Below are 72,089 nucleotides of genomic sequence, written 5' to 3'. Positions count from 1 at the left end.
CCGTGTTGCCAAGCGAAAAGCCAAAAACATCACTGCTCTAGAGGAGATCTGCATGGAGGAATGGGCCAACATACCAACAACAGTGTGTGGCAACCTTGTGAAGACTTACAGAAAACGTTTGACCTCTGTCATTGCCAACAAAGGATATATTACAAAGTATTGAGATTAAATTTTGTTTCTGACCAAATACTTATTTTCCACCATAATATGCAAATAAAATGATAAAAAAACAGACAATGTGATTTTCTGGATTTTTTTTTCTCAGTTTGTCTCGCATAGTTGAGGTCTACCTATGATGTAAATTACAGACGCCTCTCATCTTTTTAAGTGGTGGAACTTGCACTATTGCTGACTGACTAAATACTTTTTTGCCCCACTGTATATACACAAAAATCCATACGTCTAACTTAATGAGATTCCATAATAATAATCAGACACATATCCATATATGGTCATACCTATAAATGATATACTGCCAAAAAGGAAACAGAGAAGCACATTGCTAAGGAGAGTAAAACTAATCCCAAACTGTTCTTCAACTATATCAATAGTAAAAGAATAAAAACTGAAAATGTAGGCCCCTTAAAAAATAGTGAGGAAAGAATGGTTGTAGATGACGAGGAAAAAGCTAAGATATTAAACACCTTCTTCTCCACAGTATTCACGGTGGAAAATGAAATGCTAGGTGAAATCCCAAGAAACAATGAAAACCCTATATTAAGGGTCACCAATCTAACCCAAGAAGAGGTGCGAAATCGGCTAAATAAGATTAAAATAGATAAATCTCCGGGTCCGGATGGCATACACCCACGAGTACTAAGGGAACTAAGTAATGTAATAGATAAACCATTATTTCTTATTTTTAGGGACTCTATAGCGACAGGATCTGTTCCGCAGGACTGGCGCATAGCAAATGTGGTGCCAATATTCAAAAAGGGCTCTAAAAGTGAACCTGGAAATTATAGGCCAGTAAGTCTAACCTCTATTGTTGGTAAAATATTTGAAGGGTTTCTGAGGGATGTTATTCTGGATTATCTCAATGAGAATAACTGTTTAACTCCATATCAGCATGGGTTTATGAGAAATCGCTCCTGTCAAACCAATCTAATCAGTTTTTATGAAGAGGTAAGCTATAGGCTGGACCACGGTGAGTCATTGGACGTGGTATATCTCGATTTTTCCAAAGCGTTTGATACCGTGCCGCACAAGAGGTTGGTACACAAAATGAGAATGCTTGGTCTGGGGGAAAATGTGTGTAAATGGGTTAGTAACTGGCTTAGTGATAGAAAACAGAGGGTGGTTATAAATGGTATAGTCTCTAACTGGGTCGCTGTGACCAGTGGGGTACCGCAGGGGTCAGTATTGGGACCTGTTCTCTTCAACATATTCATTAATGAGCTGGTAGAAGGTTTACACAGTAAAATATCGATATTTGCAGATGATACAAAACTATGTAAAGCAGTTAATACAAGAGAAGATAGTATTCTGCTACAGATGGATCTGGATAAGTTGGAAACTTGGGCTGAAAGGTGGCAGATGAGGTTTAACAATGATAAATGTAAGGTTATACACATGGGAAGAAGGAATCAATGTCACCATTACACACTGAATGGGAAACCACTGGGTAAATCTGACAGGGAGAAGGACTTGGGGATCCTAGTTAATGATAAACTTACCTGGAGCAGCCAGTGCCAGGCAGCAGCTGCCAAGGCAAACAGGATCATGGGGTGCATTAAAAGAGGTCTGGATACACATGATGAGAGCATTATACTGCCTCTGTACAAATCCCTAGTTAGACCGCACATGGAGTACTGTGTCCAGTTTTGGGCACCGGTGCTCATGAAGGATATAATGGAACTAGAGAGAGTACAAAGGAGGGCAACAAAATTAATAAAGGGGATGGGAGAACTACAATACCCAGATAGATTAGCGAAATTAGGATTATTTAGTCTAGAAAAAAGACGACTGAGGGGCGATCTAATAACCATGTATAAGTATATAAGGGGACAATACAAATATCTCGCTGAGGATCTGTTTATACCAAGGAAGGTGATGGGCACAAGGGGGCATTCTTTGCGTCTGGAGGAGAGAAGGTTTTTCCACCAACATAGAAGAGGATTCTTTACTGTTAGGGCAGTGAGAATCTGGAATTGCTTGCCTGAGGAGGTGGTGATGGCGAACTCAGTCGAGGGGTTCATGAGAGGCCTGGATGTCTTCCTGGAGCAGAACAATATTGTATCATACAATTATTAGGTTCTGTAGAAGGACGTAGATCTGGGGATTTATTATGATGGAATATAGGCTGAACTGGATGGACAAATGTCTTTTTTCGGCCTTACTAACTATGTTACTATGTTACTATGATTGGTGGTGTAATGTGGTGGTGTAATGTGAATGAAAGAATATAAATGGAAAATAAAAATGACAGAAAAAAATAAAAAATAAAAAAATAAAAATAAAAGCTAAAGAATATGAAAAAATAAATAACTGTGTATATCAGTGAAAAATTTAATACAAAGCAACTATGTGCAGGAATACTAAAGGCCAACTAAAGTGTAAAAGGGTATAATGAAAATATAGTGAGTGCCAAAAAATAAAATATGATGTGTATGCAAACACAATAAGTGTGATAAAAATATGTGAAAAGGTAATAAAAAATATAATAAAAAATGTAATAATTAATAATGTACACAGTGTGTATAAAATGATGAAATTAAATGTGTATACAAGTACAATGAATGTGATAATATGTGGGAAAAATTAATAATTAATAATGAAAAAATAGTGATGATTGTAAAATATGTTGAAATGGTGAACTAAAGTGTAGATATGATGTACCACCTATGCGGTCATGTGATCAGAATAAATTATAATGAATGAATAAAAATATATACAAATAAAGTGTATGATTATACAAATAAAAAATAAATGAATAAGTGACCAATCATATATCATAAATTGATAGTATATGGTATGACCTGATCTCATATAAATCCTCCAAATGGCAAGGGTAGATTCCTAAATAACATAAAATAACCAATTCATAAATCTAATAGTGTGCACATAAATATATATAAATAAAGAAGAGATAAGACATCAGCCGTGTATACCAACCAGATATGCGCACCGCAGCCCCCCCACACACCACTCCAACGGACGTTTCGCAACCGCTTCGTCAGGGAGTGGCGTGTGTAGGGTCCGACCGCATTATATAGCATACTCACAGCTGCAAACTATTCAGAAATGAGGAACGCCATAGTTACATGGCGCCGCAGCAGGGCACACGTCCGCCTCCATCACCGGAGCCGGAGACCGGAAGTGTGTCACCAAGTGCGGCCGAAGGTCACAGTCAGCGGCGTACTGAGTCACCAGCACCAGGACGGAGCGCACGCATGCTCCGCTTGGTGCACAGCGTTCCCGCAGCCATATTAGTTAAGGGAATATCTAAGGGCATGAACAATGAATAAATCAATTATAAAGTGTAATATGCGATACCACAGCTGCAGATATAGTAGTATCCTGCTTATATATAAGATAATTACTTCATAATAAATCTATAATTATATAAAATTAAATATATACCTCGTAAAAGAATATATATAGTTAAATAAAACATGAATAATTAATATATAGTTCAAAATCTTTATATATATACACAACCAATCATTCACTAAATACCTCACACGAAGATAATCTATATATCATCTATATGTTGGTAAATAAATATACCAGAAAAAACTAAGCAGAATAAAAATAGAAAGTAATAAAAAATAAAATAAAAAATATAAAAATATATATATATATATGATAATTAATATGCAAAAATAATAAATAAAAATAATGAAAAATATAAGAAATAGAAAATAATAAATAAAAAGAAAAATGTGTGGTATAATGGATCAGTGCAAGATTATTATTACTAATAAATGCATATCAATAGTATATGCAAAAAATATATACAAAAATTATAAAAGAAAATAATGAAAAATGATAACAGAAATATGTATTGAATGATGGCTCAGTGCAAGATTTTTATTACTAATGAAAGGATGAGCATATGCACAAAAAAATTAATGAATAGAAATTACATATATACGGAAGCTTTGTCCAGCCCAAAAGAGAAGGAGTATTTGTATGAAAATATAAAAATGAATAAAAATATAGATAAAAATAAAAATATATATTCCTGATGATGGTAATATTGTTAATACAGTCAAAAACCGCATAATAAGAAGACGCCCTACAAAAAACACATTTATTGGAGATGGACTAAATGGGAAAATATAAACATATATATAATAATTAAATGGAAATGAAATTGAAAATTAAAAAATAAAAAAATAAATAATGAAAAAATAAAAAAAATAAAAAATAAATAATAATAATATAAATAATAATAATATAAATAATAAATAATAAAAGTAAAAATAATAAAAATGATAAATGGAAATAATAATGAATATAGAAATAACAAATAAGGAAGAGATCATATATTATAATGAATAAAAATATATATAAAAATAATAAAAAGTAATAAAAAATAATATAAATCAATATAAAGTATATAAATAATTAGGTATATAAGGATAAAGAGGAAGGCGGAACCAATCCTATCAGAAGAAAAATCTATAAAATATAAAAGAATCCCCACTGTCAATAGGAACCCACGAGAGTAATATAATACAGTGATCAACTACCGCAATGTATATATACCACTTATTGGCACAACCCTTTCATTGCCCAAATATAACCAAATTGTCCCATTTATCAAAAGTAATTGGGATATGTTGGGATGATGATGATGAAAATATCTAACTATAGGTTCCAATTTTGATATGGTATTAATATCATAAATAATAATCTTTTCTGCGATTTTGATGTCCCCAATGTACTCAAATGTCAAAAACATTGACTCACTCATAGAAGATGGGAAATAAATCCTATCAAAAGAAGGGTCTGCAAAAGACTATAAAAAGCTGTAAAAAAAACTATAAAAAACTAGAAAAACCCCATTGTTCATTGAGACCTACGGGATTCATGCTCTGTAACAAAGTGATCCACAGCTGTATGACCCCCATTTCGGACCCTTGGAATTAAAGATGAAATTAGATGCCGGAGGGACGTAATGACTATGCACTAATGATTCACCCAGAGTCTTACAACGTCTTGCAACAATAAGAGGTTTTTTAGGTATTATTTTTTATATATTTGGGTCCTGTAAAAGAATAGGCCAAAATTTTGAAAAAATGTCAGTCATTTCTTTCCATCTCGAGTGATAATCAGTAATAAAGCGTATTTGTCCATCTGTTTCTTTGTTCTTCTTCTGGGAAGTCATTATGGACTGTCGATCAGTATTTTTTGCTCTCGTGTAAGCTCTATGTACAACATCACTTTTGTATCCCCGTTTCAAAAATCTGTTGGTGAGATCTTCAGCTTGTTGTTCAAAAGTCGTATCTTGATCACAAATACGCCTTGTCCTAAGAAATTGTCCGGTTGGAATTGCACGAATGACATGGGCAGGGTGGGCAGATTGAGCGTGTAGAAGTACATTAACACTAGTTTCTTTCCGATATATAGATGTATGAAGATGACCAAATTCATCAATTCTAATTCCAAGGTCCAAGAAGTTAATGGAGTCCTGTTTCACCATCCAGGTAAGTTTAATATTGTTGTCATTTCTATTTAGATACTGAAGGTAATTGTCCAATTCATCTCGTGGGCCCTGCCAAATAAACAGAATATCATCTATAAACCTCATCCACAATATTACTGCACCAGTCATAGTACAATCCTCATTTTGAACATAATCATGTTCCCATGATCCCATAAAAAGATTTGCGTAGGAGGGCGCAAAAGCTGCACCCATAGCCACGCCTCTTTTCTGTAAGTAAAATCGGTCTTTAAAGACAAAGTAATTGTGGAATAACGCGTATTCTAAAAGTTCCATTAAGAACTCAATGAGCAAGCCATCAAGATTACGACTAGATAAGTAACGTCTAGCTGCTGTTAGACCAAATTCATGAGGTATCGACGTGTACAATGATTCAACGTCACATGTTATAATGTGGATATCAGAATTCATGTGTATTCCGTCTAATCTCTGAAGAGCTTCAGTTGTGTCCCTAATGTATGATGGTAATTCCACTACGATAGGCTTCAAATAAAAGTCCAAAAATTTAGAGACTGGTTCCAATAGACTCCCATTCCCGGATATAATAGGGCGTCCAGGAGGGTCTACCATGCTCTTATGGACCTTTGGCAACAAATACAGTGTTGGAACCGTTGGTGACTCGGTCCGTAATCCCTCCCAAATGGACTTGGGAATTATACCATTCCAATGCTGAGTCTAAAATATCAAACAGCTTCTTTTGATATATAAAAGTATGATCTTGAGGCAAACGTTCATAACAAGATGGATCACTTAACTGTCTGAACGCTTTTTTCATATTGTGTGCATGGCCATACAACAATATTGCCACCCTTATCGGATGGCTTAAGCACGACTTCTTTCATTTTAGTCAGCTCATCAAGTGCCCTTCTCTGTTCATACCGGAGATTATCATATGGTCTCCTTGCAGATATTTTAGTAACCTCATCACATACCATCTTCACAAAAACTTCAACTGAAGAATTCTGTGATAATGGAGGAAAGGTTCTTGATCTTTTCTTTATAAAGTCAGGGAATTTACCTGGTATATCCTCCTGTTCCGCAATTAACCCTTAATCCCATATGATGTACTATCCCGTCCAGGTGACCTGGGACTTAATTCCCAGTGACGGGATAGTACGTCATATGCGATCGGCCGCGCTCACGGGGGGAGCGCGGCCGATCGCGGCCGGGTGTCAGCTGCTTATCGCAGCTGACATCCGGCACTATGTGCCAGGAGCGGTCACGGACCGCTCCCGGCACATTAACCCCCGGCACACCGCGATCAAAGATGATCGCGGTGTGCCGGCGGTGCAGGGAAGCATCGCGCAGGGAGGGGGCTCCCTGCGGGCTTCCCTGAGACGATCGGTACACGGTGATGTACTCACCGTGTACCGAGCGTCTTCTCCCTGCAGTCCCCGGATCCAAAATGGCCGCGGGGCTGCATCCGGGTCCTGCAGGGAGCACTTCCGGGTCAGGATCAGGCTGCAGCTGCAGCTCTAATCCTGCCCGGCTGTATGTCAGATCACCGATCTGACAGAGTGCTGTGCACACTGTCAGATCGGTGATCTGTGATGTCCCCCCCTGGGACAAAGTGAAAAAGTAAAAAGAAAAAATTCCACACGTGTAAAAAAAAAATAAAAAAAAATCCTAAATAAAGAAGAAAAAAAAAAAATATTATTCCCATAAATACATTTCTTTATCTAAAAAAAAAAAACAATAAAAGTACACATATTTAGTATCGCCGCGTCCATAACGACCCGACCTATAAAACTGGCCCACTAGTTAACCCCTTCAGTGAACACCGTAAGAAAAAAAAAAAACGAGCCAAAAAACAACGCTTTATTATCATAACGCTGAACAAAAAGTGGAATAACACGCGAACAGAAAGACGGATATAAATAACCATGGTACCTCTGCAAACGTCATCTTGTACCGCAAAAAACGAGCTGCCATTTAGCATCATAACCAAAAAAATAAAAAAGTTATAGTCCTCAGAATAAAGCGATGCCAAAATAATTATTTTTTCTATAAAATAGCATTTATTGTATAAAAGCGCCAAAACATAAAAAAAATGATATAAATGAGGTATCGCTGTAATCGTACTGACCCGAAGAATAAAACTGCTTCATAAATTTTACCAAACGCGGAACGGTATAAACGCCTCCCCCAAAAGAAATTCATGAATAGCTGGTTTTTGGTCATTCTGCTTCACAAAAAATCGGAATAAAAAGCGATCAAAAACTGTCACGTGTCCGAAAATGTTACTGATAAAAATGTCAACTCGTCCCGCAAAAAACAAGACCTCACATGACTCTGTGGACCAAAATATGGAAAAATTATAGCTCTCAAAATGTGGTAGCGCAAAAACTTTTTTGCTATAAAAAGCGTCTTTTAGTGTGTGACGGCTACCAATCATAAAAATCTGATATAAAAAACGCTATAAAAGTAAATCAAACCCCCCTTCATCACTCCTTTAGTTAGGCTAGGTTCACATTGCGTTAATGGGTTAACGCTAACGGACAGCGTTGCGAAAATGTCACAATTAACGCCGTGCAACGGGTCCGTTAGCACACCCATTGACAGCAATGTGATTTTCGGGTGTAGTGCATCGCTAGAGCGTGCCATTTTCGGCTCGCGCTAGCAAGGTGCCGTTCTTTTGTGGAGCGCCTCGGACGCTGCTTGCAGCATCCGCGGCGCGCCCGAGGTCCGAACCCCGATCTTCCAGAGCGGGGACGTTAACGCGACCACTAAACACGACACCTAAAAAGACATTGCGTTAGCGCAATCCGCTAGCGCTAAACGGATCTCTCTAACGCAATGTGAACCTAGCCTTAGGGAAAAATAATAAAATAAAAAAAAATGTATTTATTTCCATTTTCCCATTAGGGTTAGGGCTAGGGTTAGGGCTAGGGTTAGGGCTAGGGTTAGGGTTTGGATTACATGTACGGTTGGGATTAGGGTTGGGATTAGAATTAGGGGTGTGTCAGGGTTAGGTGTGTGGTTAGGGTTATAGTTGGGATTAGGGTTAGGGGTGCGTTTGGATTAGGGTTTCATTTATAATTGGGGGGTTTCCACTGTTTAGGCACATCAGGGGCTCTCCAAACGCGACATGGCATCCGATCTCAATTCCAGCCAATTCTGCATTGAAAAAGTAAAACAGTGCTCCTTCACTTCTGAGCTCTCCCGTGCGCCCAAACAGGGGTTTACCCCAACATATGGGGTATCATCGTACTCGAGACAAATTGGACAACAACTTTTTTGATCCAAGTTCTCTTGTTATTCTTGAGAAAATAAAAATTTGGGGGGCTAAAAATCATTTTTGTGGGAAAAAAAAGGATTTTTTATTTTCACGGCTCTGCGTTGTAAACTGTAGTGAAACACTTGGGGGTTCAAAGTTTTCACAACACATCTAGATAAGTTCCTTGGGAGGTCTAGTTTCCAACATGAGGTCACTTGTGGGGGGTTTGTACTGTTTGGGTACATCAGGGGCTCTGCAAATGCAACGTGACCCCTGCAGACCAATCCATCTAAGTCTGCATTTCAAATGGCACTCCTTCCCTTCCGAGCTCTGCCATGCGCCCAAACAGTGGTTCCCCCCCACATATGGGGTATCAGCGTACTCAGGACAAATTGGACAACAACTTTTGGGGTCCAATTTATTCTGTTACCCTTGTAAAAATACAAAGCTGGGGGCTAAAAATCATTTTTGTGGGAAAAAAAAGGATTTTTTATTTTCACGGCTCTGCGTTATAAACTGTAGTGAAACACTTAGGGGTTCAAAGTTCTCACAACACATCTAGATAAGTTCATTGGGAGGTCTAGTTTCTAATATGGGGTCACTTGTGGGGGGTTTGTACTGTTTGGGTTCATCAGGGGCTCTGCAAATGCAACGTGACTCCTGCAGACCAATCCATCTAAGTCTGCATTCCAAATGGCGCTCCTTCCCTTCCGAGCTCTGCCATGCGCCCAAACAGTGGTTCCCCCCCACATATTGGGTATCAGCGTACTCAGGACAAATTGGACAACAACCTTTGGGGTCCAATTTATTCTGTTACCCTTGTGAAAATACAAAACTGGGGGCTAAAATATAATTTTTGCGAAAAAAAAAAAAATTATTTTAACGGCTCTGCGTTATAAACTGTAGTGAAACACTTGGGGGTTCAAAGCTCTCAAAACACATCTAGATAAGTTCCTTAGGGGGTATAGTTTCCAAAATGTTGTCACTTGTGGGGGATTTTAATGTTTAGGCACATCAGGGGCTCTCCAAACCAACATGGCGTCCCATCTTAATTCCAGTCAATTTTGCATTGAAAAGTCAAATGGCGCTCCTTCCCTTCCGAGCTCTGCTATGCGCCCAAAAAGTGGTTTACCCCCACATATGGGGTATCGTTGCACTCAGGACAAATTGCACAACAACTTTTGTGGTCTAATTTCTTCTCTTACCCTTGGGAAAATAAAAAATTGGGGGCGAAAAGATCATTTTTGTGAAAAAATAAGATTTTTTATTTTTACGGCTCTGCATTATAAACTTCTGTGAAGCACTTGTTGGGTCAAAGTGCTCACCACACATCTAGATAAGTTCCTTAAGGGGTCTACTTTTCAAAATGGTGTCACTTGTGAGGGGTTCCAATGTTTAGGCACATCAGGAGCTCTCCAAACGCAACATGGCATCCCATCTCAATTCCAGTCAATTTTGCATTGAAAAGTCAAATCACGCTCCTTTCCTTCCAAGCTCTGCCATGCGCCCAAACAGTGGTTTACCCCCACATATGGGGTATCGTCGCACTCAGGACAAATTGCACAACAACTTTTGTGGTCTAATTTCTTCTCTTACCCTTGGGAAAATAAAAAATTGGTGGCGAAAAGATCATTTTTGTGAAAAAATATGATTTTTTATTTTTACGGCTCTGCATTATAAACTTCTGTGAAGCACTTGTTGGGTCAAAGTGCTCACCACACATCTAGATAAGTTCCTTAAGGGGTCTACTTTCCAAAATGGTGTCACTTGTGGGGATTTCAATGTTTAGGCACATCAGGGGCTCTCCAAACGCAACATGGCATCCCATCTCAATTCCAGTCAATTTTGCATTGGAAAGTAAAATGGCGCTCCTTCCCTTCCGAGCTCTGCCATACGCCCAAACAATGGTTTACACCCATATATGGGGTATCAGCGTACTCAGGACAAATTGGACAACAATTTTTGAGGTCCAATTTCTTCTCTTACTCTTGGGAAAATAAAAAATTGGGGGCGAAAAAATCATTTTTGTGAAAAAATATGATTTTTTATTTTTACGGCTCTGCATTATAAACTTCTGTGAAGCAATTGGTGGGTCAAAGTGGTCACCACACATCTAGATAAGTTCCTTAGGGTGTCTACTTTCCAAAATGGTGTCACTTGTGGGGGGTTTCAATGTTTAGGCACATGAGGGGCTCTCGAAACGCAACATGGCGTCCCATCTCAATTCCTGTCAATTTTGCATTGAAAAGTCAAATGGCGCTCCTTTCCTTCCGAGCTCTGCCATGCGCCCAAACAGTGGTTTACCCCCACATATGGGGTATCAGCGTACTCAGGACAGATTGTACAACCACGTTTGGCATCCATTTTATCCTGTTACCCTTGGTAAAATAAAACAAATTGGAGCTGAAATAAATTTTGTGTGAAAAAAAGTTAAATATTCATTTTTATTTAAACATTCCAAAAATTCCTGTGAAACCCCTGAAGGGTTAATAAACTTCTTGAATGTGGTTTTGAGCACCTTGAGGGGTGCAGTTTTTAGAATGGTGTCACACTTGGGTATTTTCTATCATATAGACCCCTCAAAATGACTTCAAATGAGATGTGGTCCCTAAAAAAAATGGTGTTGTAAAAATGAGAAATTGCTGGTCAACTTTTAACCCTTATAACTCCCTAACAAAAAAAATTTTGGTTCCAAAATTGTGCTGATGTAAAGTAGACATGTGGGAAATGTTACTTACTAAGTATTTTGCGTGACATATCTCTGTGATTTAAGGGCATAAAAATTTAAAGTTGGAAAATTGCGAAATTTTCTAAATTTTAGCCAAATTTCCATTTTTTTCACAAATAAACGCAAGTTATATCGAATAAATGTTACCACTAACATGAAGTACAATATGTCACGAGAAAACAATGTCAGAATCGCCAAGATCCGTTGAAGCGTTCCAGAGTTATAACCTCATAAAGGGACAGTGGTCAGAATTGTAAAAATTGGCCCGGTCATTAACGTGCAAACCACCCTCGGGGCTTAAGGGGTTAAGGCTTCAAGCGCCTGTAGGGCTTCGAATTCCTCTTCTATGGAAAAAACGTTAGACATCAGTTTATCAGTGTGGAATTTTTTCAATAGAATCTTACGGGCAAATAAAAAGGTATCCTTGATGATTGAAAATTGTTCCAATTTTGCTGTAGGGCAAAAACCTAATCCAAGGGACAATACAGAAATCTGAGCAGATGTTAGTTTTGTGTCTGAAAGGTTAATTACCTTCAAGGTGCCCTCATTGGTAAAATCTTGTTCCCGATGATTCTTCCTTTTCACACCCATGTATCTAGTGTTATATCCACTGAACACTTCTGATGAGTCTCCAATCGAAGTATTTGTTGCACTTGATGAGCTGAATCTTGCTAATGATGTAGTTGATGCAGACCTCTTAATAGCCGGTTTGCCACGCCATTTGCATATTCTCCCATATTTCTCAAAGAAAGCTGTGTCTGCGCTACACCAGCATGTCGCACAGAACATCACCGCTTCCTTGAGAAACTCTGTGTGTGTGACAGGGTACATTTCACCACAGACACTTGGACGAGTAGACATGGACAGGGGCATTACATGTCGGTGACTGGGCACTGGGTAACTACGGCGACATCAGGAGAAGGGGCTGCTGACCACGTCTTGCTGTCCCCACGAGTTGCTCGTCGATCCTCTGTATCTAGAAGTTCCTCCACTGCTTCTGCCTCCTCAACCTCCTCTCAGTCCTCCACCTGCACCCAAAGCCTGTCTGGTAATGCCACCCACATTGTAACTGCGCAGAAGGAATCCTGCACACCTCCTCACTATGCTGTCACCAGGGCTCAACGGCATCAGGCAGGTGTTTACATTGAAATGTCTGGGAAATGTGAGTCACACGGCAGAGGAGTTGTGGTCAGCTCTGGAGACCGAGTTCCATCAATGGTTGTCTCCACTCAACCTGCAGCCAGGGAAGGCTGTGTGCGACAATGCTGCAAACCTTGGTGCGGCCCTTCGCCGGGGCAATGTCACACACGTGCCTTGTATGGCTCACGTTTTGAACCTGGTTGTCCAGCAATTTTTATCTCACTATCCCGGACTAGATAGGCTTCTGCAGAGGGCACGGTCGCTGTGTGCTCACTTCTGCCGTTCGCATCCTGCAGCTCGACAACTTTCATCTCTACAGAAGTCGTTGGGCCTGCGAGTTCACCGGCTGAAATGCGATAAGCCCACACAGTGGAATTCAACTCTGCACATGTTGCAGCGACTGTGGCAGCACCGACGAGCCCTGGTGCAATACGTTATGACGTATACCCTGGGCCAACGAGATCAAGAGGTGGGGAAAATCACGCTGCAGGAGTGGTCTCAGATCAGGGACCTATGCACCCTTCTGCACAGTTTTGAAATAGCAACGAAGATGTTTAGTGCTGACGTTGCCATTATCAGCATGACCATTCCAGTGATTTACATGCTGGAGCACATCTTACACAGTGTTCGGAGTCAGGTGGTGGAACAAGAGGAGGAGGAGGAGGAGGAACAGGAGAAGTCGTATGCGGAAGGGATCATATCTCCAAGGTCAAGAAGGTTGGCAGCACCAAGGCGGCTGGCATTGGAGGCTGGGGGAGAGGGGTTACTGAGGGCGCATGGTAGCAGCCAAACTGTTGAGGGAGGTGCAGGAGGTGAAGAAGAAGTGGAGGACGAACTGGCGTGGGGCATGGAAGACTCATCAGATGAGGGAGACCTTGATCAAATTTCTGTTGTGCGAGGTTGGGGGGAGAGGGCAGACGAAGGAAGCATGATTCTCACCTCGCCACCACCAAGACAACAAGGACTTGGTCCTCCTGGATGCGCAAGACACATGAGTGCCTTCTTGCTGCACTACCTGCAACATGACCCTCGGATTGTCAGAATCCGAAGTAATGCCGACTACTGGGTTGCCACACTCTTAGATCCCCGGTACAAAAGCAAATTTGGCGAAATAATTCCTGCCATAGAAAGGGATTCACACATGCAGGAGTATCAGCAGAGACTGTTACAGAATCTAACATCTGCTTTTCCACAAAACACCAGTGGTGCACGTAGTGAATCTCTGAGTTCTAACTTGCCAACCGCGGGACTATCGAGTCATCACTCAAACCGTAACAGTAACATCGTATCTGGTGGTAACAGCAATTTTTTCCAATCGTTTCAAGATTTTTTTTACACCAACCTTTGCAAGGCCACAGGAGACAAGAAGTCTGACGCACAGCCAACGCCTAGAGAGGATGGAACAAGAGTATCTCCAAGTTAACATCGATGCTATTGCCTTGCTCATTTTGGGCTTCCAATCTTGAAAAATGGCCTGAGCGCTTCCAATCTTGAAAAATGGCCTGAGCTCGCCACTCACACCTTGGAGATCTTGTCGTGCCCCGCACCAGCGTTCTCTCTGAACGTGTGCTCAGCGCAGCTGGTGATGTGCTGACAGATAAGCGCACGCGGCTGTCCAGTGACAATGTAGACAGACTAACGTTCATCAAGATGAACAAATCCTGGATCCGCAAGGACTTTTCTATCCCTGTGTCATCTTGGGGAGAATAAAAGCTTGATGATTTTTGAAAATCACCTCACCAACCGTTTTAAAAAAACTCTGGCGAAATTGATGCCACTTAAGTGGTGTCTGTGGCCAAATTTTTGGAAAAAATGGAGATTCTTTTATTTAGTTCCCTTGCTGAGTTTTACATGACGTTGCCATCGTCAATTCTAGGTGGGTGGGGTCGTCTGCAGAGTTGTTTCCTCATACTATGGCCTGGGATTCAGAGGTCTGCTCCAAAGCTTCAGTGTCTGCTAGTCAGCAGAGTAGCCCAGCCACCCACCGCCTGCTTACCTAAGTACTATTTTTAACGGCATGTAGCCTAGGAAATCGTTTTGTACCTAATAGCATTTTGTGCTACTCAGCAGAGTACCCCACCCATGAAGCAAACTACACCGCCTGTTTACCTAAGTACTATTTTTTAACGGCATCTAGCCCAGGAAATAATTTTGGGCCTAGTAGAATTTGGTGCAACTCAGCAGCGTACCCCACCCATGAAGCAAGCTACACCGCCTGTTTACCTAACTACTATTTTTTAACGGCATCTAGCCCAGGAAATCCGTTTGGGCCTAGTAGAATTTAGTGATACTTAGCAGCGTACCCCACCCATGAAGCAAGCTACTCCGGCTGTTGATCTAATTACTAATTTTTAACTGCATCTAGCCCAGGAAATCGTTTTGTACCTAATAGCATTTTGCGCAACTCAGCAGAGTACCCCACCCATGAAGCAAGCTACACAGCCTGTTTACCTAACTACTATTTTGTTACGGCATCTAGCCCAGGAAATCCTTTTGGGCCTTGAAGAATTTAGTGATACTCAGCAGCGTACCCCACCCATGAAGCAAGCTACATCTCCTGTTTACCTAACTACTATTTTGTAACAGCATCTAGCCCAGGAAATCCGTTTAGGCCTGATATAATTTAGTGCTACTCAGCAGCGCACCCCACCCTTGAAGCAAGCTACACCGCCTATTTACCTAAGTAATATTTTTTAACGGCATCTGGTCCAGGAAATCCTTTTGGGCATAGTAGCAATTTCTGTTACTCAGCAGAGTACCCCACCCATGAAGCAAGCTACACCGCCTTCTTTCTTTCTCAATCGAACCCCTCGGCTCTGGGCTGTCCACTCTCCCTCCAGCTCTCTCCTTATCACAGGTGGACTACCGCGTGTTTTCACACTGTGGCGAATCTTTTGGGCCCAGGCATAAGAAGTCGTTGAGGTAATGGATTATATGTGCCGCTTTACAAACGTCCATGATGACACATTCGAGTGAGCAGGATATGGAGCACCCCATGGGCAAACAGCGATCTATGTAGTATGCTCCTTCACAGAAGCAGCCCAATGGGAGGACACTATTCGGAGGCACAGGTAGTAACCGGAACGCCCCCTCAATGTCTGTTTTGGCCATTAGGGTGCCCCTTACCAACTTCTTGACCCGCCTGATTGTCTCATCAAAGGAGGTACAGTACATAGTACTGTACTTGGTTCCGCGTCGATGTTGTCGTTTACTGACCTGCCCCTTGGATATGACAAATGGTGGATTAGTCTGAATGTATTGGGTTCATTTTTTGGCACAACTCCCAATGGGGGTACCACTACGTCTTCTAAGGAAAGTTTTCTGAATGGACCCGCCGCCATTCTACCTAAAGATATTTCTTTTTTTATTTTTTTTGTCAAGACGTCTGGGTGTTGGTAGGGTGAGTATAGATTTTTACTCCAGCCTTTCTTGATTTTAGAAGGGCATGACATGCCTATATCTGTGTCTCCTCCTCCCTTTACTCCTCCACCACTTTTCTTTTCGCATGACTATATGTAGTTGTGACTTTTCCATGTTTGTTGTGTCTTCTGAGCAGTTTGTCAGCTTTTGGACACCTTTTAAAGTGTTTTCTATGTGTTTGTATGTGTTTGTGTTTGCCTGCCATTGGTTTCAATGGGGTTCGACGGTTTTCGTCGAATGTTCGACGAACAGTTCGGCGAACACCTCCCTGTTCGATGAACCGAACTGAACACCGAACACTAGGGAGGTGGCTCAACACTACTCAAGTTGCCTACCATGCAGGAACTGTCCCAGGACAGAGTAAAAGAGGACCTTGTCAGGAAGCCACAGGCAGCAAGGGACTATTATTCAGAGCATAGTGAAAGGCTCCCAATTTGACCTGGTAAAGGGAATCCCACTCGTTTTCAGGCTGCCTGGACTCCATCGACACCTGTTGCCGGTACCCTGGACTGAGGCTCTCTACCATCAGTAAACCAGGTAAAGAGACTGCAACCCTGCATCCTCTGTTTATTTCCGGCACCACACCATCCTTGCCAAACACATCGGTAGCCCTGGTGATCCAGCTTCATCTTTGAGAAGTGATACCATCTTTGCTGCAGTACTGTCAGCCCCCAGAGGACCCCTTTAAGCGGTCACTCCTTTCCTATTTTACAAACTTTTACAGAGGAGTCAACCCTCAGCTGTCAGCTTTATCATAGCTGGTTATCAAGAAAAGAGGGGTCCTCATGCCATTTTTGTAAATTATTTAAGTAAATAATTGTAAAAAATGGTGTGGGGTCCTCCCATATTTGTTAACCAGCCAAGCTAAAGCAGATAGGTGAGGGCTGGTATTCTCAGGTGGGTAAGGGGCCAGGGATATTGCCCACCCCAGCCACAAAATAGCAGCCCCAGAAAAGGTGCATCTATTAGATGCACCAATTCTGGCGCTTTGCCTGGCTCTTCCCACTTGCCTTGTGGGTTTAATATTTATGGAATTGATGTCAGCTGTTTTATGGCCACTGACATCAAGCCCACAATTTAGTAATGGACAGTAACATTTCCAATTTAAACATCTGAGGTTGGTAATTATCATTATTCACTTTGGCCATTGAAAGTTTAAGTTCGGTGCTGCTGTCAATTTTCCTTCTCTCCTTCATATTTAATTTACTTGTATACTCGAGATTTGAACCTTAGGGAGATTCCTTTCATCAATCTGTTCATTAAGCTGTGTCATGCTCTTTCTGTGATCTTAAACAAATCCTTAACAGTTCTCCCATCACTTAAACATCCATGATCTCCAACCCACCTAGACACATGTCAACAATAGGCGCTTAGAGAAGATCTATCCTATTGCAATTGCAGCGCCCCAGAGATCTGGTCGTTGCAGTAACGTCGCTCTGCCACTAAGGGGAGTGATGGTACGTCTGACTGCACTAAAGGAGTTCTTTGACCAGGTATCACCAGCACACATTACACTTCACACTCCGACCACTAGGGGGAGTAAAAGGCTTACTTATTGGGCCACTCCTCACATTGGTAAAACTAGGGGTTGGACAGGAAGTTAGGCAGAACGAAGCCTGGGAGAGCTCCAGGGAGGACCTGTCAGAAATGGGAAATCTGGCAGGTACCTAGCGAAAGGACAGATTGTTACGGAATCGCGCCTGCACTTCCTTGCGGCGGTATCCTAAGAAATAGACACGAAGCGAAGGATATTGTGGAACAGTGAGAAACGAGATCAGCACAAAGGAGATCCAGTAAGAGTCGTGCCCTGAGAACGGCAACATCTTACTGAGGCGCATAGCCGGTGGCCGGAGCACCGAAGAAGTAACAGTCTCCACGCATTACTTCAAACAGCGGCAGGACAGTTAATTACAGGTTGGCTGTCTACCATACAACATCTAAGAAGGACATAGGAGGCAATCGTGGGAGAGGGGCGACACTAGGGTTCCATAATAACTCCAGGCCTACCTGTCATAAAGGTGCGTCCTAGCCATAACATACCTGGGGGACGGAGAAGAGAAAGATCTAGAAAGAACAAGAACAGAAGTTGTGAGGACTATCCTGAATGCTCAGCAGGGAAGCACTACAACACACAGGCGCTAGTGGGTAGACACTGATTTCCACCTGCAAAGGGAACTCTGGATGTGCCTTCGGACCGGCCAGTCTCAGACAGCCCTGTTGACAGTGCCCTGGATTGAGGATCCTGAAACCTTCAGTAAAAGAATCAGGTGATGTGTGCCTTGGAACTGTGATTGAATTGTGACTTATTGCAAAGACTGTGTATTGCTATTTGCCACCAAAAATCTGCCATTGCTGCGCCGTGTGGAGCGCGAAGGGAGGGGCCATAGCTTCGTGGGTGGAGCCGGCTGGAAAATCGCGCGGAGCGGAAGATGCGGTGAGGCGCCGACCCCGGAAGGAGAACCCCGACCCCGACAGATTAGCAAGGGGAAGGAACGGCCATGTCGGATTCCGGAGGGGAAGCGGCGGCCACAGCTGCAGACTCGGGAGCACTTCCGGATTCCGCGGTAAGCACAGCCACAAACCCGGTATCACCGCTAGAGGCCGCGGGGCTTACCGCTACCACCAACCAGCCGGATACTGCTGCCGCTACAGCAGCCATAATGCCCTTCTCTATGCCGTACCTACCAGGGGCCGCCTGGCTCCCACGATACTTTGGAGAAGCTCATAGGTTAACTGACTTTAAAGAAGGGATCTGTAGCCTGCTCGAGTTTTATCCCTTGACGGAGCCTCAGAAGGTTCATATGATAATCGGCCAACTCTTTGGAGTGGCATTGAGGGAAATAAAGTCCTGGCCCGCTGCGGACAAGAAAACTGCGCAACAAGTATTTGCCAAGCTTAAAGCCACCTTTGACACCCGCACCGCTACGGAAATAAAATTGACGTTCTATGGGTGCAAGCAGCGACCGCAGGATAGCTTACGGGACTATGCTCTTAATCTGCAGGAGGCGCTGCGGGCCATCAAGCAAAGTGACCCAAACAGCATGCAAGATGAAGATAAGCTCCAGAAAGAGCGGTTCATCGAAGGGCTCCTGTGCAGTAACCAAAGGGCCCAGCTACACTTCCTGGCCATGCAGAATCCAGCTCTGACTTTTGCGCAATTCAAAGATAAAGCTATCCAGGCGCTACCGGAGCGGCAGCCCAGCCGTGCCACACTTCCCAGGCGGCAAGCCCTCACATACCACCAGGAGGTGGCGCCAGACGCACCTGTCTCCGCCGAGGCCGATGCCCAGATTCTGGAAGACGACTGCCCTGCAGGACTGCGCCTCCAGATACAGGAACTGACCAGGAGCGTTGCTGCCCTAGCCCGGACTGTTCAGTCCCTACAGGAGGCCCCCAAGGAGAAGATCCAGCAGGCTTCCAGACTGGCGCATGTCCCCTGGCAACGACCAAGGAGGGTTCCATCGACCAGAGGCAGAGACGATGATCGTTTTCGTCAGGATGGACGACCTATCTGCCGCCGCTGCCACCAGGTGGGCCATCTTGCAAGGTACTGTCAGTTAAACGAGCAACCCCTGGGGCCAAGGGCCAACCCCCAGGAGTAGAATGCCCAGGCCCGCAAAATTGGAGTGCCAAATCCGTCGGGGGGCGTTCTGTTCTCCCCATCGTGATCGACGGTATCCCCATGAACGCTTTGCTGGACACCGGTTCCCAGGTGACAACTATGCCCTACATTCTTTATAGACGTTATTGGGAGGACACCGACATTACCCCTGCCCCTGATGATGATTTCACCATAATAGCTAGCAATGGTCAGCCACTGCCGCAAGTGGGATATAAAGAGGTCACTATTAAGGTGGGGCGGGTAGAATTGGAGGCCCAAGGAATTGTCATTGTTGATATTGACCGGCGTGAACGTTACCCATGATGACCATCGGTACTAATGTCATAGAAAATTGTCTTGCAGAAGTTATTGACTTGTTGCAGCAAGTAGCAGAGACAGCTGGTCACAGTGAACAACGTGCTTTGCAGAAAGAAATCAGAGCCCTAATGCGGAGACAGCACGTGGAGCTGACTGGTGGTGAAATTGGCCAGGTCACAGTGAGTGATTCGAATCCCATTGCAATACCCCCCAGGAGTGAAATGTTACTATGGTGTCGGGCAGCCATAGGCCTCGGGGGTAAGGACTATCAGGCCCTGGTAGAACCTGTGTATTCAGAGAATAGGCCTATCCTCCTGACAGCCAGAGGGGTGGTTGACATCCGCAAGGGAAGGGTGCCAGTGCGTGTTCTTAACTGCGGGGAGGAGGAAGTCCACCTAACCAAATATGTCACACTTGCCAAGCTGTTCACTGTTAATAATAGTGTGATACACGCACCCGGGCCCTTGGCTCTGTCCAAGTCGACGGAGGACAACTCTGCAGAGCAATCAAAAGATTGGTGTCAAGAATTACATGTGGGCACTGATGCTACTCCATCTCACCAGATACAGGGGGCCTACAGGGTGGTTCACGAGTATGAGCGGGTATTCAGCAAACACCCCCTTGATTTCAGGCGGGTAAAAGGGATTCAACATCACATCCCCACCAGAGATCACCCACCCGGAAAAGATAGATACCGTCCTGTACCCAGCTCATTATCAGTGTGCCAAGAACATGTTATGAGAGATGAAGGAGGCTGGGGTAGTGAGAGACAGCTGTAGCCCCTGGGCAGCTCCGTTAGTCCTCGTTAGGAAGAAAGATGGCACCATGAAGATGTGTGTGGATTATAGGCAATTAAACCGCATTACACATAAGGACGCATACCCCCTGCCTAGGATAGAGAAGTCCTTGGCTGCGTTAAAGTCTGCTAATTACTTTTCTACTTTAGATCTCACAAGTGGGTATTGGCAGGTTCCCATGGCAGAGGCGGACAAGGAAAAGACAGCCTTCACAACGCCGATGGGTCTCTGCGAGTTCAACTACATGCCCTTTGGATTGTGTAACGCCCCGGGGACGTTCCAGAGGATGATGGAGTGCTGTTTGGGACACAAGAACTTTGAGACCGTGCTGCTGTATCTGGACGATGTCATTGTCTTCTCTAAGACCTATGAAGACCATCTGAAGCACCTGGTCGAGGTATTTGAAGTGCTGTCGAACTTTGGCTTGAAGGTGAAACCGTCCAAATGCCATCTGCTCAAACCCAAAGTACAGTACCTGGGCCATGTGGTGAGTGCCGAAGGAGTGGCCCCAGACCCCGACAAGGTCACAGTGATCAAGGACTGGCCGCAGCCCAGTAACCTTCATGAGGTCCGGCAGTTCCTCGGCTTGGTGGGTTACTACCAGAGGTTTATCAAGGGCTTCACCAAGAAGGCCACGTCGTTGCAAGACCTGTTGGTGGGCCAGCCCAAGAAACCCAAGGGTAAGAATACCCCGTTGGATTGGAACGACAGACTGGAAGGATCGTTCACTTGCTTAAAATCGGCACTGACGGGAGAGGAAGTACTAGCCTACCCGGAATACGACCAACCGTTTGTTTTGTATACGGACGCCAGCAACGTGGGGCTGGGAGCGGTGCTGTCCCAGGTCCAGAAGGGCAAGGAACGAGTAATCGCTTATGCCAGCAGAAAGCTTCACCCCACTGAAAGGAACCCAGAGAACTACAGTTCCTTTAAGCTGGAGTTCCTCGCCGTCGTTTGGGCCGTGACGGAGAGGTTCAAGCACTATCTGGCCTCAGCGAAATTCACCGTCTTCATGGATAATAATCCACTTACGCACTTGGACACAGCGAAACTCGGTGCCTTGGAGCAGCGGTGGATGGCCCGGTTGCCAATTACGACTTCATCATCAAGTACCGGGCGGGGCACAAGAAAGCGAATGCCGATGCATTGTCCCGAATGCCTCACCTATCCGAAATGGAGGAAGACCCAGAAGCATTTGAAGAAGTGGAGCTGCCCGCTTTCCATCGTCCCAAGGCAACTCAGTGTTCCCATCAGGTAGAGAACAGGCGCAGAAACAAACAGGGCGCCCTGTTGAATCCCCTGCCCCACCACGGGTGGACCGGAAACCAGGAAGGTGACCCTGCAGTCCGTCGGGTGAAGGATCTCCTGACGCAGGCTGGTTTGCACCCTGGCCCGGATGATCCACCGGAGACATTACAGTTGTAGAAGGAGAGGGGCAAACTGTTTCTTCACGATGGCAAGCTGTGCCGAAGGAACATCGACCCTCGCACTCACGAATTAGTGTGGCAGATTGTGGTCCCCAGACAAGATGTGCCCATGGTCCTGGGAGCGTACCACGATGGGGCAGGACACTTCGGATGGAGGAAGCTGGAGAGGCTACTTCGTGGGAGGTTCTACTGGATCGGCATGAGGAAGGCCATCGAGAAGTAGTGTCGAGAGTGTGGCCCCTGTAGCCTACGCCGGAAGGATCGTGGCAGCCAACGGGCTCCCTTGCAGCCCATCATCACCAAACGGCCGCTTGCGCTGGATCACTTAAAGCTAACACCTAGCCGGTCAGGGTATATCTACGCTCTCACCATTGTGGACCACTATTCCAGGTTCCTGGCAGTCGTACCAGTCAAAGATCTGACGGCTAGGACGGCTGCCAAAACCTTCCAGCAGTACTTCTGTCGACCCCATGGGTACCCAGAGAAGGTGTTGACCGATCAAGGGCCGGCATTTGAAGCGGAGGTGTTCCAGGAATTCTGCAATTTGTACGGGTGTAAGAAGATCAGAACCACGCCATACCATCCACAGACCAACTGGATGTGTGAGAAGATGAACCAAGTGGTGATCGACTTACTGAAAACCTTACCTGTAGAGGAGCGGAACTTGTGGCCTACAAAGTTACCAGACTTGGTAGACATGTACAACCACATCGTGGTGAATTCCACCAACTGCACCCCGGCGTACCTGATGCGAGGAAGGTCTAGCAAGTTACCCGTCGATCTGGAAATGGGGGTCCTGACCCCCGAAGATATATCACCAGATGCGGATTGGGATACCGAGAGGCAACAGAGGTACCGCAAAGTACAGGAATGTGTGGAAAAGAGTCTCGCTCAGGCCAGACAGAAGCAAGAGAGGGACTACAACCAGAATGCCCCCGCGGCTCCATTGGCACCTGGTGAACAAGTACTCAAAAGAAAGAGGAGACTACACAAGCTTGATGATCAATGGGAAGCGGAAGCGTATACCATTCTCCCCTCCGACTTCGACAATACAGAGGTCTGTCTCATCAGTAAAGACGGAGGGGAGACCTCAGCGGCCATATCCAGAGACCACCTGAAAATATGCCCTGATAAGCTGAAAGATGGGGAAATAGATCCCAGGACTTCTCCGTCCGTGGAAGAAGAGAAGATGATACACACTGTTCTTGGTGATTTTCCCCACATCTGGACTCAAATAAATCAGGCCATTGTGGTACCTGTCCTAACGTTCCGTCAACCGAGACCGCCAGAACTAAATGTGGAGCCAGGGCAGCTGGACCCACCAGCGCAGCCGACCCCACCAGAAGATGCGATGCCAACGGTCGAACCAGCGGGTCCTCCCTCTGTCATCGGTGAATCTGCCATGCCCACCACTAATAGTGGTAGCACTGAGGAAACCAGTATGCCAGTGCTGCCCAGACTCACTAGAAGTGTAGCTAGAAGAGAGTGCACTACACTAGCGATAGCAAGCGTAGCGGGTCCTGTCAGGCCAGTAGCAGCCCTTGCGCTGTGGAGGTCCACGCGTAGCACTAAGAATCAGACTCCACTTCGTTATAGACCTTGGCGATATTAATGATAGTTGTTATTTGGTTGAAAATGCTTGAGTAAATATCTGTGTTATAGGTTTAAAAAAAAAAAGGATAATGGTGTGATGGACAGTGAATCACTCCAAAACTTTCACAGGGGCCCCTTTGTTTACCCGGGGTCCCTGCTATTCTATGGTTACACCTACAGAACTGGGAGTCATGGACTGTGCATGACCAATCTTTTGCAACGTTCAAGCGTCCTTACCTTCTATAACGGAAAGCACTGTTATATTTATATGTTCATAGTATATATATAAGAATTTTTGTGTGTTTTCTATTAACATGTATTGTTGTTCTTCTTTTACCAGTCCGAGAGTACTGGATTTAACCGGGGGGGAGTGCAGCGCCCCAGAGATCTGGTCATTGCAGTAACGTCGCTCTGCCACTAAGGGGAGTGATGGTACGTCTGACTGCACTAAAGGAGTTCTTTGACCAGGTATCACCAGCACACATTACACTTCACACTCCGGCCACTAGGGGGAGTAAAAGGCTTACTTATTGGGCCACTCCTCACATTGGTAAAACTAGGGGTTGGACAGGAAGTTAGGCAGAACGAAGCCTGGCAGAGCTCCAGGGAGGACCTGTCAGAAATGGGAAATCTGGCAGGTACCTAGCGAAAGGACCGATTGTTACGGAACCGCGCCTGCACTACCTTGCGGCGGTATCCTAAGAAATAGAGACGAAGCGAAGGATATTGTGGAACAGTGAGAAACGAGATCAGCACAAAGGAGATCCAGTACGAGTCGTGCCCCGAGAACGGCAACATCTTACTGAGGGGCATAGCCGGTGGCCGGAGCACCGAAGACGTAACAGTCTCCACGCATTACTTCAAACAGCGGCAGAACAGTTAATTACAGGTTGGCTGTCTACCATACAACACCTAAGAAGGACATAGGAGGCAATCGTGGGAGAGGGGCGTGTTGTGAATTCTGTGGCTGAATTCACTCCTGTGGTCACAAGTGGTACTGCAGCTTCTGAGCTTCCTCCCTCAGGTGTTCTGGTGAGCTCGTTAACTGCTTCAATACTTAACTCCGCCTGATGCTGCTATCCTTGCTCCTTGTCAATGTTTCAGTGTTGGATCTGAGCTTCTCCTGATTGTTCCTGTGACCTGCTGCTCTGTATAGCTAAGTGCTTTTTGCTTTTTTGTTGCTTTTTTTCTGTCCAGCTTGTCTTTTGTTTTGCTGGAAGCTCTGAGACGCAAAGGGTGTACCGCCGTGCCGTTAGTTCGGCACGGTGGTTTTTTTTTGCCCCCTTTGCGTGGTTTTGCTTTAGGGTTTTTTGTAGACTGCAAAGTTCGCTTTACTATCCTCGCTCTGTCCTAGAATATCGGGCCCCACTTTGCTGAATCTATTTTATCCCTACGTTTTGTCTTTTCATCTTACTCACAGTCATTATATGTGGGGGGCTGCCTTTTCCTTTGGGGAATTTCTCTGGGGCAAGTCAGGCCTATTTTTCTATCTTCAGGCTAGCTAGTTTCTTAGGCTGTGCCGAGTTGCCTAGGTAGTTGTTAGGCGCAATCCACAGCCGCTTTTAGTTGTGTTTAGGATAGGATCAGGTGTGCAGTCTACAGAGTTTCCACGTCTCAGAGCTCGTTCTTGTATTTTTGGGTATTTGTCAGATCACTGTGTGCGCTCTGATCGCTAAGCACACTGTGTTTCTGGATTGCCTTCATAACACCTGTCATTAGCAAACATAACAGTACAAGGAGCCAAACTAATGATTCTCAATAGAGGGAAAGAAAAAGTTCTGACATCATTTTTTTTTTTTTTTCTGCTCTGTGTTCACTTTTTTTTTTTTTCCCCCTAGACATTTGGGTGATTCTGGACACAGGTGTGGACATGGATATTCAGGGTCTGTGCTCTTCAATGGATAATCTCGTTATAAATGTACAAAAAATTCAAGATACTATTGATCAGAAATCTATGTTAGAACCAAGAATTCCTATTCCTGATTTGTTTTTTGGAGATAGAACTAAGTTTCTAAGTTTCAAAAATAATTGTAAGCTATTTCTGGCCTTGAAACCTCATTCTTCTGGTAATCCTATTCAACAGGTTTTGATTATTATTTCTTTTTTGCGCGGCGACCCTCAAGACTGGGCATTTTCTCTTGCGCCAGGAGACCCTGCATTGAGTAGTGTCGATGCGTTTTTCCTGGCGCTCGGATTGCTGTACGATGAGCCTAATTCAGTGGATCAGGCTGAGAAAAATTTGCTGGCTTTGTGCCAGGGTCAGGATGATATAGAAGTATATTGTCAGAAATTTAGGAAATGGTCAGTACTCACTCAGTGGAATGAATCTGCGCTGGCAGCTTTGTTCAGAAAGGGTCTCTCTGAGGCTCTTAAGGATGTCATGGTGGGATTTCCTATGCCTGCTGGTTTGAATGAGTCTTTGTCTTTGGCCATTCAGATCGGTCGACGCTTGCGCGAGCGTAAATCTGTGCACCATTTGGCGGTACTGCCTGAGGTTAAACCTGAGCCTATGCAGTGCGATAGGACTATGACTAGAGTTGAACGGCAGGAATACAGACGTCTGAATGGTCTGTGTTTCTACTGTGGTGATTCCACTCATGCTATTTCTGATTGTCCTAAGCGCACTAAGCGGTCCGCTAGGTCTGCCGTCATTGGTACTGTACAGTCCAAATTCCTTCTGTCCATTACCTTGATATGCTCTTTGTCGTCGTTTTCTGTCATGGCGTTTGTGGATTCGGGCGCTGCCCTGAATCTGATGGATTTGGATTATGCTAAACGTTGTGGGTTTTTCTTGGAGCCTTTGCGGTGTCCTATTCCATTGAGAGGAATTGATGCTACACCTTTGGCCAAGAATAAACCTCAATACTGGGCCCAGCTGACCATGTGCATGGCTCCTGCACATCAGGAAGTTATTCGCTTTCTGGTGTTGCATAATCTGCATGATGTGGTCGTGTTGGGGTTGCCATGGCTACAAACCCATAATCCAGTATTGGATTGGAATTCCATGTCGGTATCCAGCTGGGGTTGTCAGGGGGTACATGGTGATGTTCCATTTTTGTCGATTTCGTCATCCACCCCTTCTGAGGTCCCAGAGTTCTTGTCTGATTATCAGGATGTATTTGAAGAGCCCAAGTCCGATGCTCTACCTCCGCATAGGGATTGTGATTGTGCTATCAATTTGATTCCTGGTAGTAAATTCCCTAAAGGTCGATTATTTAATTTATCCGTGCCCGAACACGCCGCTATGCGCAGTTATGTGAAGGAATCCCTGGAGAAGGGACATATTCGCCCATCGTCATCACCACTGGGAGCAGGGTTCTTCTTTGTAGCCAAGAAGGATGGTTCGCTGAGACCGTGTATTGATTACCGCCTTCTTAATAAGATCACTGTTAAAGTTCAGTATCCCTTGCCATTGTTATCTGACTTGTTTGCTCGGATTAAGGGGGCTAGTTGGTTCACTAAGATAGATCTTCGTGGTGCGTATAATCTGGTGAGAATCAGGCAAGGAGATGAATGGAAAACTGCATTCAATACGCCCGAGGGTCATTTTGAGTATCTAGTGATGCCGTTCGGACTTGCCAATGCTCCATCTGTGTTTCAGTCTTTTATGCATGACATCTTCCGTGAGTATCTGGATAAATTCCTGATTGTTTACTTGGATGACATTTTGATCTTCTCAGATGATTGGGAGTCTCATGTGAAGCAGGTCAGAATGGTTTTTCAGGTCCTGCGTGCTAACTCTTTGTTTGTGAAGGGATCAAAGTGTCTCTTCGGTGTGCAGAAAGTTTCATTTTTGGGGTTCATCTTTACCCCTTCTACTATCGAGATGGATCCAGTTAAGGTCCAAGCCATCCAGGATTGGATTCAGCCGACATCTCTGAAAAGTCTGCAAAAGTTCCTGGGCTTTGCTAATTTTTATCGTCGCTTCATCTGTAATTTTTGTAGCATTGCCAAACCATTGACCGATTTGACCAAGAAGGGTGCTGATTTGGTTAATTGGTCTTCTGCTGCTGTGGAAGCTTTTCAGGAGTTGAAGCGTCGTTTTTGTTCTGCCCCTGTGTTGTGTCAGCCAGATGTTTCTCTTCCGTTCCAGGTCGAGGTTGATGCTTCTGAGATTGGAGCAGGGGCGGTTTTGATTGCTCAGTGATGAAACCTTGTGCTTTCTTTTCCAGGAAGTTTTCGCCCGCTGAGCGTAATTATGATGTGGGCAATCGAGAGTTACTGGCCATGAAGTGGGCATTCGAGGAGTGGCGTCATTGGCTTGAAGGAGCTAAGCATCGCGTGGTGGTATTGACTGATCATAAGAACTTGACTTATCTCGAGTCTGCCAAGCGCTTGAATCCTAGACAGGCCCGTTGGTCGTTATTTTTTGCCCGCTTCGACTTTGTGATTTCGTACCTTCCGGGCTCTAAAAATGTGAAGGCGGATGCTCTGTCTAGGAGTTTTGTGCCCGACTCTCCGGGTTTATCTGAGCCAGCGGGTATCCTCAAGGAAGGAGTCATTGTGTCTGCCATCTCCCCTGATTTGTGGCGGGTGCTGCAAAAATTTCAGGCGAATAAACCTGATCGTTGTCCAGCAGAGAAACTGTTCGTCCCTGATAGGTGGACTAATAAACTTATCTCTGAACTTCATTGTTCGGTGTTGGCTGGTCATCCTGGAATCTTTGGTACCAGAGAGTTAGTGGCTAGATCCTTCTGGTGGCCATCTCTGTCACGGGATGTACGTACTTTTGTGCAGTCCTGTGGGATTTGTACTAGGGCTAAGCCCTGCTGTTCTCGTGCCAGTGGGTTGCTTTTGCCCTTGCCGGTCCCAAAGAGGCCTTGGACACATATTTCGATGGATTTCATTTCTGACCTTCCCGTTTCTCAAAAGATGTCAGTCATTTGGGTGGTCTGTGATCGCTTTTCTAAAATGGTCCATCTGGTGCCCTTGGCTAAATTGCCTTCCTCCTCTGATTTGGTACCTTTGTTCTTTCAGCATGTGGTTCGGTTGCATGGCATTCCTGAGAATATTGTTTCTGACAGAGGTTCCCAGTTTGTTTCAAGGTTCTGGCGAGCCTTTTGTGGTAGGATGGACATTGACCTATCCTTTTCCTCGGCTTTCCATCCTCAGACTAATGGCCAGACCGAACGAACCAATCAGACCTTGGAAACATATCTGAGATGTTTTGTTTCTGCAGACCAGGATGATTGGGTGTCCTTTTTGCCGTTGGCTGAGTTCGCCCTTAATAATCCGGCCAACTCGGCTACCTTGGTTTCTCCATTTTTTTGCAATTCTGGGTTCCATCCTCGTTTCTCTTCAGGACAGGTTGAGTCTTCGGACTGTCCTGGTGTGGGTTCTGTGGTGGATAGGTTGCAGCAGATCTGGACTCAGGTAGTGGACAATTTGATCTTGTCCCAGGAGAAAGCTCAACTTTTCGCTAATCGCAGACGCCGTGTGGGTCCCCGACTTCGTGTTGGGGATCTGGTTTGGTTATCTTCTCGTCATATTCCTATGAAGGTTTCCTCTCCTAAATTTAAACCTCGTTTTATTGGTCCGTATAGGATTTCTGAGGTTCTCAATCCTGTGTCTTTTCGTTTGACCCTCCCAGACTCCTTTTCCATACATAATGTATTCCATAGGTCGTTGTTGCGGAGATACGTGGCACCTATGGTTCCATCTGTTGAGCCTCCTGCCCCGGTTTTGGTGGAGGGGGAATTGGAGTATATTGTGGAGAAGATTTTGGATTCTCGTGTTTCTAGACGGAAACTCCAGTATCTGGTTAAATGGAAGGGTTATGCTCAGGAAGATAATTCCTGGGTTTTTGCCTCTGATGTTCATGCTTCCGATCTTGTTCGTGCCTTTCATGCGGCTCATCCTGGTCGGCCTGGGGGCTCTGGTGAGGGTTCGGTGACCCCTCCTCAAGGGGGGGGTACTGTTGTGAATTCTGTGGCTGAATTCACTCCTGTGGTCACAAGTGGTACTGCAGCTTCTGAGCTTCCTCCCTCAGGTGTTCTGGTGAGCTCGTTAACTGCTTCATTACTTAACTCCGCCTGATGCTGCTATCCTTGCTCCTTGTCAATGTTTCAGTGTTGGATCTGAGCTTCTCCTGATTGTTCCTGTGACCTGCTGCTCTGTATAGCTAAGTGCTTTTTGCTTTTTTGTTGCTTTTTTTCTGTCCAGCTTGTCTTTTGTTTTGCTGGAAGCTCTGAGACGCAAAGGGTGTACCGCCGTGCCGTTAGTTCGGCACGGTGGTTTTTTTTTGCCCCCTTTGCGTGGTTTTGCTTTAGGGTTTTTTGTAGACTGCAAAGTTCGCTTTACTATCCTCGCTCTGTCCTAGAATATCGGGCCCCACTTTGCTGAATCTATTTCATCCCTACGTTTTGTCTTTTCATCTTACTCACAGTCATTATATGTGGGGGGCTGCCTTTTCCTTTGGGGAATTTCTCTGGGGCAAGTCAGGCCTATTTTTCTATCTTCAGGCTAGCTAGTTTCTTAGGCTGTGCCGAGTTGCCTAGGTAGTTGTTAGGCGCAATCCACAGCCGCTTTTAGTTGTGTTTAGGATAGGATCAGGTGTGCAGTCTACAGAGTTTCCACGTCTCAGAGCTCGTTCTTGTATTTTTGGGTATTTGTCAGATCACTGTGTGCGCTCTGATCGCTAAGCACACTGTGTTTCTGGATTGCCTTCATAACACCTGTCATTAGCAAACATAACAGGGGCGACACTATAACTCCAGGCCTACCTGTCATAAAGGTGCATCCTAGCCATAACATACCTGGGGGACGGAGAAGAGAAAGATCTAGAAAGAACGAGAACAGAAGTTGTGAGGACTATCCTGAATGCTCAGCAGGGAAGCACTACAACACACAGGCGCTAGTGGGTAGACACTGATTTCCACCTGCAAAGGGAACTCTGGATGTGCCTTCGGACCGGCCGGTCTCAGACAGCCCTGTTGACAGTGCCCTGGATTGAGGATCCTGAAACCTTCAGTAAAAGGTAAAGAAACTGAACCCTGTGTCCTCGTTATTCCTCGCACTACGCACCATCACCCTTTATTGGACGCCCCTTAGCAGGGTCACGGACCGGGTCCAGCCACCGTGACAACCCCTGAACTGAGACAGAAAGGACCGGTACCGAGGAACCTGTGGCCCTGTGTCTGGGGGCGATCCACAATAACCCAACAAGTAAACACTAGCAAACTGGTTAATGACTGTAATTGCTGTAGGGTAACCTTCAGTACTCAAACTATACATCCATAGTAGTAGCCAACCGCTCCAACTTGCTTATGGGTAAAGGAAAAAAAAAACATTTCTTTTGAGTCTATCTCTATATCTCAATGATGTTGCCAGGCCCCACATTTTCTCTTACACTGTTGGCACCCCAGTCTCTAACATCAAAGATCTGAAAGTTTTAAAGAAATATAGTTCCTGCGGTTTAGTTTAGTCCCTAAAAAATACAGGTATAAATTAATAACTGTCACCAACAAAGTTGTCTTCATCATGCTGGCCTACATTTTTCCATTATCTCTGTCTACCACCCTTCTGTCCTGACAATAATCACAGACAAATTCAGTTGAATGGGTGATGTTGATTTCCAAATCAAATTAAAAATAGTCATATCTTCTTTTTTTATGCGGACAATTGGTAAAAAAATATAAAAAACAGACTTTATTATATTAGCCCATAGTAGAATTGCTACATATTCTGTCCGTGCCGTTACGTCGGCCACAATCCGAACTTCCTATTCATATCGCTAAGATTTTTCTTGCGCTGCACCAGTTGTCTGGAATATACCACCCCAAACGATCAAAAAAATTCTAGAAGTTTTAGGCATGCTATAAACTCATCTTTCTTAAGACATGAAGAATAATGATCACATTCCCTGTTCTATCATTAGCGCCTTTTATTGCAATAAGCTTATATTATATCTCATGAGATAATTACTATTATACATAGCTGCAATATCAAAAGTAGTCCATGGACAGAATATAATCCTGGGCAATCCTTCAAATTAAATTGCATTTGTGGTTTATGATTTTTTTCAACCTGAGGTAATAAGCTTTTGTTTTTCTGCTTGCAAATGGATAAGTCGTGAGAATCGAATTTTTTATGAATCTGAAATTTACTGTATCTAATATATAGCACAACTTTATTATGCATTTTGTATACAATAAAAAGTTTCCTGCTTTTTAAATGTTGGAAATACTAGATGAAACCCTGCTGCATAGCATTACCATATCAGAATATCTAATTCACCTAATTTCCATACCACATTATTTATGCAAATTATGCTGCAAAGCTTGATTAGAGCCTATTTACGTAATGTTAGGGGGAACTTTAATGAGTTCACATCCTGGGATACACAGTTAGTAATCACCTTTTACTTCTAAAATCTGTCCCAAAGGACGCTCCCAACAAGGATGTGATGAGGTGCAATCATTTTGATTGCTATGGCTATATTTGTACAGTTATATGCAGAAGCCTAAATTTTCGTTGTGGTGCTCTAAGTACCGGAGAGAGGCATCTTTCATCCTTTCAATATTTGCAAGTACTGATGAAGACTGAGGGGTTTGTGTTTAACCCCTTAGTCCCCGAGGGTGATTTGCATGTTAATGACCAAGCTAATTTTTACACTTCTGACCACTGTCCCTTTATGAGGTAATAACTCTAGAACGCTTCAATGGATCCCGGTAATTCTGAGAATGTTTTTTTGTGACATATTGTACTTCATGTTAGTGGTAAAATTTCTTTGATATGACTTGCGCTTATGTGTAAAAAAAAGAAATGAAAATTTGGCAAAAATTTTGAAAATTTAGCGATTTTCCAACTTTGAATTTTCACGCCCTTAAATCACAGAGATATGTCACACAAAATTTATATGCATAATTGTCTAAGGGGTACTTCCGTCTGTCTGTCTGTCCTTCTGTCATGGTTATTCATTCGCTGATTGGTCTCGGCAGCTGCCTGTCATGGCTGCTGCGACCAATTAGCGACCGCCACAGTCTGATTAGTCCCTCCCCTATTCACCTGCACTCACTGCCTGGCGCCCGCTCCATAATCCCCTCCACTCACCGCTCACACAGGGTTAATGGCAGCAGTAACGGCCCGCGGTGTAACGCACTCCGTTACCACTGCTATTAACCCTGTGTGTCCCCAACTATTTACTATTGATGCTGCCTATGCAGCATCAATAGTAAAAATATGTCATGTTAAAAATAATAATATTAAAAAAAAAAACCTGCTATACTCACCATCCGCCGCCTTTCTCGCTCCTATCCACGCTCCCGGGACCGCTCCATTGCAAGCGTCAGCTTCCGGTGGTCCCAGGGCTGGTGTGCGACAAGGACCTGCCTTGACGTCACGGTCATGTGACCGCGACATCATCATAGGTCCTGCTCACACCAGCCCTGGGACCACTGGAAGCTGACACTTGCAATGGAGCGGTCCCGGGAGCGTGGAGAGGAGCGAGAAAGGCGGCCGATGGTAAGTATAGCAGGACTTCAATGGGCTATAGGTGAGTATATGTTTTTTTTAAGTCTCTATACTACGTGGCTCTGTGCTGGCCAATATACTACGTGACTGGACAATATACTACGTGGCTCTGCTATATACTATATGGCTGGGCAATATACTACGTCACTGGGCAATATACCGTACTACGTGGGCTGTGCTATATACTATGTGGCTGGGCAATACGTGACTGGGCAATATACTACGTGGCTGTGCAATATACTACGTGGCTGGGCAATATACTACGTTACTGGGCAATATACTACGTCGCTGGGCAATATGCTACGTCGACATCTATATTCTAGTATACCCGATGCGTTAGAATCGGGCCACCATCTAGTACTTAATAAGTAACATTTCCCACATGTCTACTTTACATCAGAAAATACCCAAAAGTTACACCATTCTAAAAACTGCACCCCTCAAATTGCTCAAAACCATGTTCAAGATGTTTATTAACCCTTCAGATGCTTCACAGGAATTTTTGGAATGTTTAAAAAAAATGAACATTTAACATTTTTTCACAAAAAAATTACTTCAGATCCAAAAGTTTTTATTTTACCAAGGGTAACAGGCAGAGGCGTAGCTAGGGTTTCACCTTAGGGGGGGGGGGGGGGGGCGAAACACCTGAGTTTGCCCCTAACCAGCTAACCCTGATTACAGCTACGGTTGCACACTCTAATTGTGAATATAGTGGAACCTCAGAATATGACCGCACTGTTATTGAAAATAAATCTACATACAAAAACAAACATTGATTTTACTGCCATATTGTGACCATATAGTGGTAGATACCAGTTCTGCAGACCATATAAGAGATTACACTACAGTCATAGATGGAGACTTACAGCTGACGTTTTCTCTGATGGAGTCATTCACTTTCCCATCTTTTCCATCTGGCCCACACTGACATGACAACAACACATCTGACTCCTCACATTTCCTGCACTGTCCCCATCTTTCCCCAATCTGCACAAACTCCTCATGTGTGGTACAATAGCGGCTCCTCTTACCGCCCCACATAATAATGCCACCACTGAGCCCCTTACATAGTAATAATGACTCCTTTGTGCTCTCTAGAGAGTAAAATTGCCTCCTAGAAAATATTAATGCCCTTTACTAGTGCCCTCCACATTTTTGACCTAGAAAGTAATAATACCCCATATGCAACTTTGATGGTCACAATATTCTGAGTGGCCCTATAACAATAATGCTTAAGTGCACACTTAACATTTAATAATGTCCCCTAAGTACTGCTCCATTATCCACAGTATGGTGAGCTCAAAGCTTCCACAGTATAAGGCCCCCACAGCTCCCCTATACAAATTATGATTCTACAACTCCCCTATACACCGTATGATGTTCCCACTGCTCCCGTATAGAAAGTATAAGCCCAATGCTCCCCTTTACACAGTATAATGCTGACAGAGCTCCACTATAGAAAGTATAATGACCCCCAGAACCCCACTATATACAGTGTAATGGGCCAACAGCTCCCATATGCACAATTTAATGCCTTCACAGTTCACTATACAAAGTATGGTGGGTCGACAGCTCCCTTATACACAGTATGACTGGCCAGCAGCTCCCTTATACACAGTATGATTGGCCAGCAGCTCCCATATACACAGTATGATTGGCCCACAGCTCCCTTATACACAGTATGATGGGCCCACAGCTCCCTTATACACAGTATGATGGGCCTGCAGCTCCCTTATACACAGTATGATTGGCCCACAGCTCCCTTATACACAGTATGATGGGCCCGCAGCTCCCTTATACACAGTATGATGGGCCCGCAGCTCCCTTATACACAGTATGATGGGCCCACAGCTCCCCTATACACAGTATGATGGGCCTGCAGCTTCCTTATACACAGTTTGATGGGCCTGCAGCTCCCTTATACACAGTATGATGGGCCGGCAGCTCCCTTATACAAAGTATGATTGGCCCGCAGCTCCCGTATACACAGTATGATTGGCCCGCAGCTCCCTTATACACAGTATGATTGGCCCGCAGCTCCCTTACACTCAGTATGATGGGCCCGCAGCTCCCTTATACACGGTATGATGGGCCCGCAGCTCCCTTATACACAATATGATGGGCCCGCAGCTCACGATCATGATTTGGCAGTCTGCAGTCATATAAAGTGACTGCAGACATTTATTCCAAGCCTTTATCAACTTTATAGTAAAAAATTGCTTATTATTAAATTATTAAAGCACCTCTCTAGCAGGTTTTTTTTTCCACCGCTGGAATGGTTCTTTAAGTGCACTATTTGACTATTTTAAGTGGCACTGCTGCAGTGCGGCGGCTCAAACTTGTGAGCGCAGCTTCTGACTGGCCAGAAGTGAGAAGCTATGTCACAAGCGCTCAATGTGAGACTATGAGAGCGAAGAACATGGCGTCCGATCTCAATTCCAGCCAATTCTGCGTTGAAAAAGTAAAACAGTGCTCCTTCCCTTCCGAGCTCTCCTGTGTGCCCAAACAGGGGTTTACCCCAACATATGGGGTATCAGCGTACTCAGGACAAATTGGACAACTTTTGGGGTCCAATTTCTCCTGTTACACTTGGGAAAATACAAAACTGGGGGCTAAAAAATAATTTTTGTGGGAAAAAAAGATTTTTTATTTTCACAGCTCTGCGTTATAAACTGTAGTGAAACACTTGGGGGTTCAAAGTTCTCACAACACATCTGGATAATTACCTTGGGGGGTCTAGTTTCCAATATGGGGTCTACTGTTTAGGTACATTAGGGGCTCTGCAAATGCAATGTGACGCCTGCAGACCATTCCATCTAAGTCTGCATTCCAAATGGCGCTCCTTCTCTTCCGAGCCCTCCAATGCGCCCAAACGGTGGTTCCCCCCACATATGGGGTATCAGCGTACTCAGTACAAATTGGACAACAACTTTTGGGGTCAAATTTCTACTGTTACCCATGGGAAAATACAAAACTGGGGTAAAAAATAATTTTGGGGGGAAAATTTTTTTTTTTATTTTCACGGCTCTGCGTTATAAACTGTAGTGAAACACTTGGGGGTTCAAAGTTCTCACAACACATCTAGATAAGTTCCTTGGGGGTTCTAGTTTCCAATATGGGGTCACTTGTGGGGGGTTTCTACTGTTTAGGTACATTAGGGGCTCTGCAAACGCAATGTGCACTCTGCATTCCAAATGGCGCTCCTTACCTTCTGAGCCCTCCCATGCGCCCAAACGGTGGTTCCCCCCACATATTGGGTATCAGCGTACTCAGGACAAATTGTACAACTTTTGGGGTCCAATTTCTTCTCTTACCCTTGGGAAAATAGAAAATTGGGGGCGAAAAGATAATTTTTGTGAAAAAATATGATTTTTTATTTTTACGGTTCTGCATTATAAACGTCTGTGAAGCACTTGATGGGTCAAAGTGCTCACCACACCTCTAGATAAGTTCCTTAGGGGGTCTACTTTCCAAAATGATGTCACTTGTGGGGGGTTTCAATGTTTAGGCACATCAGTGGCTCTACAAACGCAGCATGGCGTCCCATCTCAATTCCTGTCAATTTTACATTGAAAAGTCAAACAGCGCTCCTTCCCTTCTGAGCTCTCCCATGCGCCCAAACAGTGGTTTACCTCCACATATGGGGTATCTGCGTACTCAGGACAAATTGTACAACAACTTTGGGGGTCCATTTTCTCCTGTTACCCTTGGTAAAAATAAAACAAATTGGAGCTGAAGTAAATTTTTTGTGAAAAAAAGTTAAATGTTCATTTTTATATAAACATTCTAAAAATTCCTGTGAAACACCTGAAGGGTAAATAAACTTCTTGAATATGGTTTTGAGCACCTTGAGGGGTGCAGTTTTTAGAATGGTGTCACACTTGGGTATTTTCTATCATATAGACCCCTCAAAATGACTTCAAATGAGATGTGGTCCCTAAAAAAAATGGTGTTTTAAAAATGAGAAATTGATGGTCAAATTTAACCCTTATAACTCCCTAACAAAAAAAAATGTTGGTTCCAAAATTGTGCTGATGTAAAGTAGACATGTGAGAAATGTTACTTATAAAATATTTTGTGTGCCATATCTCTGTGATTTAATTGCATAAAAATTCAAAGTTGGAAAATTGCGAAATTATCAAAATTTTCGCCAAATTTCAGTTTTTTTCATAAATAATATCAAAGAAATTTTACCACTATCATGAAGTACAATATGTCACGAGAAAACAATGTCAGAATCACTGGGATCTGTTGAAGTGTTCCAGAGTTATAACCTCATAAAGGGACAGTGGTCAGAATTGTAAAAATTCGCCTGGTCATTAACGTGCAAACTACCCTTGGGGGTAAAGGGGTTAATATAAAAATAACAGTGCCCATAATCGATAAGTATGAATCTCGTACATAAAAAACGAAGTGCCGAAATGCTACTATTTAGTAAAGTGATCTGTGCGGCTATATCGACATAATATGAAGATATATGCTCACTTAGTGATTAAAGTGACAGTGCCCATGAATAATAAATATAAATCTTCTACATACAGAGCCGTGCAATCCAGACACCGGCAACAAGGTGCCGGGGTGCAACTATATAGTAATAAATGATCCACCCAACAAAGTAATAAATATAATTCTGTCAGTGCAGTAAGTAAAGGGGTAACCAGGCTAATACCTTCAAGGAGTCCATGCTGTGACCAGTGCTCGTGGCGTCCCCTCACCCCGACGCGCGTTTTGCCACCTGCATCTTCCAGGGGCATGTCCAGGGTGAGGGGCGGTGAGGTTTGAATAAGAATGACTGCCCAATGAAAAAACCAGCTGGCAAATACAGTGCATCGCGTGTCTCCCTGCCTCCTACTAAGGTGCTTCCCCCCCGACGCTCAATGGCACGCAAGCCAAAGCTTGTGATTATAATGACAATGCCCATGAATAATGAATATAAATCTTCTACATACAGAGCCGTGTAATCCATACACCGGCAACAAGGTGCCGGGGAGCAACTATATAGTAATAAAGTGACCAGTGCTAATATATAGACCAAATGGAAATATATAAACACTAAATAAAACCCTACTGAAGATAACCAATGCTGAATATCAGCACATAAGCATAGTACCCACAATAGTAATGCGTGTAGTGTACAAGGAAATTGCTACCATTAGACAACAAAAATTTCCATGAAATTATTCTAAAGCCATAATGCCACAAGTACAATGGATCCAAATAAAATTAATAAATTCCATATATCAATATATATGCCAAACATCATTATACAAAAAATAATAAATATATGAAAATAGAAAATAAAATAGAACAAACCCAATGAAAGAAAATAATACGAAAATATCATAAACATTTGCACATTCAAAATGGGGAAAAAACTGAACTCGGAAATTATAGGCCAGTAAGCTTAACCTCTACTGTGAGTAAAATCCTGGAGGACATTCTAAGAGGTGCTATGCTGGAGTGTCTGAAGAGGAATAACCTCATGACCCATTATCAGCACGGGTTCACTAGGAACCGTTCCTGTCAGACTAATCTGATCAGCTTCTATGAAGAGGTAAGTTCCGGACTGGACAAAGGGAACCCAGTGGATGTAGTGTGTATGGACTTTTCAAAAGCTTTTGATACGGTGCCACACAAAAGGTTGATACATAAAATAAGAACAATGGAGATAGGGGAAAATATGTGCAAGTGGGTTGAGAGCTGGCTCAGGGATAGGAAACAAAGGGTGGTTATTAATGGAGCACACTCGGACTGGGTCACAGTTAGCAGTGGGGTACCGCAGGGGTCAGAATTAGGACCACTTCTTTTTAACTTTTTTATTAATGACCTTGTAGGGGACATACAGAGCAGAATTTCAATATTTGCAGATGATGCTAAACTCTACAGGGTAATAATAATAATATTCTTTATTTTTATATAGCGATAACATATTCTGCAGCGCTTTACAGTTTTGCATACATTACTATCGCTGTCCCCGATGGGGCTCACAATCTAAATTCCCTATCAGTATGTCTTTCGAATGTGGGAGGAAACCGGAGAACCCTGAGGAAACCCACGCAAAAACGGGGAGAAAACACAAATCAATACAGAGGAAGACAATTTTATATTACAGGATGTGTTCTGTCCTCACTAAATGAGGCAGGCTCATACGTAGTTATACAGTCAGCTAAACCGCTATACCGGAGTCCAATAAGGAGACTGTGGTTGAGTCTGTGCTTTATTAAACGTAGTGGTATATTGATGCGGTGAAACTGTGAACAATGATATACATAGAATCAGTGCATGGCATAGAACAGATACATAATACACATGATATACATTATGCATAACATTTAGGAAGCTAGTAACTGAACTAGGAGTACAACTGGTTAAACTAAGCTAATATAGAGCAGAAATATCTATAGGAAGCATAAAGACATATCGGCAATGCAATCGCAAGGGGGATGAAGTGAAGCGTCTTTCCTTGAAGGCAAACCGAAGAAAGTGAAAGGAAAAATGGAGGGAAATGGAGGCTGAGCTACCATAATGCATTGCAAAGGAGGAGGAGAATCAGACATGGATAATACAAAAACAAGATTGAACTGCCAACATAACTCTGACCGTTAGAGGGAGCTAAAGCACTAAAAACAAATAAAGATATGAACATCCATACTGAGAAACCTGCAATTATGCAAAGAGATAATCAGGGTAACAATATTAGATGGCGGAAACAGAACACTCCCCGTCTGGCATCAACGGATGTCACTACTCCTTTCTTCCGAAGGCAACAATAGGACCAGTTCAGATACCGGTCTGGAAAATGTCTTAGGTTCATTCCCTTTGGTCATCCTTAGCTCAACTTTGCGGACGTTGCCGTCCTTGCTCGGGAACGTTGCGGTAACTAGACCAAGTGGCCACTGGTTCCGGTGAATCTGACAGTCTTTCACAAGAACAAGGTCACCTATGTTCAGATTAGGTTTAGTAGATTGCCACTTCGTCCGTGGCTGCAGGGTAGACAAATATTGTTTGCGCCACCTGTCCCAGAAAGTATTTGCAAGACTTTGTACCTGTCTCCATTGGCGCTTGTAGAGGTCCTTCGCGTCGAATCCTCCTGGAGGGGCACTGGACAGTCCCGTTTTCTGGGTAAGTAGAGTAGCTGGAGTCAATAACAAGGGTTCCTCAGGGTCGTTAGGAACTGGAACCAGGGGTCTTGCATTGATTATAGCTGCAGCTTCAGCCATGAAGGTGATGAGACTTTCGTGGGTGAGCCTCGCTGCTCCTTCTGTAAATAGTCTTCCTTGGTGCTTGACCAGATTGTGGTAATGTTGTACGATTAGGTAGGCAACATGACATTTTCCAGGAAGTATAAGAGGGAATTTCTCCACAAACTCCATCTCAGCTTCTTTGAGTCGGCCTCCTACTCTCAGCAGGCCGCTGTTGTCGATGAATGGGTCGAGTTTTCTCAATACGCTGCTCGCTGGTATTGGAGCTTTGTTAGTAAGACATTGGATTTCTGCAAAGTAGGTTTCTCTTTGAACAGTGAGGATGATGTGATTTCTGGAGAACTCTAAGTCGGAGGTAACGTAGGTATTTTTTACAAAGATGCCAACCTTTACATTTTTCTGTGCCACAAGTTCTGGTAGCCATGAATGAGCGAGCTATATGTGTCAGGCAGGTAACGGCTCGAGTAAGTGACTTCCAACTTGAGAATCTGTCGAACCTGCAAGATCCAAGCTGGATAACAGAGGTCATTGTATGTAATGTAGACACCTGAGGGCGGATTTCAGCATCTGAGTCCTCTCCTACAAGTTCGAAGGTGTCTGGAAAACATTCCTCAATGTACAATAGTTTTGGTCCAGAGAGCCACGTTGTGCTTCCTAGTCGACTTGCGTCAACTGCTCTAGTTGCATGATCTGCGGGATTTTGGTCTGTGGGTATGTAATGCCACTGCTTTGGATGAACTGATCTCCTGATTCGTAGCACTCTGATATTGACATAAACGTAGAATCGCCTGGTTTCGTTGTGGATATATCCCAGGACTACTTTGCTGTCTGAGTAGAACTTGGCCTGTGTCAGGTCGATATCCATTTCGGATGTGATGAACTCCGCTAACTCAACGGCTAAGACTGCGGCACAAAGCTCTAACCTGGGTATAGTGTGCTCTGGTTGTGGTGCGAGTTTGGCCTTTCCCATGACGAAACCAATGTGGCACTGACATTTGGAGTCTACAGTTTTGAGGTAGGCAACAGCGGCAATTGCTTTGACAGAAGCATCTGCAAATACGTACAGTCTTTGGCTCTGTATCTCAGTAGATGGCACAGGGGTGTATGGTCTTGGCATATGCAAGTTGGAGAGTGCCGCTAACGAGTTCTTCCACTCTTCCCACTGGATCCTCTTATCAGGTGGCAGAGGTGCATCCCAGTCAGATGTTTCCCTAGTTAAGTCTCTTAGTAGGGCCTTGCCTTGTATAGTAACAGGAGCTGCGAAACCCAAGGGGTCGTACAGACTGTTGATGGTAGACAGGACGCCTCTACATGTGAAAGGCCTTTCTTCCTGGCTGACCTGAAAGGTGAAAGTGTCTGATTGTAGATTCCAGAGAAGCCCGAGGCTGCGTTGCATTGGTGCGGGGTCTGACCCCAGGTCCAGGTCTCTGAGACCATTACATAGGTCCTGAGAAGGGAACGCTTCCATGAGTTCTTGGCTGTTTGAGGCTATTTTATGAAGCCTAAGGTTCGAGCAGGCAAGCATGTCCTGAGCTCTCCTGAGAAGACTGATGACAGTCTCATTTGAAGGCATGGCTTTTAGACAGTCGTCGACATAAAAGTCCTTTTCTATGAATTGTCTGACATCTGCTCCGTATTCTGCTTCTCCTTCCTGAGCCGACCTTTTGAATCCGTAAATGGTGACTACAGGTGAAGGACTGTTGCCAAAGATGTGCACTCTCATGCGATACTCTGTGACTTCTTTAGTAGGATCATTGTCTCTGTACCAGAAGAATCTTAGGAAGTTCCTGTCTCTCTCTCTCACAAGGAAACAATGGAACATTTGCTGGATGTCAGCGATGAAGGCAATGGAATCCATACGGAAGCGCATAAGTACACCCAGTAGTTTGTTATTGAGGTCTGGTCCTGTCAGCAGAACGTCATTCAGGGAGACATCATTAAATTTAGCACTGGAATCAAACACGACTCTGATCTGGCCTGGTTTCTTAGGGTGGTATACTCCAAACATGGGTAGGAACCAGCATTCTTCAGAGTCTTTGAGAGTGGGAGCTAGTTCTGCGTGACGGTTTTCAAAAATCTTTGACATAAAGGAAAAAAAGTGATCTTTCATCTCTGGTTTCTTTTGCAGATTACGAATGAGAGAGGAGAAACGTTGTAATGCCTGATTTCTGTTGTTCGGTAGACGTGGTCTGTGGGTTTTGAAGGGAAGAGGTGCGACCTAGCTGTTGGTCTCATGTTTAACGAGTCCCTTGTCCATTACCTCTAAGAACAACTTGTCCTCTACCGACATTGCCACTTGGTTGTCCTGCTTAGTTCTCTGGAAGACTGTGCACCCTAACTGATCCTCATAGCTTCCCGACACTATACTGCTGTCGTGAGTAAAGTCTATTAAATGGTTGGGCAGTTGGATGCTGTGTGGCAGTTCCCTGACATGGAACTCATTATTACAAGGTTGAAACAGAGATGGACGCCCTTTCTCCAATGTATTTGTCAGCATGCTTGTCACAGAAGATGGGGCGTGCATGCGTCCCAAGCATACATTGCCAATTATGACCCATCCTAGGTCTAGCCTTTGGGCATAGGGAGCATTGTGGAGTCCATTGATATGACGTCTCACTTTATGAACCTGCAGGATATCTCTCCCCAACAGCAGAATTATCTGGGCCTGATGGTCGAGTTCTGGTATAAGGTGTGCTATTCGTTTTAAGTGAGCGTGATGGATTGCTACATCTGGTGTAGGGATTTCAGATCTATTGTCTGGGATCTGGTTACATTCGATGATCGTAGGTAGTGGTAGGCAGAATTGTCCGTCTAAAGACTCGATCTGGTAGTCAGTAGCTTTCCTGCCTGCTGTTGTCACAGTACCTGCACACGTCTTTAAGGAGTAGGGAGTGCTTGGCCCTTTGATGTTGAATAGGTCAAAGAACGCTGATCTAGCCAAGGATCGATTACTTTGATCATCCAAGATAGCATACAGTCTTACAGCTTGGTCTCTATGGCCCTTCGGGTATACATTGACGAGGCATATTTTTGAACAGGATCTACTGTCTATTGTCCCTTTGCAGACCTCGGTGCATTGTGAAGTGATCTCTGGCGTAGCTGTATCAGTGTTCCTTTCCTCCCCGCCATGCTCACTGTCAGCAGGCGTGTTTTGTGTACTCCATGGAGCTGGGCCAGGGTGTAGAGCGGTGTTATGGTCTGTGGTGCCACATTCTGTGCATTTTACACTGACCTTGCAATCCTTGGCGAGATGAGCTGTGGACGAGCAGCACTTGTAGCAGATACCGTTTTCTTTCAGGAAGCTTCTGCGATCTGGCATAGATGTTCCTCTGAAGGCTTTGCATTTCAGGAGAGGATGAGGCTTCTGATGAAGTGGGCACTGCTTGTCAGGGTCCTGCACCTTTGTCTCTGATTGGGAGCAGCCAGCAGACCTGTAATTAGAACCTGAAGAAGAAACATAAGTCTTGTGTACTGCCACAGATGTTCTGCGTGGATTTGCAGGTGGTGACGGTGTGGCATATGGTATTGCAAAGTCAAAGCTGGGATCGTTTCTAATTCTCGCTTGTTGGTGTATGAAGTCTACAAAAACGGAGAAGGGAGGGAATGGAACGCTGTGTTTGTATTTGTACGTGGAACCATGTGTGAGCCACCTCTCCTGTAGATTGTAGGGCAACTTCTCGACTATAGGGTTAACACCTCTGGCTGTGTCGAGAAATGCAAGTCCCTGTAGGTCGTCCTCGTAATTGGCAACTTGGACTTCCTTTAGCAAGTCGCTTAGCTCTCTAAGTTTCTGGAGACCTTTGTTAGATATTTTAGGAAAGTCATCGATTCTTTTGAACAAGGCTCTTTCTATTACTTCTGCTGAGCCGTAACACTCATCCAGCCTTTTCCAGATCTCTTTGAGGCCAGTCTCAGGGCGGTTTATATTAATGTCTCTGATCCTTACTGCGTGTTTGACTGACTCTTCTCCCAGGTATTTGACTAACAGGTCTATCTCTTCCCTGTGTTGCAGCCCCAAGTCTCTAATGACATTTTGGAAGGAAGCTTTCCAAGCTCTGTAACCTTCAGCTCGGTCAGTGAATTTCATGAGTCCCTTGGCAACCAGTTCACGTCGTGTGAAGAACTTGGCAAATTCTGTCGTGAACCGGTTGTCAGCAGAGTATACTGGAGATGGGTCGCCCTGATAGTGATGTGAGGTGCGTTCGTACCTGCTAGTGTCCTCATGGTGGCGCCAGCCGGTGTCGTATTGCTTCGGCCTGATGTACGGTGCGTCAGCAGGGTGATCCATGTTGGTTACCTGATGAGGGGCAAGGTAGTCATTAGCAGAGTTGTTTTGCCTCACATTTTTGAGTTTGTTTCTTTCCTGAGCCTCGTGACGACTCTCGCTCACTTCGCTGGAGGTGTCGTATTCTGGTTTTGGTACTGGTTCAGGGTTATAGTTTGGATCAGGAAGGTCATTAACATACTGAGATGTGCGTTGTGGTGAGTCTTGCAGTGGAAACTCCAGACTCGACGTACTGCTTTGGCTATGCATCTTGGGATTTTGCGCGGCTTCTAGCGATTCTGCTTCGGCGAGGGCTGCGGCAGCTTCCCTTTTTGCTGCTAGGCTTTCTAAGGCGGCATCCACACGTGCCTTCTCTAACTGCGACCTTCTCTCTTGATCGGCTCTCTCATCATCTATGTGTGCTTTTTCTAACTGCAACCTTCTCTCTTGATCGGCTCTCTCATCATCTATGCGTGCTTTTTCTAACTGCAACCTTCTCTCTTGATTGGCTCTCTAAGCGCGACCTTCTCTCTTCGTCATCTAGGCGTGCTTTTTCTAATTTAAGTTGCATCTCTTGGTCAGCAAAGCTCGCTCGTATTTTGGCAGCTTCAGCATTTGCGCGGGCAATGGCGACAGCGCTGCTGATGGATGTTGTCTTTGAGGAGACGGAAGTAAAAGATCTTGTCCTATGCGATTTGTGAGACATGGTGTCTTGGGAAAGTGCTTGGCTGTGCAGAGATTGCTGTAGCTGTATTTAGTTTCTGAGTAGCCGGTGACTTGAATCCCACTAGTTGGATGGCTGCCGTTTCACTGTTCTGTCCTCACTAAATGAGGCAGGCTCATACGTAGTTATACAGTCAGCTAAACCGCTATACCGGAGTCCAATAAGGAGACTGTGGTTGAGTCTGTGCTTTATTAAACGTAGTGGTATATTGATGCGGTGAAACTGTGAACAATGATATACATAGAATCAGTGCATGGCATAGAACAGATACATAATACACATGATATACATTATGCATAACATTTAGGAAGCTAGTAACTGAACTAGGAGTACAACTGGTTAAACTAAGCTAATATAGAGCAGAAATATCTATAGGAAGCATAAAGACATACCGGCAATGCAATCGCAAGGGGGATGAAGTGAAGCGTCTTTCCTTGAAGGCAAACCGAAGAAAGTGAAAGGAAAAATGGAGGGAAATGGAGGCTGAGCTACCATAATGCATTGCAAAGGAGGAGGAGAATCAGACATGGATAATACAAAAACAAGATTGAACTGCCAACATAACTCTGACCGCTAGAGGGAGCCAAAGCACTAAAAACAAATAAAGATATGAACATCCATACTGAGAAACCTGCAATTATGCAAAGAGATAATCAGGGTAACAATATTAGATGGCGGAGACAGAACAGGATGATTTATGTAAACTAGAAGCTTGGGCTGATAAATAGCAAATGAGCTTTAATGGGGACAAATGTAAGGTCATGCACTTGGGCAGAAGAAATAAGATGTATAATTATGTGATTAATTGTAAAACACTGGGCAAAACTGTCACTGAAAAAGACCTGGGTGTATGGGTGGATGACAAACTCACAGAGTACAAAGGAGGGCAACAAAATTAATAAAGGGGATGGGAGAACTACAATACCCAGATAGATTAGCGAAATTAGGATTATTTAGTCTAGAAAAAAGACGACTGAGGGGCGATCTAATAACCATGTATGAGTATATAAGGGGACAATACAAATATCTCGCTGAGGATCTGTTTATACCAAGGAAGGTGACGGGCACAAGGGGGCATTCTTTGCGCCTGGAGGAGAGAAGGTTTTTCCACCAACATAGAAGAGGATTCTTTACTGTTAGGGCAGTGAGAATCTGGAATTGCTTGCCTGAGGAGGTGGTGATGGCAAACTCAGTCGAGGGGTTCAAGAGAGGCCTGGATGTCTTCCTGGAGCAGAACAATATTGTAACATACAATTATTAGGTTCTGTAGAAGGACGTAGATCTGGGGATTTATTATGATGGAATATAGGCTGAACTGGATGGACAAATGTCTTTTTTCGGCCTTACTAACTATGTTACTATGTTACATTTAGTGGCCAGTGTCAGGCAGCTGCTGCAAAGGCAAATAAAGTAATGGGATGCATTAAAAGAGGCATAGATGCACATGAGGAGAACATAATTTTACCTCTATGCAAGTCACTAGTTCGACCACACTTAGAATACTGTGTACAGTTCTGGTCTCCGGTGTATAAGAAAGACATAGCTGAACTGGAGCGCATGAAGAGAAGAGCGACCAAGGTTATTAGAGGACTGGGGGGTCTGCAATACCAAGATAGGTTATTAGTTACACTTGGGGTTATTTAGTCTGGAAAAATGAAGGCTAAGGAGTGATCTTATTTTAATGTATAAATATGAGGGGACAGTACAGAGACTTTTCTAATGACCTTTTTACTCTAAGACCTGAGACAGGGACAAGGGGGCATCCTCTACGTCTGGAGGAAAGAAGGTTTAAGCATAATAACAGACGTGGATTCTTTACTGTAAGAGCAGCGAGACTATGGAACTATCTGCCGTATGATGTTGTAATGATGGTCTCGTATCTTCCGGGATCTAAGAATGTTAAGGCTGATGCCCTCTCTAGGAGTTTTTCGCCTGATTCTCCTGGAGTCCTGGAGCCGGTTGGCATTCTTAAGGAGGGGGTGATTCTTTCTGCTATTTCCCCTGATTTGCGGCGGGTGCTTCAGGAATTTCAGGCTGATAGGCCTGACCGCTGTCCAGTGGGGAAGCTGTTTGTTCCTGATAGATGGACAAGTAAGGTAATTTCTGAGGTTCATTGTTCAGTGTTGGCTGGTCATCCTGGGATTTTTGGTACCAGAGATTTGGTTGCGAGGTCCTTTTGGTGGCCTTCCTTGTCTCGCGATGTGCATGCTTTTGTGCAGTCCTGTGGGACTTGCGCCCGGGCCAAGCCTTGCTGTTCCCGTGCTAGTGGGTTGCTTTTGCCTTTGCCGGTCCCTGAGAGGCCCTGGACGCATATTTCCATGGATTTTATTTCGGATCTTCCTGTTTCCCAGAAGACGTCTGTTATCTGGGTTATTTGTGACCGGTTCTCTAAAATGGTCCATCTGGTACCTTTGCCTAAGTTGCCTTCCTCAAGAAAACCAAACAACTGAATAATTTGGAACCCTAGAACAATAGAAAACCAAACCAGAAAAAACAAGGATCCCTAAAAAATAACTTTAAATCACAATAGTTAAAAATAGAAGACTTTATATATCACATATAGTAAAAAAGTACAAAGTGTACCTAAAGAACCCTATAACGGACTACAATCAATCCTGCCTGTCAGTGGAGGTTGGCACCCTAATTTACCGCGGTTGGCGCCCCCACTCCGCGACGGCTCACCCTTTTAAATCCCTAAAAAGGCCTGTAATACAAGAAACCTGGTGAGCCCTGAAGTACAATCCTATACTGACAACTACCTAACAGTGGAGGTTGGCACCCTAATTTTCTGCGGTAGGCGCCCCCACTCCTCGGCGGCTGACCCTAGGGTCCCTAACAGTCCCTGTAATAAGGATAGACAAAAGATAATGTCCCAAATACACCTCCGATACCCGTGAAAAAAACACAAAAAAATGGAAAAATAAAATACAAAAAATTAATAAAAAGAAAACAGCTTTATATAGCAATATATGGTGGGTGTAGCATAGTAATATATACCACCACAAAAATACCCTTACAGATAACTGGGTATAGGTCTACAGCTCCTGTATTTTCTATGTAGCTGCCTAACCCCTGATGAACCCCTGTTATCCCCAATGGGGGGGAAACGCGTCGGGCATTACCTGGGGACTTACTGACAGACAATGGTCAGGATGACATCCATTCCTCCACATGGACTTCTGGGTCTAATTGGAAATGCCATAATACACCTCAACAAATAGATGAGTACAGCGGTGACACATTTTTTATGCGTACTGTCTATGTGGTCAGAACGATGGTGCTCGAGTACCTTGAGGATTGTAAAAGAGGTGTATTTATGTTAAAATTACCTGCCTATTATGGATATCTATGTATTACCTGGTGGATCCATGTTTTTAGGAGTATTTGTCCTATAATGATGAGTGATATGCTGCCTTTCCACTGGTATATAAATATTGCACACTGATGTGGATCCAGTGTCTTTTGAAAGGCTACTCTGGTGGCATTGAGCATTCGTCTCTTGCTGAATATTGTAATAAGACGGGAGTAGTGTGACTAATACACATTTTTGTCATCATACATATTCTGTCTATTTTTGCACTTTTTGCTGGTCAGGATAATCCAATTTGGACAAGATATATCTTTACACTCCGTTATACCCAGTTAGGCTACTTTCACACTAGCGTTTTTCTCAAGACGTCGAAATCCGTTGTTTTGTGCAAAAAACGCATCCTGCAAAATCTCCCGACGGATGTATTGGCGACGCATTGCGACGGATTGCCATACGTCGGTATACGTCGTACGACGGATGCGTCGAAATTTGGCGACACGTCGTCTGGAAAAACGTAGATAGTAACGTTTTTTGGCTCCGCATAAAAAACGTGTCGCCACGCATCCTGCGGCATGCGTCGTTGGCTACAATGGAAGCCTATTAGTGACGGATCCGTCGAGACACGTCGTACGACGCAATGCAGCGCTGCAATACGTTTTTTTGCACTGAGCATGCTCAGAACCAGGATTTTGTAGCTAATCACCAGACAACCCCCAAATCTATATAAACCAGGCCTGGGTCTTCAACCCCACATATGCCAGCAAGAAGCCTACATAGAAGAAGCCTCCAGCCTGCCCAGCAAGACCCAGCCAGCCTGACAGCGAGACCCCGCCAGCCTGAGCGAGACCCTGGGCTGACAGCGAGGCCCCAGCCTGACAGCGAGACCCCGGCCTGCTAGTGAGTCTACAGCCACCATAGAGCCAGTGTGAGTATTGCCCTTTTTGTGTGAGTCTGTGTGCATGTGTCTGCATGTCCATGTGTGCGTGTGCATATGATGTACTGACTTCAGCAAGAGCTAAAAACCAAAATACAGCCAGAGGCCTGCCATCGTCCTGCAACAGCCAGCGTCTTGCCAGCGTCCAGATCCACCCTGAGGCCTGCCACTGAAGAGATCCATCTCCAGCCGTAGGCCTGCCAGCATCCCAAACAGTGTGATGTGCCTTTTGTATGTGTGCGTGTCTCTGTGTGTATTCAGTTTGGGTCTGCCTATGTGCCTGTGTGTTTGCATGAATGTGCGTTTGTGTATGTGCAACCTGTGTGCTGTTATGCATGTGTGTGTGCGTGTGTTTGAATGCTTGTGCATGCGTCCGTGCAGCATGTGGTTTCATTGTGTGAGCGTATTTTTTTTTTTTTTTTGTAAAATTTACAATTGCTGGTTTTTTAAATGTTAAATCTGATGCATTTAAGTGGTCTGTGCTGCTGTATGTGTTTTCCATGTGTGAGCGTGTGTTTGTGTTTTTTTTAAAGTTAATAGTTTTTTTTATTGTCAATCAGATGTATTTTAGTGGTCTGTGCAGCATGTGTTTTCATTGTGTGAATTTTTATATTTTTCAGTTTTAAATTGTTGGGTTTTGTTGCATAGTAGTGGTCTGTGCTGCATGTGAGCGTGTGTTGTGTGTGTGTGTGTGTGTGTGTTTTTTTTTTAGTTTAAAATTGTTTTTTTATTGTTGAAACCATTCACTGTTGATGTACTTGTATTTAAAATAAAGAGCATTTGAGCTCCTAATTGTGGTTTAAAAAAAAAAAAAAAATTAATAAAATGTGTTTTTAAAAAAATGTCCGCTGTATCGTTTCAGGTAAAGGTAAATTTAAAAATGGTGTATGTACAAATGACCACACAAACAATACAGAGTTGGTTGCTGTTTTAAAAAAAAAAATATTTTAGAAAAGGTTTTTTTTTTTTTTTTTTTTTGGTTAGGGGGAATTTTTAAAGGTATCATTGAAAAATCAAATCTGTGGATAATACCTTTCTAAAATGGTGTGGTGACATTTCAATTAAATTTTTATATTTTATTAGTGGTGGGTGTAAATGTTTAGGTGCATGTGGTATTTGTTTTGGGTGTTGGCATGTATGAACAAAGCTCACAAAATTTGATCAGGGTGGTTATCGTTCACATTACCTAGTTCGTGTGGTGGATCTAACTAAAATTTCCTTTATACCTACAGATCCACCAGGTACCCCAAATCATCCTGACGGGACCACCCACACGCCCACATCTTGTTCCTTTTAGTAAGTATTAAAGTATTAAGTATTAAAGACCCTAAATCTGCCAAATCAATGTGTATAGCAGATTACAAGTGTCTTTTTACTTACAGAGCCAAGAGAAGCACAGGCCCAGGGACCAGGGACCACAGCCACAATGTCCTCTACTGACAGCTCCCCACCAGAGCAACAGCATGTATCGGTAAAGTTACCAAAAATTCAAAAATGTATTTTTACACTTTAATTTTCTGTTACAGCACTACATCCATTATGTTTAAACAGGAAACTGAAGCGGCAGAGGAGCTGTCAGAAGGGGACGAGACGGGTGGAGAGATGCAGATAGCGGAGGAACAGAGTGTAAGTAGTGGTGAAAGTTGCTTCACACATCACAGTGCACCCAACACAAAAATGATCTTCAGACATCACTGTACACATAAACATGTGCCTACATTAAATATTATTTTCCCTTTTTTTTTTTTTTTTCAGTCTGCTGCTGCTGAACCAGAACAGCGTGAAGGTCCTCCCAGCCGCTCCCAGAGTCGACATAATCGCCGCCGCGGTCGGCCATCGGTGAGTTTATTTTTTTTTTTTCTTGTCTTGGAAATTTTTTGTTTCAGTGTACTAATTTTTTTTTTTTTTAATTTTCAGTCTTCACGGCGTGCTTCCGAAACAGATGAGCAGGAGGGGATAAATGTGGATAGCCTCATTGAGGAGGTCCGCGAGCGGGAGCCGCTGTGGAACATAGCTGACTGCAGGCATGCTGATACCCATGTCACCCGTCGGCTCTGGGACGAAGTGTCAGAACCTGTTTCCAAGGTGGGAGGACCTTTCTCCAAGGCAGCAGAGCAAAGAATGTAAGTATTCACTTGTCAGTGATGTTTTGAGCTGAATGTAATGTATTGTAATTAACAAATTTTTTTTTTTTTTGTTATTCATTCTTGTCTTCACAGGTGAAAGGGTTAGGAAGCGGTGGCGGTCACTCAGAGATCGCTAGAAGAGGGAGTTTAATGAGGATATGCAGGCCCCGAGTGGCTCAAAAGGGAAGAAAATATGGCCCTGCCCTGTTCTTCCTCAGGCAAACCATGCTGGAACGAGTGTAAGTATTCAACAGCCCATTAAATAACCATGTTCACCTGTCTAACTTTGTTTGGTTTCAGCCAGGGCTTTTTCCTATCAATATATTAATTGTTTTTTCTTTCACAGCACCTTCAGCAGCCATCGGGCACCTGCATTGTCCTCGGCACCCTCTGGAGCGATCTCTGACTCCGCCACCGAGGGCCATGTCGGTAGGCCCCACACCTCTGACCCCTCTGTCCCATCCACTTCCACCGCCCCATCCACTTACACCACCACAAACACTGGAGCATCGTTGCAGCATTCCTTACTTGCATCTGATGCTCAACAGTTAGCGTTCCCTTTACCCCACCCCTCTGATCCTGCCACCTCTAGACCACCATTAGGTTCGTGGCGGCAGCGACAGAGGGGTCAGGAAAGGAGCTATGCTCCTGAGTTCTTACATCTAAATGCATCCTTCCAAAGTTCTTTCAAACTTTTGGGAGAGCAAGTGACTGCTGGTTTCAACATGGTGCAATCACGCATCAGTGAAACCCACCATGAAACCAGCAGTCGCTTGGATAGGCTGCATTTAGATGTAAGTCAATCTCCGGCCAATCTATTTTTCCAATCCATGCTCAGGAGCATGGAGAAGCTAACTTTTGATCAGCAGATGCAGGTAATGAATAGCTGCCACAATGCTCTTCTTAAGGTCCTTAATGAACCACAAACTACACACGCACCTCCCCACACAGCCACTAGTAGATTGCCACCCCCGACCCCCATCTCCACACCACACTCCATCACAGGCCCGATTTCCACCCCAGTCCCCCCATTACCAAACCTATCCACCCCATTCGCAATATCAACCCCAGTCTCCCCATTCTCCATATCCACCCCAGTCACAATATCCACCCCATTCACAATATCCACCTCAGTCCCAATATCAATCACGTTCCACAAACCAAATGAATTCCCCACTGTTTTCTTCCTTGCCCAGCTTTTATTCCCCAGTCAGTATACCAACAACACCATCCCCCTCTGGTCAGTTTACTACTTTCCCCCCCACTTCCACTGCACCCCAAACCCAAACAAGCAGGATTTCCTCACCTATCGACGTGGTCCAAACTTCTGACACCCCCACTACTACCTCTGCTACTATCTCCACCCCCCCCACTATCAAGACCTTTAATTTTTTTGTGTGTTTTTTGGTCTTTATTTTTTTTTTTTTTTTTGTAAGGTTTAATAAAAGTTTTGTAAACCAAAGTTTATTTCTATAAAAAAAGTAAATTTAATCACTTATGAAAACAACAAATAAATTGTATTTTGATTTCTCAACTGTGTCTGTGCATTCATTTAGGTAAAGCTATGATAAGCAAAGGTAAAAAAAAACAACTCACGGTATAAACATATTGGTTTTATTACCAAGAAAACCACACTTTGTAGAAACTGTTTTTTTTTGGTGGTATGTCAACACAATTGTTACAGAAACATCCATGAAACATTAACAAAAGAAGTCACACAATTTGGTCTTGCCATGGAACCTGACCAACAGGCGACACGAAATATTCCGCAAACTGGTCTCTCATTCTTGTAACAGAACCAGCGGAGCGAACGGAGCTGCTGCGGTAATCACACAAGGTTGTCTCCAATTCATCATCATCAACCAACACTGGTTCCTTTGAAAGTATAAAGTTATGGAGCACCACACAGGCCTTCACCACCTCGTCAATGGTTTGGGTGTGCAGTTTGATGGCAGTGAGCAGAACTCTCCACTTTGCAGTCAATAATCCAAAGGCACACTCGACCACACGTCTGGCTCGAGTAAGGCGGTAATTAAATACCCTTTTTGTTCTGGTTAAGTCTCTGCTACCATATGGTTTAAGGAGGTGTGGCGATAATTGGAAAGCCTCATCACCAACACACAGGTATGGCATGGGTGGTTCTGTTGTTCCTGGGAGTGGTCTGTCTGGTGGGAAATCGTATGCATCTCCATACAAGCAACGTCCCATTGGAGAGTTTTTGAACACTTGGGAGTCGTTGGACCGGCCATAGGCTCCTATGTCGACAGCCAGAAATCTGCAGTTGGCGTCTGCAATAGCCATTAGGACGATAGAAAAGTACTTCTTATAATTGTAGTACTGTGATCCAGATCCTGCCGGTTTTGCAATCTGTATATGTTTCCCATCAACAGCACCAACACAATTTGGGAAATGGCAAATTTTCTCAAACAGGTCGGCGCTTGTCACCCAGATGCTCTGTGTTGGTTGGTGGATATACTCCGGCTGCAAAGTGTCCCAGATCGCCCGACAGGTCTCTTTGACAATTTCGGAAATAGTAGAAATCCCAAGCCGGAATTGGTAATGGAGTGACATCAAGGATTCACCCGTAGCAAGGAAGCGGTGAAAAAAAAAAAACATTAAAATTGAATTGCACAGACCAACTTTTTTTTTTTTTTTTTCAGGTTAAGTTTCAATAATAAATGGCACTGTTGAAAGTGTTGTTCTGCCGGGACGCACAATACAAAATGCATTGAACAGAAAACCGTTGTATGGCCAGAAACAATAAAAAAAAAACATGCTGCAGAAAATGCTACGCAATGTTTCTGCAACATGTTACATTACATATGAGCAAGAACATTTAAAAAAAAAGCGGCAGTGTAATGGCCAGAAACAATAAAAAAAAAAAACATGCTGCAGAAAATGCTACGCAATGTTTCTGCAGCATGTTACATTACATATGAGCAACATTAAAAAAAGAGTCTTACCGCAGTGTCACCATGAGCCGCTCTGCCGGTGTGATGGCAAGCCTCATCCTTGTGTTCTGCTTCATGATGGCATCCCCAAGTAATTCCAGCAAATAGTCGAAATGCTCCTTCCTCAACCGAACGTAGTTGTAGAATTTGTCTGGGTTCTGCCACAACTCCAGATAGAGGGTTGACTGAACGCCCCGGGTCATCCGAAGTTCATTAATCGGATGTATCCATAGTCTTCTCCGTCGGCGTTGCTGAAGAAGAATCCTCTGTCTCGCTTGTTCCTCCTTCTCCCGCACTATAATATCCAGGCGATTTGTCTCGAAAATAACATCAGTTACCAAACTCGCAATCCTCCCAAGTACACCATCCATCCTTGCCACTAAACGAAAACCCTCAAAGATGGGCTGTCAATACAGTCAATATATAGTTTTCCTTATTTTCCAGTAGCCAATCACATTTGGGAGACTCCCATTTTAAAAAAACGGATCCGTCATAAAAACGGATGCAACGGATGGTAAAACGGATGCAACGGATGCAACGCATACAGCATTTCGACGGAACCATTTGTTGGATTCGCGACGGATCCGTCGAAATAGTGTATGCGTTGCATCCGTTTTTCACTATTTTTGACGCATCCGTTTTTTTGCACAAAACGACGCATTTTGACGTTTCCACAAAAATGGTAGTGTGAAAGTAGCCTTATCTGTAAGGGTATTTTTGTGGTGGTATATATTGCTATGCTACACCCACCATATATTGCTATATAAAGCTGTAATAGCAATCGATTTCTCTTTTTTTCTTTTTATTAATTTTTTGTATTTTATTTTTCCATTTTTTTGTGTTTTTTTCACGGGTATCGGAGGTGTATTTGGGACATTATCTTTTGTCTATCCTTATTACAGGGCCTGTTAGGGACCCTAGGGTCAGCCGCCGAGGAGTGGGGGCGCCTACCGCAGAAAATTAGGGTGCCAACCTCCACTGTTAGGTAGTTGTCAGTATAGGATTGTACTTCAGGGCTCACCAGGTTTCTTGTATTACAGGCCTTTTTAGGGATTTAAAAGGGTGAGCCGTCGAAGAGTGGGGGCGCCAACCGCGGTAAATTAGGGTGCCAACCTCCACTGACAGGCAGGATTGATTGTAGTCCGTTATAGGGTTCTTTAGGTACACTTTGTACTTTTTTACTATATGTGATATATAAAGTCTTCTATTTTTAACTATTGTGATTAAAAGTTATTTTTTAGGGATCCTTGTTTTTTCAAGTTGCCTTCCTCCTCAGATCTGGTTCCATTGTTTTTTCAGCATGTGGTTTGTTTGCATGGCATTCCGGAGAATATTGTGTCTGACAGAGGTTCTCAGTTTGTCTCTAGATTTTGGTGGGCCTTTTGTGCTAGGATGGGCATTGATTTATCTTTTTCTTCGGCGTTTCATCCTCAGACTAATGGCCAAACTGAGCAAACTAATCAGACCTTGGAGACCTATTTGAGATGCTTTGTGTCTGCTGATCAGGATGATTTGGTGTCTTTCTTGCCGTTGGCCGAGTTTGCCCTTAAGGCCGGGGACACACACAACGTATAAAAAAAGGTCCGTTTTTGACGGACGAGAATCGCACAAATGTTACCAAAACAATGATCAGTGTGCAGTGCGAGGATGCGATTTTCTCGCATTAAATGATCCGTGTGACATCCGTGTGACATCCGTATGGCATCCGTATGGTGAGATTTTCTCACACACTTGCAAAATGAGCAAATAATGGCTGAGCCTTTCCTGTCACCTGCCCAATGCCTGAGAATTTCTCGCAAGTCACACTGATGGTCCGTGTGCTGTGCTATTTTTTCTCACCCCCATAGACTTTCATTGGCGATTCTCGGCCGAGAAACGCTGACAATCGCAGCATGCTGCGATTTCACTCGGATCCTGAATACGGCCGAGAAAATATCGGATGATGGGAGCTGCCCCATTGATTAACATTGGGAGGAGTGCTATGCGATTTTTTTATCGCCTTGCACTCGTCCGTATTACGGTCTAGTGTGGCCACCGGCCTAATAATCGGGCTAGTTCGGCTACTTTGGTTTCACCTTTCTTTTGTAATTTTGGTTTTCATCCTCGTTTTTCTTCTGGGCAGGTTGAGCCTTCTGATTGTCCTGGTGTTAATTCTGTGGTGGACAGGCTGCAGCAGATTTGGACTCATGTGGTGGACAATTTGACGTTGTCTCAGGAAAGGGCTCAACGTTTTGCTAACCGATGTCGGCGTGTTGGTCCCCGGCTTCGTGTGGGGGATTTGGTTTGGTTGTCTTCTCGTCATGTTCCTATGAAGGTTTCTTCTCCTAAGTTTAAGCCTCGGTTTATTGGTGCTTATAAAATTTCTGAAATTATTGATCCGGTGTCTTTTCGTTTGGCTCTTCCTGCCTCTTTTGCCATTCATGATGTTTTCCATAGATCTTTGTTGCGGAGATATGTGGTGCCCGTTGTTCCCTCAGTTGACCCTCCTGCCCCGGTGTTGGTTGAGGGAGAGTTGGAATATGAGGTTGAGAAGCTTTTGGATTCTCGTTTTTCGAGGCGGAGGCTTCAGTATCTTGTCAAGTGGAAGGGTTATGGCCAGGAGGATAATTCTTGGGTTGTTGCCTCCGATGTCCATGCCGCCGATTTGGTTCGTGCTTTTCACTTGGCTCGTCCTGATCGGCCTGAGGGCTCTGGTGAGGGTTCGGTGACCCCTCCTCAAGGGGGGGGTACTGTTGTGAATTCCGCTCTTGGGCTCCCTCCGGTGGTTGTAAGTGGCACTTTTGTGAGTTCTGCTCTTGGGCTCCCTCTTGTGGTTTCTAGTGGTATGGCTGCTCCTTGGAGTTAGCTGTCTTCAGCTGCCTCCACTTATCGTCTCTTCTGCTCCGCTATTTAAGTCTGGCTTTTTCTTCAGCCTGTGCCACTTGTCAAAGTTTCCTGGCTGGATTCACATCTCTGCTTGGATTCTCCTGGTTTCCTGACCAGTTCTGCAAAGATAAGTTCTGGCTTTGCTCATTTCAGTCCACATGTTGTGGACTTATTGTTCTGTGCATTCTATATTTGTCCAGCTTGTCAGTATGGATTATTTCTGTTAACTGGAAGCTCTGGGAAGCAGATTTACCCTCCACACCTTTAGTCAGGTGTGGAGATTTTCTAAACTCTGTGTGGATTGTTTTGTAGTTTTTATACTGACCGCACAGTATCCTTTCCTGTCCTATCTATCAAGCTAGACTGGCCTCCTATGCTAAAATCTGATTTCATTTCTGCGTATGTTATTTTCCCCTCCTCTCACCGTCAATATTAGTGGGGGGCTATCTTTCCTTTGGGGATTTTCTCTGAGGCAAGATAGGTTTCCTGTTTCCATCTTTAGGGGAAGGTAGATCTTAGGCTGTGCCGAGGGGTCTAGGGAGCGTCAGGTACCCCCCACGGCTATTTTTTGTTGCGCTGCTAGGTTCAGGGGTTACGGTCAGTACAGATACCACCTCCTTCAGAGCTTGTCTCATGTTGTTCCTAAACCACCAGATCATAACAGTGTTGGTCCCCGGCTTCGTGTGGGGGATTTGGTTTGGTTGTCTTCTCGTCATGTTCCTATGAAGGTTTCTTCCCCTAAGTTTAAGCCTCGGTTTATTGGTCCTTATAAGATTTCTGAAATTATCAATCCGGTGTCTTTTCGTTTGGCTCTTCCAGCCTCTTTTGCCATTCATAATGTTTTCCATAGATCTTTGTTGCGGAGATATGTGGTGCCCGTTGTTCCCTCGCTTGATCCTCCTGCCCCGGTGTTGGTTGAGGGAGAGTTGGAATATGAGGTTGAGAAAATTTTGGATTCTCGTTTTTCGAGGCGGAGGCTTCAGTATCTTGTCAAATGGAAGAGTTATGGCCAGGAGGATAATTCTTGGGTTGTTGCCTCCGATGTCCATGCCGCCGATTTGGTTCGTGCTTTTCACTTGGCTCGTCCTGATCGGCCTGGGGGCTCTGGTGAGGGTTCGGTGACCCCTCCTCAAGGAAGGGGGGGTACTGTTGTGAATTCCGCTCTTGGGCTCCCTCCGGTGGTTGTAAGTGGCACTTTTGTGAGTTCTGCTCTTGGGCTCCCTCCGGTGGTTTTAAGTGGAATGGCTGCTCCTTGGATTTAGCAGTCTGCAGCTGCTTCCACTGATTGTCTTTCTGCTCGGCTATTTATGCCTGGCTCTTCCCTTCAGCCAGTGCCACTTGTCTATGGTTCCTGGTTGGATTCACATCTCTCTTGGATTTCCCTGATATCCTGACCAGTTCAGCAAAGATAAGTCCTTTCTTTGCTCTATTCTGTCCACATGTTGTGGACTTATTCGTTCTGTGCATTCTATGTTTTGTCCAGCTTGTCAGTATGTATTAATTCAGTTAAAGAAGTTGTCCACTACTATAAAGTTTTTTTTTTCATAAATCTTGCTATTATGTGCCACTGAAAACATCTACTGTGTTTATTTTAGCAATATTAGCTGTTATCATGCTGTAGCAGCACATCTTCAGTGCTGGATTCAGCTCTCATGAGGTTAATCGACAACTTCCTTATTGTGCCCTAATACTACAAGTTCCATGATGCTTTGCACTGCCACTAAGCCCGAACCTAGCACACCCACTCCAAAAACACACCCAAACCCCTCACTCCTCTCCCTCCTCTCTCTTCAAAAAGATGTGTGGTGTCATTTCTGTCCAACTCCTCTTTTACATTTGTCCAACCCACACTCCATTACACACAGATAGATAGATAGATAGATAGATATTAGATAGATAAATAGATATTAGATAGATAAATAGATAGATAGATAATAGATAGATAGATAGAATTAGATAGATATGGGATAGATAGATACATACAGATATATCTATATATCTATTTCCATAGATATGTCCATATCCATGTTTCTAAACCCCTTCACCCCTGGAGCTTTTTTTGTTTATCGCTCCCCTTCTTTCCAGAGCCATAATGTTTCGGTCACTATGGCCATGTGAGGACTTATCTTTTGCGGGACAAGTTCTACTTTTGAACGACACCATTGGTTTTACCATATCGTGTAGTAGAAAATGTGAAAAAAATTCAAAGTATGATGAAATTGCAAAAAAAGTGCAATCCCACACTTGTTTTTTGCTTGCCTTTTTGCTAGGTTCACTAAATGCTAAGACTGTGTGCACACGTTGTGGATTTGATTGCAGATCGCAGCATTTTTTGCCGTACGGAATTGCATTAAATCCACAGTGTTGTGCACAACCAATGTAAGTCTATGGGAGCCGCAGACTTGTTGTGCACATGCTGCGGAAAAGGCCGCACCGAAACGCAGCTTTTTTTTTTCTCCGCAGCATGTCACTTCTTTTGTGCTGAACTGCAGCGTTTCTGCACCCTTAGGCCGGAGTCACACTACAGCGAGATACGGCCGAGTCTCGCGGGTTAAAACCAAGCTCTAGCACCGGCACTCTGGAGCGGAGCGTGCGGCCGCACAGCAATACATGGAGCGGCACGCTCCGCTCCGGAGTGCCGGTGCCAGAGCTTGTATTTAACCTGCGAGACTCGGCCGTATCTCGCTGTAGTGTGACTCCGGCCTTACACTTTCATTGAGATGTAAAAAATATCTGCAGTTTTGCTGCGGATGAGGGTCCGAGAAAAGCTGCAGTTCAGGAGGAGGGAAGAGTGTGGGCAGTGACCAGGGCCGGACTGGCCATCAGGCACTTCTGGCAAATGCTAGAAGGGCCGGTGCCAGTAGTGGGCCGCTGCACTCTTTCCTCCCGCCGCCGCATTCAACTATGCCAGCGTCTATGACGCCAGTATAGTTCAATGCAATGATGGAGGAGAGAGCGTCCGCTGACGCTCCCTCTCCCATCATTCCCCGCTCTGCCTCTGACACTGCGGGTGCGCAATGACGTCATATCATCGCACACCTGCTGTGTCCCGGGCAGACTGCCACCGCCGAGACAGGAGCAGCGCAGGCAAGAGGAAAGGTGAGGAGAGTGTGGAGCCATTATCGGGGGGATGAGATGTGGGTTGTGCTGTATATACCACTGTGTGGGTTGTGCTGTATATACCACTGTGTGGGCTGTGCTGTGTATGTACCACTGTGTGGGCTGTGCTGTGTATGTACCACTGTGTGGGCTGTGCTGTGTATGTACCACTATGTGGGCTGTGCTGTGTATATACCACTGTGTGGGCTGGGCTGTGTATATACCACTGTGTGGGCTGGGCTGTGTATATACCACTGTGTGGGCTGTGCTGTGTATATACCACTGTGTGGGCTGTGCTGTGTATATACCACTGTGTGGGCTGTGATGTGTATACTACTCCGCGGGCTGTGCTGTATACTACTACGCGGGCTGTGCTGTATACTACTACGCGGGCTGTGCTGTATACTACTACGCGGGCTGTGCTATATTATGTGGGCTGTGCTATATACTATGCAAGTTGTGCTATATTATATGCGGGCTTTGATATATACTATGGGAGGTATATTATATTCTATGGGGAGGCCGTGTTATATACTATGTGGCTGTGTTATATACTATTGCGGGGTATATTCTATTCTATGGGGGAGGCTGTCTTATATACTATGGGGGGTATATTATATTCTATGGGGGAGGCTGTCTGATATACTATGGGGGGCTGCATTATATTCTATGGGGGCTACATTATACTCTGGGGTGGCTGCATTATACTCAGCAAATTCAGATGTAAGGCTACTTTCACACTTGCGTCGGTACGGGGCCGTCGCAAACCTTCGGCCAGACGTACCGACGGACGTTATGCTAACTTTAGCACAACGTGGGCAGCGGATGCAGTTTTACAACGCATCCGCTGCCCATTGTGATGAGTGTGGAGGAGGGGGTGGAGTTCCAGCCACGCATGCGCGGTCGGAAATGGCAGACACGTCGCACAAAAAAAGTTACATTGAACTTTTTTTTGTGCGTTGCGTCCGCTAAAACACGACGGATACGTTGCTAATACAAGTCTATGGGTACAAAACGCATCCTGCATGCACATTTGCAGGATCCGTTTTTTTTCGCCGAATCTTTTTTTTTCTGCCGGATCTTTTTTTTTCTGCCGTATCCGTTTTTTACCACCTGATCGTTTTTTTCTGCCAGATCCATTTTTTTCTCATAGAGTTGTATTAGCGCCGGAGTGCGTCTGATGGCCACATATTTCATCCGTTTTTTGCTAGATCCGTCGCTGTGCATTTTTTCAACGTACCGAAAAACCGTTCCTCTGTATGTGTTTTCCGTCCGGTGGAAACAGCTTTTTTGACGGATCCTGCAAAAACGGATTAAACGTGTGGCCACCAGGCGCAATCCGGCGCTAATACAACTCTATGAGAAAAAACAGATTTGGCGGAAAAAAAACATCCGGTGGAATAAAATGGATCTGCTGGAAAAAAACGGATCCGGCTGAAAAAAACGGATCTGGCGGAAAAAAACGATCCGGTGCAAATAAACGGATCCTGCAAATGTGCTCGCAGGATGCGTTTTACCCATAGACTTGTATTAGCGACGGATCGTGACGGATGGCCAGACATCGCCTCCGTCGTGCTACGGATCCGTCGTGTTTTGGCGGACCGTCGGCACAAAAAAACGTTCAATTGAAAATTTTTTTGGCCGGCTCGCCCGCCATTTTCTACCGCGCATTTGCGGCAGAAACTCCGCCCCCTCCTCCCCGCACTTCAGAATGGGCAGCGGATGCGTTGAAAAACTGCATCCGCTGCCCACGTCGTGCACAAATTTCACAACGTGCGCCGGTACGTCGGCCCGACGCATAGCGATGGACCCGTACTGACGCAAGAGTGAAAGAGGCCTTAATGAGCGATGAATTTAAAAAGAAAAAAAAAAAGCGGAAAAAAAACGGCGTGGGCTCCCGCGCAATTTTCTGCGCCAGAGGGGGAAAGCCGATGGCCGGGGCCAATATCTGTAGCCTGCTATGAATATCAGCCCGCAGCTGTCTGCGTAGCCTTTACTGGCTATTAAAAGAGGGGGACACCCCCCCAAAAAAAAATGACGTGGTGTCCCCCTATATTTTATAGCCAGAAAGGCTTTGCAGACAGCTGCAGGCTGATATTCATAGCCTAGAGAGGGGCCATGGATATTGCCCCCCCCCCCCCGGATACAAATACCAGTCCGCAGCCGCGCCAGAAATGGCGCATCTGTAAGATGCGCCAATTCCGGCACTTAGCCCCTCTCTTCCCACTCCCGTGTAGCGGTGGGATATGGGGTAATAAGGGGTTAATGTCACCTTGCTATTGTAAGGTGACATTAAGCCGGGTTAATAATGGAGAGGCGTCAATAAGACGCCTATCCATTACTAATCCAATAGTAAGAAAGGGTTAATAAAACACACACACAATCGGAAAAAAGTATTTTAATATTCTTCATTTAACCATACTTACCATACTTACCATAGGGCAGCACGGTGGCGCAGTGGTTAGCACTGCAGCCTTGCAGCGCTGGGGTCCTGGGTTCTAATCCCACCCAGGACAACATCTGCAAAGAGTTTGTATGTTCTCTCCGTGTTTGCGTGGGTTTCCTCCGGGCACTCCGGTTTCCTCCCACATTCCAAAGACATACTGATAGGAATTCTAGATTGTGAGCCCAATCGGGGACAGTGATGATAATGTGTGCAAAACTGTAAAGCGCTGCGGAATATGTTAGCGCTATATAAAAATAAAGATTATTATTTATTACTTCAGCGCCTGCAAAAAAAAGTAAAATAAACCGTATACTACCTTTCCGCCGTAGTCCAATTAATAACGAGTGTCCCATGACGATCTCCCCTATAGAACAGTGACATCGGGTGATGTCACTGCTCTATAGGACCCTCAGTGACACACTGGCAGGAGACAATGGCTCCTGCAGTGCATCACTGAGGTTACTCTAGTTCACTGGTCTCACTTTATGGCAATTGCTGCGTGGGAAAATGTCTCACCCAGCAATGCCAATAGTGAGACTAGGGACTATTTTCTCACAGGGGCGTAGGAATACCTTGTGAGGAATACATGATGGAAGGATACCTTCCATCATTGTGTTCCTGGAGCCCCTGGAGAGTGGTCGCATCAACTGATGCTCCTGCTCTCCACGGGAGATCGTCGTGGGACACTCGTTTTAATTGGATTTCTGCGGACAGGGAGTATATTGTTTGTTTATTATTTTAATATTTTTTACAGGTGACACTGGCTGCGGGGAACAAAGTGACAAGTGATGGTGAGTATGTACTCTGTGTTATATGTACTGTATGTCTGTATGTATGTATGTACTGTATGTCGCATGTCGTTGCATGGTGCATGTCGTTGCATGGTGCATGTCGTTGCATGGTGCATGTCGTCGCATGGTGCATGTCATCGCATGGTGCATGTCACATGGTGCATGTCGTCGCATGGTGCATGTCGCATGTCGCCGCATGGTGCATGTCACATGGTGCATGTCGTCGCATGGTGCATGTTGCATGTCGTCGCATGGTGCATGTCGTCGCATGGTGCATGTCGCCGCATGCTGCATGTCGTATGTCGCCGCATGGTGCATGTAGCATGTCGTCGTATGGTGCACGTCGCCGCATGGTGCAAGTAGCATGGTGCATGTCGTCGCATGGTGCATGTCACATGGTGCATGTTGCCGCATGGTGCATGTCGTCGCATGTAGCATGTCGTCGCATGGTGCATGCAGCATGTCGGTGCATGTCACATGGTGCATGTCGCATGTCGTCGCATGCAGCATGTCTTCGCATGCAGCATGTTGCATGTCGTTGCATGGTGCATGTTGCCGCATGGTGCATGTCGCATGTTGCCGCATGGTGCATGTCACATGGTACATGCAGCATGTCGTCGCATGCAGCATGTCGTCGCATGGTGCATGTCACATGGTACATGCAGCATGTCGTCGCATGCACCATGTCGTCGCATGGTGCATGTCGTCGCATGGTGCATGCAGCATGTCGCCGCATGGTGCATGTAGCATGTCGTCGTATGGTGCACGTCGCCGCATGGTGCATGTAGCATGGTGCATGTCGTCGCATGGTGCATGTCACATGGTGCATGTTGCCGCATGGTGCATGTCGTCGCATGTAGCATGTCGTCGCATGGTGCATGCAGCATGTCGGTGCATGTCACATGGTGCATGTCGCATGTCGTCGCATGCAGCATGTCTTCGCATGCAGCATGTTGCATGTCGTCGCATGGTGCATGTTGCCGCATGGTGCATGTCGCATGTTGCCGCATGGTGCATGTCACATGGTACATGCAGCATGTCGTCGCATGCAGCATGTCGTCGCATGGTGCATGTCACATGGTACATGCAGCATGTCGTCGCATGCACCATGTCGTCGCATGGTGCATGTCGCCGCATGGTGCATGCATGTCGTCGCATGGTGCATGTCGTCGCATGGTGTGTGTTGTATGTATGTACTGTGTATGTTTTTTTTTTTTTACATTCAACACATTAGCCGGATGATGGGACTACTACTGTCTAATGTGTCAATCACTGTCAGTGTAGCAGGCAGATCCCGATGGGACTTATAGTCCCATCGGACGATGCCTGCACACACACACACATCGCCGGCACACACACACATCGCCGGCACACACACACATCGCCAGCACGCACACACACATCGCCCGCACACACACACACACATCGCCAGCACGCACGCGCACACACACACACACATCGCCGGCGGGCAGAGCCACACACATTGCCGGCGGGCAGAGCCCCGCACATCGCCGGTGGGCAGAGCCACACACATCGCCGGCAGGCAGAGCCCCGCACATCGCCGGCGGGCAGAGCCCCGCACATCGCCGGTGGGCAGAGCCACACACATCGCCGGCGGGCAGAGCCCCGCACATCGCCGGTGGGCAGAGCCACACACATCGCCGGCGGGCAGAGCCACACACATTGCCGGCGGGCAGAGCCCCGCACATCGCCGGTGGGCAGAGCCACACACATCGCCGGCGGGCAGAGCCCCGCACATTGCCGGCGGGCAGAGCCCCGCACATCGCCGGTGGGCAGAGCCACACACATCGCCGGCGGGCAGAGCCCCGCACATCGCCGGCGGGCAGAGCCCCGCACATCGCCGGCGGGCAGAGCCCCGCACAAGCCGGCGGGCAGAGCCCCGCACATCGCCGGCGGGCAGAGCCCCACACATCGCCGGCGGGCAGACACCCGCACACGCCGGCGGGCAGACACCGGCGCCGGCGACCGCAGCACAGCCCCACCCACACATCATGATCCCAGCAGCAGTGAGCACACAGAGCCCCGCCCGCCCCCAGCACAGCCCTGCAGGCAGCCCCCAGCACCGCCCAAAGTCCAGTCACTCTTGCTGAGTGACTGCTGACTGTGGGGGCTGGTCACGCCTGCTGCTGACGTCACGTCAATTTCTAGAGTCTGGAAATTGACGTGACGTTGGCGGAAACGAGCGGCGGCTGCAGTCTGGGGGTCACGTGACCCGGACTCAGCAGCCTGAATAGCGCCGCTCACAGGCGAAAACGGCAACGGAAGGTAATTGCCCAATTCATTAGGGGCCCCGGGGGGATACATTGGGGGGTTAATTGAAAGTAGTGGACAACCCCTTTAAGCTGTAAGCTCTGGGAAGCAGATTTACCCTCCACACCTTTAGTCAGGTGTGGAGATTTTTGTAACTCTGTGTGGATTTTTGTAGTTTTTAATACTGACCGCACAGTATTCCGTCCTGTCCTATCTATCTAGCTAGACTGGCCTCCTGTGCTACATCCGGGTTTCATTCTACGTATGTCTTTTCCCTCTCCACTCAAAGTCATTACTTGTGGGGGGCTATCTATCCTTTGGGGATTTTCTCTGAGGCAAGATAGTTTTCCTGTTTCTATCTTTAGGGTTAGTTAGTTCTCAGGCTGTGACGAGGTGCCTAGGGAGTGACAGGAGCATCCCACGGCTACTTCTAGTGTTGTGTTGAGCTTAGGGACTGCGGTCAGTACAGGTTCCACCTCCTTCAGAGCTCGTCCCATGTTGCTCCTAAACCACCAGTTCATAACAGTGGCACCCATGAGAGGCCGGGGCATGATAGAGTCCCTGTAAAAAGCCTCAAGCCACGGGTCATACGGGTTTGTCCTATCCATCTGGGGGACAGAGAGAGCGAGACATAACATCTACAACATCTGTGAGGACCTTATGAGAGGCTTAGCAGTAAGGTACTACAACACCAAGGCGCTAGAGGAAGGCTACTGATTTCCACCTGGATAAGGGGACTCTGGATTTGCCTCCAAACCGGCCGGACTCTGCCTGCCCTGTGGTCTGTGCTCTGGACTGTGGATGCTGAAGCCTTCAGTAAATGGTAAAGAGACTGCAACCTTGTGTCCTCGTTCTTCACCGCACCTCACACCATCCACCATCTATACACTGGGAAGCCCTAGGGTCATACTTCACCTGTGGGAAGGTATACCATTTAGCTGCCATAACATCACCCCAGCGGACCCCTCAAAGCAGCGTCGGTCACCCTGACCGAATACCACAGGTGGCGTCACGAACATTCCCTTTAAAGACCTTTCCCCCTTTTACACAGACGTCCCAAGGGTCACGGACCGGGTCAGCCACCGTGACATCCCCCTGTGAACCGAAGGACCCGGTACCAAGTACCCCTCTGCTCTATGGGGGCGCTCCAGCAGCGACCCGGTCCGTGACCCTGGGGGCCCAAGTAAAAGGGACAGTCTTTAAAGGGAATGTGGAAATAATTAAAGTTTGTGACGCCACCTGTAGTTTTCGGTCAGTGGTGACCAATGCTGCTTAAAGGGGTCCTCTGGGGGCGATGGTGCTGCAGCAAAGATGATGTCACTTCCCACAGGTGAAGCGGGGTCCCCAGGGCTGCCGGTGTGTTTGGCAGGGATGGTGAATGCCGGCAAATAAATGGAGGACACAGGGTTGCAGTCTTTACCTGGTTTACTGGTGTTTAGCAGCCTCAGTCCAGGTTACCAGCAACAGGTGTAGATGGAGTCCAGGCAGCCTGAAGACAAGTGGAAATCCCTTTGACAGGTCGGTTTGGGAGCCTTCCACTATGCGCTAGTCTGTAGTCGCTTGCTGCCAGTAGTTGTCTAACAAGGTCCTATTTTTCTCCTGTCCAAGGACAGTACCTGCACGGTAGGCAACTTGAGCCATTTCTTTGGAGTCTCTGTCCACGGTGACTCCGGGCTCGGATTGCTGCTGTACCTCAGGTATTATGTGGAAAGTCCTTTTAAGTTTCCTCTCCTCCGGTTCTGCAGTGCAATCTGTAGTTCCTTATGACCTCGGGCTCCCGGTGCCCGGTTTCTGCCCTCAGCTTAGAGAGGCCCAGTAGCAGGCCTCCTCTAGCTCCTAAGTCTTTCTGTGCTCCTTCACTGTCTGCTACCAACTGTCAACTGTCTTCTTGTCTGCACCAGACTAACTGACTCCTCCTCCAGACCAGGATGTATATATGGAAGTTCCCCTTAAACTGGGTTTAAAGCTCCCCCTTCTGTCCTGGAGTCAGAAAGTGTTGCATGTAAGATTACCTGCCAAAGGGATCACTACTGTCTCCAGGCATGACATTACCCTCCCCGAGAGGAAGGCAGCACCATTGTGGTACCCGAACTCCTGGGGTGCCACACATTAGTACTGGAAAACACAAAAATATATATTTTGTAAGGTGGCTGTTAGACACATAGTGGATAGGAGTTAAATCTGGAGTGATACCAAATGTAAATTTTTGGTGAAGAATCAACAAGTGGAACACAATTGTTAAGTTGAATGAAATTTATTGGTGCAGCGCCCCAGAGATCTGTTCGTTGCAGTATGACACTCTGCCACTAAGGGGAGTGATGGTACGTCTGATGGCACTGAAGGAATTCTCCTGACCAGGTATCACCAGCACACATTACACTTCACACTCCGGCCACTAGGGGGAGAAAAAGGCTTTATTTATTGGGCCATTCCTCACACTGGTAAAACTAGGGGTTGGGGAGGAAGTTAGTCAGAAGCTGACTGGGTTGGATTCAGGCAACATCCCGTGGCAGGGGGTGTTGCAGGGAGAAGACACATGGGGGTCCCTGTCAGGCATGGGAACCTGGCAGGTGCCTAGCAAACAGAACAGAACGTTACGGAACCGCGACTGCACTACCTTGCGGCGGTATCCTAAGAACGAGACCAGAAAGGAAGGATATTGTGGAACAGTGTAAACGAGATCTAGCAAAAAGGAGTACCAGTAGGAGTCGTGCTGTGAGACCGAGGCAACATCCTACTGAGGCGCGTAGCCGGTGGCCGGAACATCGCGGGAGTAACTGACTTCAGGCCTTACTTCAAACTCCGCAGGACAGTTAATTATAGGTTGGCTGTCTACCTTAAATTTCCTAAGAAGACATAGGGGGCAACATTGGGAGAGAGGCGTCTCTAGGGTCCCGGAAGACCTCCAAGTCTTCCCGTCATACGGGTGCATCCTAGCCAAAACATACTGGGGGACGAGAAACTAGCAACATCTGGAACTAACGAGAGAGAGCTGTAGAGAACAAACGAAACGAGAACAGCAGTTGTGAGGACTATTTCGAATGCTCAGCAGGGTAGAACTACAACACACAGGCGCTAGTGGTGGGCAACGATTTCCATCTGCAAGGGAAACTCTGGAAGTGCCCATCAGACCGGCCTGTCTCTGATAGCCCTGTTAAACATGCTCTGGATTGAGGATCCTGAAGTCTACAGTAAAGAGGTAAAGAGACTGCAAACTTGTGTCCTCGTTATTGACTACACCTCACACCATCACCATCCACCTTACTGGGAAGCCCTGGGGACATACTTCACCTGTGGGAAGGTATACCATCCAGCTGCCATTCCATCACCCCAGCGGACCCCACAGCAGCGTCGGTCACTCTGACCGAACACCACAGGTGGTGTCACGAACCCCTGACAGACTATACCACCTTTATTGGACGCCCCTTAGCAGGGTCGCGGACCGGGTCTAGCCACCGTGACAGCCTCAGAACCGAACCAGAGAGGCCCGGTACCAAAACGCGTGGCCCTGTGTCTGGGGGCGATCCATTGGTTATTTTAAATTTTTGTGGAAATTCAAAAACTGTAAAGTGGGGCGTGCACTATTATTCGGCCCCTTTACTTTCAGTGCAACAAACTCACTCCAGAAGTTCATTGTGTATCTCTGAATGATCCAATGTTGTTCTAAATGCCTAATGATGATAAATATAATTCACCTGTGTGTAATCAAGTCTCCGTATAAATGCACCTGCTCTGTGATAGTCTCAGGGTTCTGTTTGAAGCACAGAGAGCATCATGAAGACCAAGGAACACAACAGGCAGGTCCATGATATTGTTGTGGAGAAGTTTAAAGCCAGATTTCGATGCAAAATGATTTCCAAAACTTTATCCATCCCATGGAGCACTGTGCAAGCGATCATATTGAAATGGAAGGAGTATCATACCACTGCAAATCTATCAAGACCCGGCCGTCCCTCTAAACTTTCATCTCAAACAAGGAGAAGACTGATCAGAGATGCAGTCAAGAGGCCCATGATCACTCTGGATGAACTGCAGTGATCTACAGCTGAGGTGGGACAGTCTGTCCATAGGACAACCATCAGTCGTACACTGCACAAATCTGGCCTTTATGGAAGAGTGGCAAGAAGAGAGCCATTTCTCAAAGATATCCATAAAAAGTGTCATTTAAAGTTTGCAACAAGCCACCTGGGAGACACACCAAACATGTGGAAGAAGGTGCTCTGGTCAGATGAAACCAAAATCAAACTTTTTGGCAACAATGCCAAACGATATGTTTGGCGTAACGGCAACACAGCTCATCACCCTGAACACACCATCCCTACTGTCAAACATGGTGGTGGCAGCATCATGGTTTGGGCCTGCTTTTCTTCAGCAGAGCAGGGACAGGGAAGATGGTTAAAATTGATGGGAAGATGGATGGAGCCAAATACAGGACCATTCTTGAAGAGTCTGCAAAAGACCTGAGACTGGGACAGAGATTTGTCTTCCAACAAGACAATGATCCCAAACATAAAGCAAAATCTACAATGGAATGTTTCACAAATAAACATATCCAGGTGTTAGAATGGCCAAGTCAAAGTCCAGACCTCAATCCAATCGAAAAATCTGTGGAAAGAGCTGAAAACTGCTGTTCACAAACGATCTCCATCAAACCTCACTGAGCTCGAGCTGTTTGCCAAGGAAGAATGGGTAAGAATTTCAGTCTTTCGATGTACAAAACTGATATAGACATACCCAAGCGACTTGCAGCTGTAATCGCAGCAAAAGGTGGCGCAACAAAGTATTACCGTATTTTTCTGACCATAAGACGCACTTTTTTTTCCTCCAAATTTGGGAGGAAAGTGTGGGTGCGTCTTATGGTACGGATGTAGCATGTGGGGAGGGGAACAGCAGTGAGAGGGATCGCACTGTTATCCCACTTCAGGATGTCCCTGCTGCCTGGAATCAGTGCTGGGGAAACCACATGGTACCTATGATTAAGTGCAGTGAATATTCATTAGCTACTCCCCGCCCACCTATCAGCTGAGCAGTGAGTCTGGAGAGGCAAATGAATACTGCACTTAAGCAGGGACACACATAGCTTCCCCAGCGCTGATTCGTGCAGCAGCTGGAGAGATCCGTGTGTCTGGGGGAGAGGAGGCAGCAGCAGCAGGGTCCGGGGGAGAGGAGATCTCTGTGTACCTGCCTGGGCTGGAGCTGAGTGCTGTGCAGTGTGCACAAGGAGGACCTGTGATGATGTCAGAAGTGGGCGGGCTGGAGCATCACATGGCAGCACAGAGCCCTCTCTCTTCTTGACATCATCACAGGTTCTTCAGACTCCAACACAAGAATCTGCTGGCTTCCATTACCTGTGCTGTGGAAAGGCAACAAGAGGGAGGTCTCTGTGTGCAGTCATGGGATGCTTTTACCTCCCCACAGTGTGGCTGGCTGACACAATTAAGAGGTTAGTCTTTCCAAAACACAATAAAGCACTCTGCCACTTCTTTAGTGAACTATAACTCCCAGCATGTCATAGGATCTGCAGGACATGCTGGGAGTTATAGTTCTCCCATTGGATTTTAATGCAGCACTCCAGTGTTATTTTGCAGTGCTGGAGTGGTGCTTTAAATATAAGCCCTGTGCCCCCATTCTTATACTCACCCTCCAGCGTCTTCATATAGTACTGTACAGACACCACACTGGTTCCGCAGCTTCCAACATAATAACATACTATATGTGGTGTT

The sequence above is a fragment of the Ranitomeya imitator genome, chromosome 3, assembly GCF_032444005.1.
Source record: "Ranitomeya imitator isolate aRanImi1 chromosome 3, aRanImi1.pri, whole genome shotgun sequence".
Taxonomy (NCBI): domain Eukaryota; kingdom Metazoa; phylum Chordata; class Amphibia; order Anura; family Dendrobatidae; genus Ranitomeya; species Ranitomeya imitator.
Note: the sequence above shows the minus strand (reverse complement) of the source record.